Source organism: Grampus griseus (genome assembly GCF_964374135.1).
Source record: "Grampus griseus genome assembly, chromosome: 10".
NCBI lineage: Eukaryota > Metazoa > Chordata > Mammalia > Artiodactyla > Delphinidae > Grampus > Grampus griseus.
Window position 1 is genome coordinate 86,595,473 of NC_139004.1, and position 72,089 is coordinate 86,667,561.

Consider the following 72,089-nt stretch of genomic DNA (forward strand, 5'->3'; position numbering starts at 1 on the left):
GATAGGTGAAGCTATTCTCTTATTTGTTTAGAAACCTGGATTCACTCTAATTTGTCCACCTTCCAACCTCAGCTTCATCCTGGCACTTGTTGCGATATACAAATAAGGACTAGAAAGCATGGATAAAAGGCCATGAGAATCAAAGAGCCTCCAAGTCTTTCTATTCGTATTTTAACACAGCCTGTTCTGTGCCCTTCAGCCCTTGTAGACGGTGTGTGGATTTTTCTAGACTTTTCCTCAATCTCCCATTCTTGTCCCTCCCCACAGGCTCATCTCAGAGGGATGGCCCAACTCCAGTCTTTCTCCCTGGGGTTATTTGAAGATCCTTGCACATTTTTTTCGGACACAGTCCCAGCTGTTTTCTCTTTCCCGTTCTCCTGTCTCTACCTTCTACCTTCTCTTCTGTGTCATCAGGCTTTTCCCCTCTTGTGTATCCTCAGAGGAACGGGCCAGTCTTCTTGCATGTTTGCATTTAAGGGACATCTCTTCTATTACACCCTGACTCTGCGGGGGAACAGATTCCAAGCACGCGTTCTCTGCAGTACCTAGGAGGCCCTCACGGACAGCTTGCCTGGTTAATACCGTTCCCTCTGCCTTGGAAGCCTCTTCTCTTTTGGTGCAAATCCTTTCCAGTCTTTAAGTGAGGCCCTTCCAAATAGTAAAACTTCTATCTCTGCCTGAAAGAGATGTCGCAGGCCTCTGACCACCTGATTTGCATACTTGCCTTCTACTTTGCATCAGAGTCTATAATTATGTTTTTTTCTTTCCTGGTCATTTGTAAACTTCTTGAGGACCAGAAAGAGTCTGGGCCTCTGAAACCAGTCTGGCTTTGAATCATGGGTCAGTCCCTTGCCTGTGTAGTTGTGTGACCTTGGACACGTTAGTTCACTTCTTTATACCTTAGTTTGCTCTTATGTTAAGTGGCGATAATAATATCACGTATAGGGGGACTTCCCTGGTGGCGCAGTGGTTAAGAATCCGCCTGCCAATGCAGGGGACATGGGTTTGAGCCCTGGTGCCACAACTACTGAAGCCCACATGCCTAGAGCCCGTGCTCCGCAAGAAGAGAAGCCACCGCCCTGAGAAGCCCGTGCTCCACAACGAAGAGTAGCCCCCGCTCTCGCCGCAACTAGAGAAAGGAGAAAGCCTGCGTGCAGCAAGGAAGATCCAATGTAGCCAAAAATAAATAAATAAATATTTTAAAAAATATATCACTTATAGGATTTTTGCAAGGATTAAATTAAATACTTTTATACAGTGCTTAGAAGAATGCTAGACACATAGAGAATACTTAATATTAGCTGTTACTATTAATATTCTCCTTTGTGCATTGTTTATCTAGTGCTGTGTAACAAATTACCTCAGAATTTAGAAGCTGAGAACAATTATAAACATTTGTCATCTTTCGTAGTTTCTGTGGGTCAGGACTTGAGGTACAGCTTAGATGGGTGGTTCTGACTTGGGATCCCTTATAAGGTTGCAGTCCAGATGCCAGCTGGGGCTGCAGTCATCGGAAGGATTTCCTGGGACTGGAGGACCCACGTTAAAGCCATCAATCCTTTCCATTTGGGCGTTTTCACAGGGCTGCTCTGATGTTCTTGTGACATGGCAGCTGGCTTCCTCTAGAAAGAGCAATCCAAGTGCCCAGAGCAGAAGCCTCAGCACCTTTTATGACCTAGCCTCAGAAGTCAAGTACCATCCCTTCCGCCACGCTATTGTTCACACGGACCCGCTCTCCCTGATTCACCTGGGAGAAGACTACACTGGGGCATGAACCCCAGGAGGCTAGGATCTTCAGGGTCATTCGTGGAGGCTGGACGTCACATTTTATTCTGTTTTGCTCTAAGGGAGTTAGTACCAATAGGAGGCTCTAGAAATTGCAGACATTGGGAAGCATGCTGGCTAGAGAAGAATTCCAAGGAAGAAGGAAGAAATGAACCAAAGAAAATATTTCTTCAGCGTCATCCCTTGCTTCTTCTGCCCTTGCTCTCTCAGCTTAAGCCAGACTGAACCTACCTGGCTCTTCTGTCTCATTTCAGCGCCCGTGCACCTAGTTCTTCTCTTTGAAAGCGTCTCCTCTCCACTTCACTTGGCTTCCTTCCTCTCAGAATTCAGCTCTCAAGCTTAAACGCTTCTACTTCCTCTAGGGAAACTTTCCCTCATTCCCTTCGGCTGACACTGCTGTGTGTACTTTGTCTCCTTCCATGGACCTTATCCAGTTTTTGGAAGTTGAGGCATCTCCAAGTGAGGAGAACAGCTGATGAAAAGGGACAGAGCAAGGTGGGAGAAATTAGCATGGTACAGTCTCTAACAGAAAGTTCCAGAAGAACTTTTGGCGATCATGGAATCTTCTCTCAGTGCAAAAGTCACTAGCCACATGGGCCTATTGAACACATGTAATGCGGCTAGTGTGACTGAGGAACTGAATTTCATTGACAAACTCAGGAACTGAATTTTTAATTTTATTTTTAATTAATTTAAATTTAAATACCCATACGTGGCTAGTGGCAACTGTATTGTCCTGCACAGGCCATACAGGAAGACACCTGCTTAAACAGAGTACTGGGTGGCAGAGAGAGTGGCGGCTAAGCTTTGCTGTGTAGAGGGTAGGCTCCTTCAGACTGGAAGGGACCATAATAAACTAAATCCAGGGCATTGAAAGTGTTGGCCCACTGTGATGATGCCACCCTAATACATCCCCTGCAAGGCTATTTGTAACTGAGCTGGATGCTTAGAACAGTGAAAGGGTCTCAAGATACTAGGGACTGGTTCTCTGATGGTAAAATCCAGAAAAGTATTTTTTTGTGGGGGGGGCGTTGCCTACATCTGCCACCCAGGTTCAGGGTCAGAGCCACTATCTTTTAAGAGGGTCAACACTTGTGATGGCTGTGTCCAAATTTGCACCTTCTAACACCGGTCAAGAAATAGCTTTCTGTCCTCCCTTCCTCCCTCTCTCCCTTCCTTCCTTTCACAGATTTGTGTTAGGCTTTGAGAAGAGAAGGTGGAACAGTGCAGTATCTTTTTCTTGAAAAGCTCACAGACATGAGAGGATAATAAAAATGTCCACACACTAGCTAGTTGCCAGATGTTCTGGGTTCTGCTGCCAGACTAGTTCTCCGTGCCTCAGCTATCCCATTTGTAAAATGTCAGGGCGGGAGAGCACTTCTGAGGTCTCTGCCCTCTGTAACTTCCTGGGTGCTTATGTAATGTAATCAAAATCATAATGATAATAAAAACAGCAGCCACATTAAGTGCTTAAGTTCCAGGCACCCTGTGCGCTCAGTGCTTCATCATCGCCGTTTCACTCAAGTCTCAGGGCTGTTTTACAAACTTCCATTTTGCGGATGAGGTAACTGAGGCTACCGGAGTTTAAGTACGTCCGACAGGGAGTAAACAGTTGAGTTGGGCTTTAAATCCAGCTGGTTCCATTGCCTAAGCTTTTCATCCCTTTGCTGTGTGCCTTGCTTCTCTTCAAGGGTGGGTCATCGACGAGCTTTGGATTGAGGCAAGGAGGTATTTTTGCTACGATTACTAGTAATAGTGAGTGCTTTTAAAATGCGTACTCTGACCACTAAGTGTACACACTCTCACCTGATTTTCGCAGCCACCTAATAGAGTGGTCCATACTAGTGCTTTCACCGTACAGATGGGGAAAGTGAGGCTCAGAGAGGCTCAGTAAATTGCTCAAGGTCACACAGCTAGCAAATGGCAAGGACTCACATCCAGGGGGTCTGCGTCCCACCCCCCTGCCTAGACCACTCCGTCTTCAGGTCGGCGCAGGTAGCTAGGGCCATCCCGGGGGAGAGGCGGGGCTACCGCCCCTGCCGGGTCTGCGGGGGACTGCCAGGGGCCACACGCCTCACCGCGCACGCGCTCTCGGGTTCCGGGTCTGGGCGCGCCGCGGGCGCGAGGACGGCGGCGGGGAGCGTGCGCGCGATGACGTGCCGGGCGCCATGTTGGAGGGCTGGTGGTAGCGGCTCGGGGAGGTGCTGGCTCTCTCGGTCTCGCTCTCTCGCTCGCTTCCCCCGGCTCCCTTCGGTGCCCCCCCCGGTCGCCTGCGTGCCGGAGTGTGTGCAAGGGAGGGGGAGGGCGTCGGGGGGGTGGGGGGAGGCCTTCCAGTCCCCGGGAGATCCGCGGAAGGAGGCGGAGGCTGCGAGGGGCTCCGTGAAGCCATGGACGTCGAGAGGCTGCAGGAGGCGCTGAAAGGTGGGGGTAGCTGCCCCCTCTCCCTTCCTTCTCACCCTCCGTGGTCCTATCTCCCTTCGGGGCAAGTGGTTCCGCGGGGCCGGGCCGGGCTGGGGGGGAGGGCGCGCTTCCCCGGCTCCCATCCCCCTCCCGCTTCCCCGGGGGCGGGGAGCCCCGTGGGCAGCTCCCTCCCGCCCTGCTCTGGGCTTTGTGTCGGCCGCCGGCGTCTGGGCTGGGGGAGGGGAGCCGGGAAGCTCTCGCGGGGGCCCCGGCCCCTCTCCCACTCCCGGGGCACGGGTCTTGGGCCCGCAGCGCCTTCCCAGGCTGGCTTCGTTCTCCATCAGGCCCCCGCACGCCGGGCCACGGCTGGGAGAAGAAAAGTGAAAGGTTTGGGGGGGGGAGAGGGGGCGGCAAAGCAACTTTCAAGTGTCTCAAGGAGCCTTTTTCAGGGCTTCTGAAGTCATCTTTCCACGCGCCCTCATTCTCAGGTGGTCGCCTTCCCGGCTCTGAATTGCTCGCCTTCCAAGCAACAGGCTTGAGAACAGTGGTTCTCAAACTTGGGAGAGCATGATTTCAGCGTTCTGAGAATTAGGCTTTGATACCCAGGATCATTGGGGGACGGCTACGAGAGGGAGCTGGTGTTTTCTTAAAACGCAGATTTATGAACTTCATGTAAATAAACAGTCTGTGGGGTCGGGATCTGGGGTTTTTGTATTTTAGCCGGTCTCTGAGATGAATGTGGTCCTGGTGTTCCCCCGGACCACAGTTTGAGAAGCACTGCGTTAGGGCTGGTTTGTGGCGAAGTTGAGTGCCCCCTTTAGGAGGGCTCTCGTTACCTGTGAAGAGTGACATTTGAAATTGGAGAGTAACAGGTGGATATTTCGTTGAGAGGCTTTTTTAAATTAAAAAAAAATTTTTTTAATTGCTGCTTAATATGAGGAAGGAGTGAGAGGAAAGTTTGTTGTTAGAAGGCATTGGAAATGGTTGGTGGACTTTTAGAAATACTAATAACTTTTCTTTCTTCCCTTATCTAGATTTTGAGAAGAGGGGGAAAAAGGAAGTTTGTCCGGTCCTGGATCAGTTTCTTTGTCATGTAGCCAAGACTGGAGAAACAATGTGAGTTGAAAACATGTAATCGTTGTTATAGATCTGTGTATCCTTCAGAATTGCTCAGGAAAGGGACAGAAGTGTATTTCAGAAGCAGTGAATACTCCATCTGTCTAAACTGCACAAGCTCCAGTAATTTAAAGCATTTACTAAGTGTATATGCTTTATTTACTTCACATGTGCTCTGTAACGAATTTTAGAGCTTTGTTAAGATTTTCTTTATGCTTTTGCGCATTTAGAATGTGTTAGTCTAGAAGAGCCAGAGAAAAAGAAGAATGCATATTCCATTATGGCTGTTTTTGGCCATAACAAACAGGCTTATTTCCCAAATTCTGTGGCTTTGATTCTGTTTCAGATTCTTTTATTGGTGGTATTTTCTCCTATTGTCCTGTATCCAACCTTCTGTTGTCATGTTTATATATGTGGGTGCTTGAAGTGTCACTTATATTTATTCTCTTGAGCACTCTGGGTGATTATCTGACAAATTCCAGATGCTAATCTTGACTGTCCTGTAAACTTTCTAGGATAGCTAACTTGTTAACATACGCTCAGCATTTTATTAGGCTTGTTTGCAAATGCTGTGAATCTGAAACTTATACTATGAAGTTAGCACTGTTTTCAGAGGAACATTTCAGTTCATTGTTGTGTGTGTAGTTGTTTAGGAGTTGTTTTCACACTCAGGCTAACTTTATTTGTAGAGAGCAGTGCAGATTTGGTACCTTGTAGCTTTTGTGTAGGAGGCAGTGAACAGGAAGGGGAGAGGTTTTTTTGGGGGGTAGTTTTAAAAAGTGGGCTTTCTTTTGGCTCCTCTACTTCATGTCTAGTTTTAAAATTCTTGAGGCCTAATAAAAGAGTGTAAGCTTCAGCAAATGATGTATACTTTCTTTGGCTTTATTAGCAAATGTTCATTTCTCACAAGATTTGCTTATGGTTGCAGCGTAGCCTTCTAATAACTGGCCTGATTTTAGAAAGGGGAAAAAAAAAAACCCTCTTTAATGGTCTTGCAGACGAGCTGAAACTCCCTGGTGCTTATTAAAATTACCAGTCACCTTAGGAATGTGACTGTGATGTGTTCAATCTTAAATTTCTATTTAGTGCTTTTAAAAAATAGAACCCTTCAGGAAAGAAAGGTAATTTTTGCCTTTGAATTATAGTCTCCTAGAACATCTTGATTTTAAAAACTTGATGCAGAATAATTTGTATTTATATTGATTGGTAGTTGGTCCGAACTAATACCTCTCTACAGTATCAAGAGGAAAAGCATTTTACTTCATAGTTTTGATAAACAAGATTATTTGGAGTTAAATACTTAACGCCTCTTACCAGGTGTGTACAGACTGCCGTCCCTTTTTTTTTGGTGTGTGCGGTACGAGGGCCTCTCACTGCTGTGGCCTCTCCCATTGCGGAGCACAGGCTCTGGACGCGCAGGCTCAGCGGCCATGGCTCACGGGCCCAGCCGCTCCGCGGCATGTGGGATCTTCCCGGACCGGGGCACGAACCTGTGTCCCCTGCATCGGCAGGCAGACTCTAAAGCACTGCGCCACCAGGGAAGCCCCTGCCGTCCCGTTTTGATAAAATACTTTGGCTGTAAATGTATAAACAGTTGAAAGTTTCTACAAGAAAGCTCTTTAATATCCTGTTTGACTGGATCACTAAGTGGCTAGGGAAATTCAACCTGATTTTTCTGGACAATTATTTGTCCTGAGAGAGGACTTAAAAAGGTCATCAGTTGTCCCATCCCTGTCCACCCCTCCAACCCCCCCAAATCTTTAGGTCTTTGTACATTCACTGAGAGTATTTTGTATTAAAGTGATTGGTGGTGTTAGATTCTTTATGGAGTTTGGAAAATATTTTTTAATTTATGATTCAAACAGCTGGTGTTTTTACATTTAGCTTTATTTAGTCTTTTTTGTTTTTTTGTTTTTTTAAATCAATATGGACATTCCGTAACTTTTTTTTTTTTTTTGCGGTACGCGGGCCTCTCACGGTTGTGGCCTCCCCTTGCGGTTGTGGCCTCCCCTTGCGGAGCACAGGCTCCGGACGCGCAGGCTCAGCGGCCGTGGCTCACGGGCCCAGCTGCTCCGCGGCATGAACCCGTGTCCCCTGCATTGGCAGGCAGACTCTCAACCACTGCGCCACCAGGGAAGCCCATGCCTTAACTTTTGATACTGAAATTTGCAGTTTCTGTCATCATTTATGGCTAAACTGAGCTTTGTCTAACTTCTAAGACTGTAAATACGAGAATGAAAATCTAAAAGGTAGCAGTTCAGATCTCTTTGATGTTTTAGGATGGATGAGTTTCTTAAGGTAAGAATTCCTGGATTTTTTTCCTCATTTCTGTTTTTAGAAAATAGCTTTACTTAATAATGCTTATTTTAAAAAACTTCAATTATTGATAACAGTAAGTTTAGTTTACTAAAAATATATAGTTTGGTAAATTTTGACATCTACACTCATGAAACTAACACCACACCCCAGATGGAGAATATATCCATTACTCGCAGAAGTTTCCTCGTTCCCTTTGTAATCTCCCCTCCCTGTGTGTGCTCTCCTCCCCTCAGGCAACTAAAGATCTGCTTTTTGTCACTGTAGATTAGTTAGCATGTTCTGGAATTTTATGTAAATGGAATCATACAGTATATTCTTTGTCTGCCTTTTTTTACTCCGCATAATTTGAGATTGATCCACGTTCAGAAATCAACAATTCATTCCTTTTTATTTCTGAGTTGTATTCATTACATGGATATCCTACAGTTCTTGCTTCATTCACTGGTTGATGGGCATTTGGGTTATTTCCAGTTTTTTTAAAAAAATTTATTTATTTATTTTTGGCTGCATTGGGTCTTCATTGCTGCGCACAGGCATTCTCTAGTTGCGGTGACTTCATTGAGGTGCACAGACTTCTCATCACAGCGGCTTCTCTTGTTGCGGGGCATGGTCTCTAGGCGTGGGCTTCAGTAGTTGTGGCTCGTGGGCTCTAGAGCGCAGGCTCAGTAGTTGTGGCGCATGGGCTTAGTTGCTCCACAGCATGTGGCATCTTCCCGGACCAGGGCTCCAACCTGTGTCCCGTGCATTGGCAGGTGGATTCTTAACCACTGTGCCACCCTGGAAGCCCCAGTTTTTTCTTTATTAAATAAAGCTACCGTGAACGTTTGTGTATGTGTCTTTGTATGCATTCTTTTTTTCTTGGGTAAAAATACATCCAGGAGTGGAATGGTTGGATCATATGGTACATGTATGTTTAACTTTAGAAACTACTGAACAGTTTTCTTGAGTGATTGTGCCAATTTGCTTTTGCACCAGTATCATGGGAGTTGAGATCAGTTTCTCCATATCCTTTCCAACACAGTACGGTCGATCTTTCTCACATTAGATATTCTAATAGGTGCCTATTGTATAGTGGTTTTAATTCGTATTTGCCTAATGACTAATGATGTTGAGCATCTTTTCATCTATTTATTTGCTGTTTGTATCTCTCCTTTAGTAGATTGATTCTTCGCATTTTTGCCCATGTTAAAATGGGGTTTGTTTGATTTGTTATTGGGTTTTGAGAGTTCCTTATATGTTATGGATACAAATTCTTTATTAATGTGGTTTACAAATACTTGCTACCACTGTGTGGCTTGTCGTTTTATTCTCTTAACAGTGTCTTTTAAAGTGAAATTTTAAATTTAATTCCATTTTGATTTTTCAAAATTTCCTCTTTTGAAGGATTCTTACTGCATTGTGTGTTGTGATCATTTGTTCTTGTGTGCTTTTTAGTTTAGTCTTTATTTCCTGAAGTAATTCTTTTCTCATTCTTTGCTGTATTCTATTGCTTCATTTTCTGAGTTTCTCTAATTCTGACTTGTATCATTTTTCTCAATATGTTTAGCTCATTTTGAAAATAGTATAAGGTTGTGATCTGTTTCTGAGCAAGTCTTTCTAGCTTCCCTTTGCTGTCTTGAGGGATGTTATTTTGCTCCTTATTCTCCTTTTTTCTTACAACAATTTCATATTAGATTTGACCTTGATATTTTTCTGTTTTGCATTTTTATGTGAAAATAGTTTTTCTGCACTTTGAGGAGGAGGCATGGTTCAGAGTAGCTGTCCTTAACTTCACAGAGTTTGCTCATTATTTTTGTGAAGTATTAGAATATGGAGTGTTCTTTCTGAAATTTCTAGGCTCTGTTCTATCAATACTTTTATTTGGACCTTGTCTTTCCTTCATCTCTCTTGTATCTTTCTCTTGTCTTTGGGGTCTCCTCTGGATGGGAGGTCTGGTGGGTCACTTTCAAGAGCTCATGAAGCAAGACTTTGTCCCTTTCAGCCCTTACTGGAGGTCCTTTCTCTTCACTTATTACTGTGAGTGGGCAAAACCTATCTCAGTTTCAGCTACTGTTCTCACATTGACCTGCCATGATTTCTTGTGAACACCTGTTGGCAATTTTGTGGTTCTCCTGTTTGTAGGCCCTTCCGGTTCACTAGGACTTCTGTTTTCTCTTGTACAGATTCTGATAATGATACTGGTCATGTGACCATAAGTTTTTCCTCATTAACTTACATTTTGGGGTTTGTGAGGTAACCTTGTCAGGGAGTTTTGTTGTAAATGTTTTTGCTTATTGGTTTTGGGTTTGCTGTTAGTTACGTTTGACGTAAGAGGTTTTGGAGAGATGAAAAATTGTAGCACCTCTGCCATCCTCTCAGAGTTACACTATTTAGGAGAACTTTTTCTTTTTTTTTTTTAATTTATTTTTGGCTGCATTGGGTCTTCATTGCTGCATGCAGGCTTTCTCTAGTTGTGGCGAGCAGGGCTACTCTTTGTTGTGGTGCGCAGGCTTCTCATTGCAGTGGCTTCTCTTGCTGTGGAGCACAGGCTCTAGGTGCGCGGGCTTCAGTAGTTGTGGCGCACGGGCTTAGTTGCTCTGTGACATGTGGGATCTTCCCGGACCAGGGCTCGAATCCGTGTCCCGTGCATTGGCAGGCAGACTGTTAACCACTGCGCCACCAGGGAAGTCCCTAAGAGAACTTTTTAAGTCAGTCCCTGTTAAGTTAGTTTCCTCATCTATAAAAGGGAATAGTAATAGTACCTCATAGCATGAGTACGTAATACACGGAAATACACTGCTTCATAAACAGTGTTAACATTATTTACTCAATAAATAGTAGTTGTTATCGTGTTGATAATGCTTATATTGAGTCTACTTTTTTTTCCCTCCCTGCAGTTTCAAACTCTTTGTGTTCAGCAATTTTGAAATACTACTAAGAAAATAAAAGTTACTTAAAAAGTAGTAGTAATCAACAACTGAGATCTGCATTATTATAAATAAAATCTCCTTAAGTCCATGTGACTGTTAGATCCTTCTTCTGTGGCTTTCTTTAGGGAGGGAATTTTGTTTTGTCTAACATAGTATCAAACGCTTGAACATTATTTCTAAAATGTCAGTTTCACATACTACCTTTGGGATTTTTTGCCACATCCTTGTAGCATCTGTACAATTATTTACTTAATGTTCTTTTTGAGGTCAGCTTACTTTTCTTCAGATTTTTTTAAGATGGAAGAATACTACAGATAGAGATTAAGCCCTCATTTGACCCCTCCCAAGAAGTATAATCAACATGTTAATTTCTTCCTCTTAGTCTTGTGAGAAGTAAGGAGGTCTGAAACCAGTGGTTTGTTGCATTAGTTATATTTTTCTGTCATTTTAAAATCTGTAAATACTAAAATATTAATTAATATGAATTACCCATGTGCCACCTAAATTCCTATCATGTACCATTATCACAGTGGTACACAGAGGAAGCACAGTAGATTTTCAGTAGGTATTAGTTAAATGTTGCCCTTTTGCATCTAAATATTTTAGTAACTGCAGTGATTAAATAGGAACATGAAGAAAATTGTAGTTTTCATTTGTTTCATCACATCAAACCTGTAAATCTGATGTGTCATATACGCTGTACAAAATCTACTGCATGATGCACTGGAAGCTAGATGTGTCAACACAGTTTTCTGACTGGAATTAACTTCAAATCGTCAATCTTTTTGGTGTGCAGGTGAGTTCATATTTTCCATGTTCAGTCCAGTTTTTACTAGTAGTTGGCTAGTCCTCTGATTTCATGAGAATTAGCGTGTGGTAATGTCATTCTGGGAAGGAGCATGGCTTGATTCTGAAATTAGCTTGTCAGAATTAGCTGTGTGAATTAGGGCAAATAATTTGTGAGCTTGTTTCCTCACTTCAGAGATGGGGTTTATACCATGAGGTTGCCTCAGCTTGTGTGAGGACTTGAATAAATGAAAATATGTAGCTATAGATACTAAAATTTGGGAGAGGGTAAAAGTTAGAATTGTCTGTGCGTTGGGCATAAATAGAGTGCATTTGGCTCATGAAACAAGTGTGAGGTACTTAATCTTGTGGAAAGAGCTCTGGTTGGAGAGTCACGAGAGCACAAGACAGACCTGGGTTTGAATTCCCAGCTCTACCACTTAGTTACTCTGTCACCAAGGCCAACTTCTCTGTGCCTTAATTTCCTTATCGTAAGATATGGGAAATAAAGTAAATCCATCTCAAGGGATGTTATGGGAATTCACTGAGTTCTTACTTTATGAGTGCTTAACGCTGTGACTAGTGCATAGTGACAACTCCCTCCTCCCCATAGCTACTATTTTAGTCTCCAGTAAGTCACTTAAATTACTGTGGGCCACACTTCCCTCAGGTACTGAATGAGGAGCTTATAAAAGATGATTTCCAAGTTTCCTTCCATTTCAGAAGCCTGTGGGAGTCTGTGTTGTGGCAGTAGTTACTAGGGGTGGTATTGCAGTAACAGTGGTAAAGGGTGGGGCACAGGCACAGTGGTTGTCATTAAATGTCTGCTGAAGGTGAAGATGTTATCTCTTGGGAGTATGTTACATAGGTTAGTGGTTTGGAGACAGTAAAAAAATTGAGAATCACTTGGATGAGAGAGACCAGTCAGTGTTACCACTAACTCATGAGAGCCACAGAGCGGTTCCCAGAGTGTCTGTTTTAGTGTTACCTACATGTGTGCCTTTTTATCTATATCCAGAGATCCTCTTTGTGCCTGCCAATAAATTGGAGTTCATAATGCTTAGGGACTATTACTGGAAGCCTGTCACCAACTTCATGTGGCTTCAGAACATCTTATTAGTAAGAAGATGAGGAATTTATGGTCCAGATTTACAGTCGTTTCCCTCTGTTCTGTGGACTGTAGGTCTTTTACCTTTCTGATATGGGAGTTTATTATTGGGGGGCTGGGGGGGTGAGTGAGTGTGTGTGTATGTTTGTGTCTGTCTGTCTAAATCAGTATGATAGCAAAAAAACTTAAATCACTTACTAAAACAGAGTATAGACAGTTGAAGGGGAGAACGTTGACTGTTATTTCATTTAATACATATGCCTGTGAAAGCATTGTACTTTAAAATACCTGATGAATGTGAGAAATGTGTTTTAGATCTTCATTTTTGCTAGGCCTTCATATGTGTTCAGTTGCTCATCTTTGTTCTCTCTGGTTTCACCCACAGCGATCCTTTTCGTGTATCAGGCTGCCTGGGTTTGGCACTCCTTGTAACCACCCTCCAAACTCCATTCCTACCAAAATAGATTGAATATTATTGAGAACGTACACCATTGACTGTAAAGTGTATAAGAGCTAATTTAAGTCTCAATAAAAATGTAAAATAATAGTAATAGTGACCCATTGCTTTTAAAAAATGTGCCATATATGTGGTAGTTCAAGTAGAGCTTTTTTGTTACCACTTACCAGTTTGACTTTGTTGGGGGGGGGGCGAGGGAGATAGCTTTATTGTAGTGAAAGACACACTTGGAGCTGTGTATGTCAAGGTATCTCTTGTCTCTCTGCTTATAATCTGCTTGACTCTAGGTTAGCAGGCTGTCCTGGTTAAAATTCTAGTTTCATTGTAACCTACTTGAATGACCATGATGGAACAAGTTAGTCACCTACACCCTCTTTTCCTCTGTTCCCCAGGTGAAAATATGAATAACAACACTTAGGTTGCAGAGTTTTTGTGAAATAGCAGGCATTCAACAAATCTTAGATGCCTTGTTTATATACTGTTATGTAAAACATAAAAATTCATAGTAAAAATAACACGTATTTGATACCAGTGTTGATACTTAAAAGTTTTTGCAGCTTACTGAAATGAAATCCTAAGAATGAAAACATACTGACGAGTAACAGTGATCTGTTTTCAGGTCCAAGACTTCCCTAATCTCATCAAGTTTCTTTATACTTGTGACTGAGCTAGCTGTTCATTTTACTTGCCAAAACTTTACTTCAGCTATTATCGTTTCCTTCTTTCCTGTAGCCAGGTCTGACTTAGATGTGCATACCTGTACTTGTGCATACCTGTACTTGTACTATCTCCCTATGATTTGTCTGGGCTCCCTTCAGGGGGTGGAGCCTCTTGAGTATTTTGACTCTTTAAATCTTATTCTCCTAATGTTATTTTTTGTAGTATGTGGTGCTTGTGAGTAGTCCTACCTAGTTAGAGTCTTTGATTGATTTTAAAGTGGTGAATCAGAAATCTTTAAGGGACTAGGATTTTCACATAAGAACTTCTGTTTTGGGTTATCAGGTTTTTTTCTTCCTAAAAGGCAAACTTTTAATGAACATTTCTTTTGTGCCAGAAACTATCAGATGTTTCATATGCCTACCCTAATTTAATCTTCACTAGTACTCTTTGAAGTAGGTGTCTCCTTTTTAAAAATAAGGATACTGAGGCTTGCAGAACTTAAATAATTTTGATTGTGCAGCTGGTGAGTGACAGAATTGGGATTTAAACTCAGCCATTCTGACTTCAGATTCTCCCATAACCAGTACTTTATACCACTTCTCACTTGTTCATTTGTCTTCTCACATCTTTCCTGTTTACTGTAGCTATCTTAGAATCCTTACGAAACTACTTAGAATTTGAAGCTATGCATTTGGTAGGAATCTATTACCACTGTTATTTTTGTAAATTCTAAGACTTTCATGCTGCTTACCTAAGCCAGATCCCACATACCTGGCCACCCCTCCTTTCCTTGTGCTACGGTATAATGTGACCTTCTAGGCACTGACACCACAGGTGGTTTCCTGGGGGAGGGATTGTGGCAAGTATGGGGAGGTGGGGTGTGGTGGTTTGTGGTTTAAGAAAAACTATGTTAGGGGATATTTATTGAAAGGGTCAGTAGGGTAGGTGAGTTGATGTACCCTGACATTTGTGATTTTGATCATTTTCTGGTGACCCCCAATGCTGAAACCTTTCAATAATTGTAATTTTGCAGTATACATATGAAGCATATAGGTGATGAACTGATGTATGTATTTTAGGTAGAATGTGTAAGCCTCTTTAATACATGCATCTTGGATTTGTTATTCTGTCACCCCCAAATCTTACCTTTGCAGTATTGGGAGATAGGTTGATAATATTTACAGGTGATGAAACAAGAAACTACATATTATAGAAGGATTTGAAATTTGAGATACGTAAGAGGTCTTACAGGTGTATTGGTAATTTTTGCACTGTTGTGTACTGCTGGGAAGGCGGGTGAGGTAGCTTTTTTATTAACAACAAAATATTTCTATTCAGAATTGTTTGTGCTAAAGTGAATTTAGTATTTCTGGAGATAGTTTTATTCTGGTCTTATTTTAGGGATATTATTCATGAGGACTCCAGGGTAACTTTTGAGATTGTGGGTATTTTTTTTCTCAAAGTGGTTCTTTAAGTGGAGACTAGTCTGCCTTTTCTAGGGCCTTGCACATTAAGAGTATTTCTGCAAGGAGTAATCTTAAATGTGGATAGAATGTGGCCTGGTTTTCTTTTTTCCCCAGTGAAGACTGTTGGTGAACCATGGGTTTTCCTGTTAATCTGTTGTAAGACAAGTTGTCTTTCTCTTGCTCCTGTATAGCTATTAATACCTCTCTAATCTTGTCCTAACTGTTCATACTAGAGGGTTCATGGGGATAATACCTTGTTACCTTGTCATCCACTTTTCTTGTAAATATTGTCTGTGGCATTTGATTTTGCTATCTTAGTTGCTGTAGCATATGGCAGAAGTGAATGCCACAGCTAGGATTTGGCCACTTTAAAAAATTCCAAAATATTGATATTAGGTGAGTATATGGACAGGTGGTAAATATAAATGCAGAACTTTCAGTGTTTCTGAAAGTATCTTAAATATGGAGAATATCATATATATGCTTTTAAAATTCACATCTCCATATTGGTTAACAAGAAGTTTGGTGAGAATAATTGCATTTTGAGTTCAATGGATCACATAAATTAAATAATTATTATTGTGCCCATAATATGAAAAAACTCATGTACAAAGATTATGGAAATTAATACTCCTTTAGATAAGCCTGTCTAGTTTTAAAAGTTTTTTATTACAAAGTACTCACAGGAAAAAAGAAAAATCAAACTAGACTGTTGTTAACCTGTTTCGTGTGTATTCTTAATAGAATTTTTCTATGCATATATGTGTATATATGTTAATTCTTTTAAAAAATATTATATCATACTTCTGCAATTTGTGTATGTCTTATTGAAGCACATCATTTTTTGGGTTGCATAGTATTCCATCATTTTGTCTGTATTGTAATTCATTTAACCTGTCCACTTGGATGGTCTTAAAGATTGTTTACAGTTAAAACAATGCTTAAGTGAGCATAATTATGTTGGCACAGATGCACGAATGGGATTTATGGGTTGGACTTTATGTGCATTATTATCTGGCCTTCAGAAATCTTTTTGTTTCAACATATGCCTATAGAAACAGTGTATCAAAGTTACCTGTCCAGTATCAGTACTGAACATTATTAGGCTTTTAAGTCTGAAAATCAGATAGATGAAAAATGGTATCTCATTTTAATTTGCTTTTTTAAATTTTATGCCAGCATCTTTCCATTTGTTTATTGCTATTTGTAGTTTTCTGTCTCCCTCATTTATTAAGCTATGATTTGTTTCTTAATTTTTTTGGCTAGATTTTTATTGATAAAATAATAGAGTACCTTGATAAAGTTAACTTCTAAATAAGTTATACTTTTGTTGTGTTAGGAATAATTTGAGTTTAAGACAGTCTCAAGGACTTCACTGGTGGCACAGTGGTTAAGAATTCACCTGCCAGTGCAGGGAACACGGGTTCGATCCCTGGTCCGGGAAGATCCCACATGCTGCGGAGCAAGTAAGCCCACAAGCCGAAACTACTGAGCCCGCGTGCCTAGAGCCCGTGCTCCGCAACAAGAGAAGCCACCACAATGAGAAGCCTGCGCACCGCAAGGAAGAGTAGCCCCCGCTCGCCGCTACTAGAGGAAGCCCGCACACAGCAACAAAGACCCAACACAGCCAAAAATAAAATTAAATTAAAAAAAAATTCTCATTCTAAAAAGAAAAAGACAGTCTCAAGCAGCAAGTTGTTTAAAAAGGATGGTCTAGACATTATAGCAAAGGATAGTCTTTGTTATCATGGGTGGGTTGAATTGTTATTTCTGGCATGTATCTGTCTTTTTATTCACATTCCAAAGACAGGTAGGCATATTTATCAGTAAAGGAAACTTCAAATACAAAGTATGAGCAATGTCTTTCATTTTTATGACTGTATTTGAAATTTTGTCCTGGTAAATCCCCCCACACACACACATGTGGTCCTGGTCTATTTATTTGTAAATAGGCCAAAACAACCAGTTAGTTTGAGAGAAAAAAAAAAACAAAACAAAACTACATTCTGTCCTTAGGTTGGCTGAATACTGAGAACACGCTGAGATCTCAAAAGTGTCATAAAGTCCTAGTCAAGCAGAAGAAATGAAAATACTACCCCAAAAAAGGGACGTATCTTAAGATTGTTTCCTACTATCTTAAAATTAGTTTTGAATAAATACACACTTTTATTTAAATGTACGTAAAATACTAATGGTGTCTAAGTAAAAGTAATTGAAGATGTGTGAGATTTTTGAGATGTGGGATTTTTCTTCAAATTTGCATTTAATTCTGTAATATTTATTTCACTTTCTGTTTCAATAATTCTTAACAGTGGTTCTCAACCAGGGGTGACAACGTCTGGAGACATTTTTGGTTGTTACAAGTGGGGGACGCAACTGGCATATAGTGTGAAGCCAAGAATGCTACATTGCACAGGGTAACACCCAACAACAAAGCATTATCAGACCCAGAATCTCAGTGCTGAGGTTGAAAGATTCTGCTTCATAGGAAAAAGCATACGTTAATCTTTAAAAAGTGTCTAATAGTTTTGTTCTGTGACCTGTGAAATAAAAATAGTGATGGGTATTATAAGACCATCAAGGTCTTTAACCAAGGCTTCTAGTTTTATTGATACCTTTCAGGCTTCTATTTGACAAACTTAGAAAAGTCTGATTTTGGGAAATAAATACTACTTATTGAAGATTTGATAGTTTAATTAAAGTGTTGTCTTTCCTGACTTTCAGTTAAGATGAAAGTCCCAAATGTTTTGCCTTTTATCTGATCAGATATTGTCTAGAACGCTTTCTGCTTGCTGGTCATACTGACAACGCTTTTGACGTTAGATATGTGGCAATTCTGTGATACCACCTGAGTCTCCGACAATTCAGTAGTGCCATTTTCTACTTGGAGTTAGCATCAGATCTCACATGTTAAGGGCTTAGTCCCACAATACTGCCACCTACCTATCCCCTTCAGACACCAGTCAGAAGTCCAGGCTGTTATACCTGTGTTTCTGACCAGCAGGCTAAAAATTAGAGGGTTCTATGACCCCTTCCTCAGGTTCTATTAATTTGCTAGAGTGGCTCGCAAAACTCAGGAAGTTTACTATCTAGATTATTCGTTTATTAATATTGCACAGGATGTTAAAGGTTATGAAGGAGTAGCCAGATGAAGAGATACATAGGGGGAGGTCCAGAAGGGTGGGCCTCTCACTGCTGTGGCCCCTCCCGCCGCGGAGCACAGGCTCCGGATGCCCAGGCTCAGCGGCCATGGCTCACGGGCCCAGCCGCTCCGTGGCATGTGGGATCTTCCCGGACCGAGGCACAAACTCGTGTCCCCTGCATCGACAGGCGGACTCTCAACCACTGCGCCACCAGGGAAGCCCCCGCTGGCGGATTCTTAACCGCTGCGCCACCAGGGAAGTCCCTGTATGGGTACTTTAATAGAAGTATTATTTCTTCTACCAAGCTAGACCCTTAGAGGCCATAATTTGTTTTTTGATCATTATATGCTTCTGTATCATATGTCACTGTTCCTTCAAAGTAGTAGACTTGCTGTCTTAGCTTGGGCTACTGTAGGAAAATACCGTAGACTGGGTGGCTCAAACAACAGAAATTATCTTCTTACAGTTATGGAGGCTGGAAGTCTGAGCTCACAGTGCTGGCATGGTTGGGTTCTGGTGAGAACTCTTCCTGGCTTGCCCAAGGTCACCTTCTTTTTGTGGCCACACATGGAGGGGATGGGGCCTGGGGGACTGCTCTCCTGCCTGCCCTCCACACCCCCCATTTTTTCTACTAAAAGTAGTAGTCCCATCAGGAGGGTGTTACTCTCAGGACCTCACTCATACCTAATTGTCTCCCAAAGGCCTTATCCTCAAATGCTATCACACTGGGCTAGGGCCTTCAACAAAAGAAATTTGGGTGGATACAAACACAGTCTGTAACATTCGTCAATGATTTGTATGTCTTTTTATTTTTACTGATTACATTCAGATATGGATTGTTTTATGCAGATGTATTCTTAAAGGTTTTGATGTTAATTGAGTTTTATGAAGTAAACATTTTAGGTGTACACTGTTAAAAAGAAAGTGGAAGGAAAAGGGGCTGGGATTTATTGAATGCATAGTGTGTGATAGTAAATGCATATTATGTGACATTTTATGTAAAAAATGCTGGTGTGAAGTTTTCTGGCTTTGTTATATACTGTTCTTCAAGTTAGTTTTTGTGTAATTTCTGTGTATCAAGTTTGCTTAAATTCCTTCAAATCTTTATTGAGATGTCAACAAATGATTATTGAGCATATATTCTATCTGGGTACTGTGCTAGGTACCTTGGGATGCACTGGTGAGCACACAAACCACAGTCCGTTACAGTGTTTATTATTTTAAAAGTGTTATATTTCATTTAATATTTTGCTCAACTGCTTTTATCAGTATTTGCCAGTATCAACTATGTGTTAAGTTTATCTTTAAAATTAGGACTTGGGAAACTTAAATGTGTAGTTCCTTAAGAGTAATTTTTTTCAGTTGCTCCTTAAGTCAGCATATGCTGTAAGAGTAATCTGATTCAGTAATTACCATTTTTGATATACATTTCTATTTTTAAGTTTTGGGTGGGGAGGTGAAAGCTTTAGTGTCAATACTAGCTTAATAATGTGTGAAGTGCAGTAGAGCTTGGTCAGATTAGATGGGAATAAAATTGAAATTGCTTTAAGATTTTGCTTTTTGAATTTTTTTATGCTATGTATATAAATTCCAGATATACCTCAAAATTTTGACATAATTACAAATTTTATTAAATTAACAGTTTAATCCTAGAATCTCTTTGCTACCCAGAAAGACGTTTTAAAATTAATTTTTTGTAAATATTCCTCATCAGCGTGTGTTTTTTCCACATTTTTATATCTTTGAAACTGAATGTCTTTCAAACGTCAATAGTGTCCCAGTTTTCTTAAAATAATGGAGAGTCTTACAGTTTCTCCTGATTTAGATTTGATTAATACAGTGTTGTTAGCTCTTTGAAGGTTTAGGAAAAGTACATATTTAAGTGTTTTGGATGGGTAGTACAGACAGTTTGGAAGAATTATTTTAAAAGAAAGGCTTCTGAGTTTACAGTGTAAGTAGATTGATTTAAGTGTTGGTATGTTTCAAATAAAAGGTTTTAAACATTTTAAAAGTATATTCCTTTTATATTTAGTTGGTAGTCTTTAAAAGTTGTTGGTATGAGGATTTGTGGATAAAATCATATTCTTGTTTGTGATTGTTTGAAGGTTTTGCTTTTTGAAACATTTGTAGTTGAACTGTACAAAAACTTCAAATTATAGTATCGCATTAATGGAATGAAGTTTTCTAAATGTGGTAATTTTTAAAATTATTGAATTTGGTGTTGGTGTGAGGCGTAGTGTTGAGAAATGTGGCCGAGTATTTAAAATTTTTTTTTTTTAATTATAAGATCAGGATAGGGTACCTTATTTAAAACAATTTGAACAGTGCAGTATTTCATAAAAGAAGTGAAAGTCACTCCCATTTCTGTGCCCCGAAATATGCTTAATATTTATATACTTCAGTAAAATAAAAAAGGAGAATTTAATAGTAGCTTTAAAAAAAGTCATCAGAAAAAACTATAGCATACTTGAGCAAACCTTTGTGTTCTGAGGAATTAAATTCAGGCATATGTGAAAAAGAAATGCCAGTAGCCCTTTACAAATGTAATTGGATCAACTTTGCTTTTTAGTTTCCAGTTTGAATGGTTTTATTAGAAATTTTCTTTTTTTTTTTTTTTTTTTTTTTTTTTGCTGTATGCGAGCCTCTCACTGTTGTGGCCTCTCCCGTTGCAGAGCACAGGCTCCGGATGCGCAGGCTCAGCGGCCATGGCTCACGGGCCCAGCCGCTCCGCGGCATGTGGGATCTTCCCAGACCGGGGCACAAACCCGTGTCCCCTGCATCGGCAGGCGGACTCTCAACCACTGCGCCACCAGGGAAGCCCAAAGAGGTAGTTGTACTTTTAAATAAGGTGGTCAGAGTAAGCCTCATTTTGAAGGTGACAGTTGAGCGAGACAAGAAGTTGGCCATGCATATATTTAGTAGAAGAGCATTCCAGGCAGAGGACTTCCAGTGCAAAGGCCCTTAAGAAGGAGTGTGTCTCACTTTTTTGCAGACTAACAAAGGTGGCCACTGTGGCTGGAGTAGACTGACTAAGCAGAGGAAATCAGAGAGGTTAAAGGAGATTGGGGTCAAATCATGTAGGCAATGTGGACCATGGTAAGGACTTTTTAGACTTTACTCTGAGTGAAATCAGCAGCCAGTGTGGGGTTTTGCGTTGAGAAGTGACATCGTCAGACTTAAGTGTTAAGAGAGTTGTATGAACGGCCGTGCTGATAATAGACTTTAGGTAAAGTAAACTAGGAGCAGCAGTTATTGAAAATAATAGTGTTTTTGAAGAGGTGGATTAAGTGGTAGGAGGTGGTGAGAATTAGTCAACATTTTTAATACATTTTGAAGGTGCAGCTGGCAGGATTTCCTGAAGATAGGGTGTGGTGTGTGAGAGAAAAAATGGAGTCAGGAATGACTCCGGTTTGCCATAGCAGCTAGAAGGATGGAATTTCTTCACACCTGAAATGGGAAAAGGTGTGTGAGGAGCAATTTGTGGGAAAGACCAGCAGTTCACTGTTGGACATGCTGAATGCTATTTTGATGTGGAGCAGGTGGTTGAATGGGTGAATGTGGAGATCAGGAGATCATGGGCAAATAGTATTTAAAACTTCCAGACTTGACAGTATCACCAGGTGTAGACAGAGAATTGATTGGTTGAGCTTTGGATTACTCCAGCATGGAGCATTTTGTGAAACAAGAAAAGGACAATGAGTAGGAAAGATCAGCAAGTTAAAAGACAGTATCAGAAAGTAATTGAGGAAAAAGGATCAACTAACTGTGTGAAGTACTCTTTATATGCTGTTAAGATGAGGTGTGAGAAATGATCATTGGATTTAGCAATATGGAGGTAATTGATGACCTTGATAAGAGCAGATTAATTTTAGTGGTGGGAGTGAAAACTTGTTTGGAGTGGGTTTGAGGGATAATGGGAGGGAGACAACTATTTCAAGGAGTTTTCCTTCAAAGGAGAGCAAATAAATGATGGGGGAGCTAGGAGGGTAAGTGGAGGGAAGAACAAAATTTTGAGATGGGAGAAATATAGATGTATTTGTAAGGTAGTGGAAATGATCCATTAGAGATTTAAAAAGTTGATATGGTTGATAGAAGAAAGGGGAGAATTACACAAGTGATGCTCTTGAGCAGGTGTGCAAATGGAGAATCTGGCATGTAAGTAGATGAGAACATGGGTAGTTTATAACAGGTGGGAATTCGGGGTGTGCATGAGCCTACTAGTAGGTGGATAAATGTGGTGGGACTCTGGAAATTCAAGGTCATTAATTGTGAGAGTGAGGGAGAACTCAGTAGGGGTTTGAGGAGAGAGAAGATATGAAATAGTTACCTAGAATAGTCTGGAAGTGGATAAACTAGGGAAATAAAATATTAATCTGGTAGTGTACTTGAAACAAGCCAGCATGGTGATTCATTTTTCTTTAATTTTGTGTTTGTGCCCATGTGTGCTGCTGTATAGGCACAGATTTGGTGGGGATTGCATTTTAACCTACTAGTAAAGTTGACTTTGTGAGTACAGTGAAGCCGGAGAGGCCAGCTGTATGCAAGGGGATGACTAATGGTTAATGATTAATTATAATTTAATCTTGATAATGAAGGTGGTGAGGGACAGTAAAAAGGTGGTAGGATCAATGGATTGGAGGTACTGGTAGAGTCAAAGAACTTTTGCAGTAAGTGCAATATATTTAAATATCTTCTAGTTTAGAACTATTAAAAATATGACTAGCTAAGGTTTGACAAAGCTGGGTGAAGTGTAGGTTTTTTTCCCTGTTCTAAATTCTTACATTAGCTAAAGTATTATGTTTACTTTTTAAAAGGAAATAATTTTGTGAATGGGTGAAGAAGGAATATTGGGTAAATTTTCTCCTTTCTCTAATAGAAGGGAATAATTAAAGAGGCTCTAGAAGTGCTCTTAGGCTGGAGAGATGGCCTCAATTTGTTATATATCTGTTATGTGAGAGTATATAAGATAAGCTCAACCATCTTATGCCCTAAAAGAGGTCTTTCTCACTGTCCCAATCCATTTTTACACCTGGAAAGCCGTCTGGAAAACTCTGCATATTTCTGCAGTATTACTCAGATGTTCTCCACATCCTGAGTTTCTTGAGGACAAACAGCCATTGATTGAGTACTTACTAGGTGTCAGCCACTTTGCTAAGCAGTCTGCTTACACTAATGTAATCCTCACAGCAGTTCTGTGAAGTAGATACTGTTACCTCCATTTTAGAGAAGGGAAACAAAGGGAGTCTGGAGTTATCTCTCTTAGGTCATACAAATGAAAAAGTGGCTGAACTAAAATTTGAACCCAACCAAACTTTCAGACTCTAGCACCAATGCTTTTTAATTTTTTTTTTTTACCATGTGATTTTTACTTTCATCGAAGTTTTACATGCACAGGATTTAGTGAGTTTATTAATATGACAAAGGGAACAGAAAAAAGTCTTCTGTGTTCTTTCCTTTTTTCCCCCTATTCCCTAGAGATAACCACTTTAAAATCATTGTTTTCTTGGGGGAATGGGTGTTAATCTGCCTATTTCTAAGTTACAGTCTTAGAAAATCCCTTTTTTCTTTAAATTTTTAGAATTAATTATTGATTTCATAATAATCACAGTGAGGATTTAGTTTTTTTTACTTCTTCTCCTTCACTCCATACATACATACTTCTCACTTCCATTGCCCAATGTCTTCAGTATAATTATATTGAAAATTTGGTCAGTTCAGCATGTGTTACACACATTGTCTTAGTGAATGCTATGTTTTCCATTTAATTTTCTGTATACTTATGGCTAATTCCACCCCAAACTTTAGTTGTTTAGATCTCATTGCAAAATATGACATATTAGGTCTTCTACCAATTTTATATTTTTTTAAAAATCTCTTGTGGAGCCTTCTTAACTGCTCCATTCTGGAGTGGTTGCTCTTAGACCTGCCCTATTCCTCCGCTCTTGGAATCTGCCTTTATCATTATTCTGAAATTCACTTTCTCCTCTTGGGTCTTTAGTTTCCTTGATAGCATGTCACATTCTCTTCCTTGGTTTACTTCATTGTTTTGGTGGACTGAGAGAAAGCATGATAGGAAATACATCTATTTTTGTACTTTCAACGAAAATGTTTTTTTTTTCCTACCCATTTACTTAAATGGATAGTTGGAGTACAAAATTCTAGGTTGAAAAGAGGTTTTTTTTTGAATTTTGAAGGCATTTTCCTGTTGCTTTCTTCCTGCACTGTTGTTAAGTCTGAAGCCCTGTATGTAATCTGTTTTGTATCGCTGGAGTTTTGCAGAGTCTTTTTTTTGTTTCCAGAATTATGCAATTTTACTATGATGTCTGACCCCCTAATCTATTTGTCAGCCTTTATGAGGCTCTCTCAGTTTGAAAAGTAGTATCTTTTAAATATGGCAATTTAAATTTATATTCTGTTTTACTACGGTGAAACATACATAATATAAAATTTACCTGGCTTCCCTGGTGGCGCAGTGGTTGAGAGTCCGCCTGCCGATGCAGGGGACATGGGTTCGTGCCCCGGTCCGGGAAGATCCCACATGCCGCAGAGCGGCTGGGCCCGTGGGCCATGGCTGCTGAGCCTGCGTGTCCGGAGCCTGTGCTCCGCAACGGGAGAGGCCGCAAGAGTGAGAGGCCCGCGTACCGCAAAAAAAGAAAAAAGAAAAATTACCATTTTAATCATTTTCCACTAGCTTTATTGAGATATAATTGACATATAGTCATTTTTAAGTGTACAGTTCAGCATTAGTGATGTTGAGCACTTTTTCCTGTACCTCTTGGCCATTTGAATGTCTTGTTTGCAGAAATCTCTGTTCATATCCTCTGCCCATTTAAAAATAAGGTTTTTGGTTTTTTTTTTTTTTTGCTATTGAGTTGTATGAATTCCTTGTATATCTTGGATGTTAACCTTATCAGCTATCTGCTTTGCAAATATTTTCTGCCATTTCATAGGTTGCCTTTTAATTTTATTGATGGTTTCCTCCACTGTGCAGAAGCTTTTTAGTTTGATGTGGTCCCATTTCTTTATTTTTGCATTTTTCGCCTTTGCTTTTAGAGTCAGGTCCAAAAAGATCAGGTTTAAGAGTTTTACGGTTTTGGGTCTTACGATCAAGTCTTTAATCCATTTTGAGTTGATTTTTGTGTAGGTGTAAGATAGTGATCCAGTTTCATTCTTCTGCATGTGGCTATTCAGTTTTCCCAGCACCACTAATTGAAGAGACTATCCTTTCCCCGTTGTATAGTCTTTGTTCCTTTTCCAAAAATTAATTGACTGTATTTATACATGCATGGGTTTATTTTTGGACCCTCTGTTCTGTTCCACTGATCTGTTTGTTTTTACGCCACTACCATACTGTTTTGATTACTATAGCTTTGTTATATAGTTGAAATCAGATTGTGTGAGGCCTCCATCTTTATTCTTGTTTCTCAAGATTGCTTTGGCAGTCCAGAGTCTTTTGTGGTTCCATACGAATTTAGGTTTTTTTTTTTCCTGTTTCTCTGAAAGATGCCATTGGCATTTTGGTAGGGATTGCATTGAATCTGTAGATTGCTTTGGGTAGTATTTGGCCATTTTAACAATATTATTCCATTCCATGAGCATGGAATATCTTTGCATTTGAAAGTGTCTTCACTTTCTTTCATCAGTGTCTTAAAATCTTCAGTGTACTGATCTTTCACCTCCTTGCTTAAATTCATTCCTAAGTATATCATTGTTTTTGATGCTGTTGTAAATGGGATAGTTCTGTTTCCAATAGTGAATTATTAGTGTGTAGAAACACACTTGAGTTTTCTATCTTGAGTTTGTATTCTGCAACTTTACTGAATTCATTTGTTTTAACAGTCTTTTGGTTGTGTCTTTGGACTTTTCTATACATAATATAATGTTACCTGCAAATAGAGATAGTTTTACTCTTCCTTTTGGACTTGGTTGCCTTTTATTTCTTTCTCTTGCCTAATTGCTGTGGCTAGGACTACCAGTACTATGTTGAGTAAAACTGGTGAGAGTGCACATTCTTGTCTTGTTCTTGATCTTAGAGGAGAAGCTTTCAGCTAATTACCACTGAGCATGATGTTAGCTTTGGGCTTGTCAGTTACTTGTTTTAAAAACATTTCCCTGAAAAAAAAATTTCCAGTTAATCTTCTTAGTTTCGTCTTACGTAGATGGAGATTCTCAGGAAGGGTTATCCATTTCAGTGTTGTTGTGTTCATTTTTCACATGTTCAGACAGTTCTTAGACTAGAGTACAAATTGTTTTCTCAGTAGATACTATGCTTTTAGTGGTTATTATTTTTTCTTTGTTTTGAGAGTGTGTAGATAGAGAAAAATGCTTTCTAAATAATTATATTTTATTAGTAATTGTAAGGTAGCATAACTCTGGGTCATACTTCAAAACACTAATAAAAATAATCTGTAAATGGAATAGCACAAAATAGATACATACCACACTATAAAAAGCCAATATTGCAAACACTATAAAGACACTTTGAGCTTCACCTTCAGACTCTAAAAGGATTCTCCAGGATGAAACCGGTGTACTAAAGTGTACAGTAATCTGCCACCACTGCTGTGTTAACTCATTTTATATTTCGTTAACAAATTATAAAACCATTTATGTATGTTCATTCAATCTCCTTTAAAAACTTGAGTATTTAAAACTTCCTTTGCTTTGCACCGCATGAATTGATTTCTGGGTCCAGGTGGAAGGACTTTTTGCTGTTGTTTGTTGTGTTTTTTCCTTCACCTTTCTCAATGAACAGAAGACTACACCCTAGGAAAAATAAATTCTAGATCATATCTCCACAGCTCATTTTCCTGTACGACTAGAAGTGATTCATGAGATAGATTTTAATGCTAATGAGCATTTTTTTGAATGACTCATGTACATTTTAGAATTTCTCCTCTGTCTCTTAAAATATATATATTCGTGCTGTTTTATTCTTCAGATTTTTTGAGAGTTTGGTGTTGCACCTCTGATTTTGCCAGCCTTACTGTTTTTCAGGAACCAGTGTAATTCTCAACAAAAGAGATTGTGTATTGCAGTGCTTTTCAACTGGGAGCAAGCCTCCCTTCCCCCCAACCCCAGGGTTCATTTGTCAGGTTCTAGAGACAGTTTTGATTGTCACCATTTGTGATGGGGATTACTGGCATCACAGTGTAGGGGTCGCAGATGTTGCTGAACATCCTACAATGCACAGGACAGCCTACCACAATACAGAGCTCTGCAGCCTAACTGTCAATAGTGCTGAGTTTGAAAAAGTCATTTGTCCATATTAAACTCCTTCTATGTTTAGGTCCTATACTTTCCCACTTCCTTTTTCATACTCTACTCATGCTTTTCAGGTTCACCTTTTAAAGTCCCACTTTGTCCTGAGGCTTTTCTTGATGGCTCTAAACCTACATTTCATCTCCGTTTTCTTTGTTCTATTATACCATCACTGAAATCTTTGCATCTGATAGTCTATGCTGTTTTATTTCTATTTGTTTATTGTTTATGTATCTTGTTTTTCAAACTAATTTTGTGAAGGATCAATGTCTTACATTGTTTCTGGGCTTTCTAACTGCTGTTGACACTGACATTACATTGTGAGTTTGTAGAATGAAAAAAGGGCCCATGGCCTACCTAGGCTCTGGCAGATGTGGTGGTAAAAGAATGGACTCATCTCTGTTGATGGCAGTTTGGCATTAGTATCAAATGGATTATGGAAGAAGTGATAGCATCGGTGGTGAATGGAATGAGAAGAGTGACTCTCCAGTAGCAGGGAGGAGGGTAGATCCACTGCAGCCATTAAACTAGTGCTATTTAAAAAAAACTAGTACCCTCTGAATTCTAAATTGGCTGTCTTCAGACTGAGTCATACTGTTAGAGGAGATCTATCTTTGGTTCATACTTGTTTGGTTCAGCTGTCTGTGTGGAAGGGAAGGATCCGTGTTGATCTGTTAATAAATTTGAGAAAGATTTTCAAAAAAGGGTCAAAGGTTAGCTAAGAGTTAAGCATAAATCAAGCTAACCAGAACACACTGTTTCTTGAACTTTTTGTTTTAATTGGTAGAGAGAGATGGGTGAGTAGAGGAGTGTAACTTGAATCTTTAGACATGTTAGAGTCCTTATCATGAATATACAAGTTGCCAAAGAAGAAACCCAAGTTTGCACTAAGGTATTACCTGAACGTTAGCGTTACCTGCTGAAGCTTTCTTTTCCATCTGATTGGATCCTTTTTGTGTACAATTATCATTAGATATTTAGCACTCTTAATTTGAAAACTTCACTTCTAGTGCCAAATACTTTCCCTTCAGAATTTGTGTCATAATTCTATTGCTTTGGAGCAGGTAGCATTCCATCTTCAGGTGTGAGTTTCTGAGCAAAGAAATGTATGGCATTTCAAAGATAATTTCAACATAGGAACAATTAGATAAATATTTTAGTGTCACTTCAACATTTATATGAAAACAACAATTTTTATTTTTGCAGCAGTTGGTACAAAATGAGAACGCAAAAGTTTTGTTCATACTTGTGTTACATAGTAATTTTACTTTTTCTGTAATAACATGAGAGTAAGAAAAAGACAATTTTAAAGGGGTGGAGTAGGCAGTGGTTTTTAACTGGGGATACTTTTTGTCTCCCAGGAAACACTTGGCAATATTTATAGACATTTATTATTGTCAAAATTTGGGGGGCAGTTGAAGGTTGGGTGCTAATGACTTCTAGTGGGTAGAGATCAAGGATTGCTGCTCACCATTCTACAGTTCACAGGACATCCCCCTTTGACAAAGAATTATCAGGCTTACAGTGTCAGTGGTGCCAAAATTGAGGGACTGCAGGATGAGGAATTGCAAAGGACCTACTCAGACCCAAAAGAAATGTTTTGTGGGTAGTAAACATAGGTAAAAATACTCAGTTTCACTTGCAGTGAATGAAAGGCAAATTAAAGTGTTTTTCTACTATTAAATATACAGAGTTTTGAAAGCGTGTAATACTGGAATAAAATAGGTGTTTCTATACTGATGGCACTATAAAGTGGTACAGCATCTCTGAGGGGCTTTTGAATATATGTATCAAAAGTTCTTGCATTTCATACTTTTGACTCAGTAATTCCACTTACAGGAATTTATCCTAAGGTAATAAACAGATGCCTACAAAGTTTATTCTTGGGATATTAAACGCAGTTATTTTTAATTGTAATGAGCTGGAAGCAAACCTAAATTCTTTGTTTAAAATGGTGGTTATTAAATAATGGTACTACCATATGTGATATATATTAAAAATCTTACTTTTCAGACTACTGGTACCGTGACAATACCCACAGTGAATGAGGTAGGGAAACAAAGGGATATTAATCAAGGATACCCAATTTAAATAAATAAATATTAGTGAAAAAATACACTAAACATGTACTTTAGTAATAATTACTGGGCACATTACGGACAATTTTCATTGTTTCTATGTTTTGTAATTTTTTCCAATGACTGTCCTATTTATATAATCAGAAAGAGGGGGAAACAGATATCTTTTAAATTTTTAAACTCTAGTAAAATTTTGTAGTAGCTCTGTCATTTCTCAGACTATTTGCTGAAAAACCTGTCCTTTCCCATATACTGAGTTTCCATTTATGTATGGGTCTGTTTCTGGTCTCTCTGTTCCACTGATATTTTAATGCTTGCTCAATTAATTGATAAAGTATAATATATTTTAAAGGTATAATTATGCAAAAGAAATTATGCAAGGAATGTTCTCTTGGTTTGGACCCCACTTGTAGGTTTTCTGAGCTAGTGATTTGTATTTTAAAGGAAGTTCTTAAAAACGTTGTCAAGATTTTGTGTGAGCAGTTGTGTTCTGATTTTTGCCCATCTTTATCACTCATGTAATTCAGTATTCAGATTAAATTTACTTGTCTTTGTTTGCTCCAGTCAGATAGTTACGACTAAATTCTGTGGCACTTTTAAGTCTCCTGATTCAAAGCCTGTCACCTTGTGTCAGTGATCAGCCCTATTAATTTCCTTTTTGTTTTCATTCATTCATTTTTTTCCATATTCCCCTTTGTTTACAAATGGTACAGTATCTGCTCTCCCTTGGAGATAGTGTAGGGCTCTCCTGTGCTCTCTTCTCTTAGCTTCCCACACAGATTTTGTGTGGAAAGCAATTAGTCTGAGTAGGAAGTAATCTTAATAGAATTTGGAACTGTAAGGGGCAACAAATTAAGATGTTGCTGCTGGCCACTAAAATGTTCTAGAACTAGCTGGGAAATAAGAGATGGATTTTCGGCTCTTGAGTCTCTGAAAGATACCTTTAACCTGAGAATTGTGAGGGAAACACGTTTGTTTTAGTACTTGAGAGTTCCTGTGGAAGAAAAAGGTCAGTGTGGTGTTTGGAAGGAGGCTGCATTTATTAGTGATATGAGTTGTTCTGCCTTCGTAGAGGAGAAACTGCATAAAGGGAAAAGTGGAAGGGAAAGAGAAGAAAAGGAAGTGAAGGGAGGTGAAGTTACTTTAAAAAATTAATGAGTAATGAAATTCAGTAAATTCTCGAGTTAATTTTAGCAAAGTAGATTTAAATTCTGAGTATGTATTTTATTTTTGGAGGAAATTTTTATGTGGAGGAGTTGATTTTAAAGTTGAAAGCATGTTTATGTTTCATGAGCATCTGTTTAGAATAATTTTATTTTCATGTGAAAAATAAGGTTTTTTTTTGTTTGTTTTGTAGTTTCTTGTCCTGTGAGTACATTCCTAAGAAAATTATTTCTGTTGCCAAATTTTTAGTTGATTTACTCTTGGCCTATTTTTGTGCTCAAATTACATAATTTTCAGGGAAGCATTTTTTGCTTTTGTTTTTATCAGTTGTGTTACATCAAAAAGCGTTATCTTTCACATTTTATAGAAGCATTTTTTCAATTATATATGGCATAGGAATTTGACTTGCATCTATTGGATCTGATTTAGAGTAACTGTGCTTGATACATTTGGAACTTAAAACACAAATTGTACATAATTCATTTCAGTTTATGGGACTTAATTACCGTCTGACCTAGAATTGGTGACCTAGAGTCTTTGAAGCTCCTCATAGTTTGCTTTACTTGGTCTCTATCACTCCTTGTCTCCCTATTGCCATTAATGTGTTGCTGCTGTTGTTTGGATGTCATGGGTGGATTCTCAAGCAGTTCGTGGAAAGGTAGGTTAAAAAACCCATGTGATATGGAAATTCTAATTCATGAAACACGTTATGACTTGGTGATTATTAAAACTACAAAAAGATTCTTAATTTAAGAAATGAAAAGTGTAAGACTCCTATTTCAGTACCCTCCCCTGGTGTGTTTAAGTATTAGTTAAATGACTGTAGGGAGTCTAGTGAAATTTAAAGATAAATTTTAGTAACCATTGACAATTGTATACTACTCAGAAATTAATATTAGGCATGTTAGAGATTATAATATGCTGCCTCTGCTTGTTAAACCTCTAATTCCCCTTCCCAAAGAAGACTAGGGAAAGGAGGGAAAACGTAGTCATGCAGATAGCTTTAGATAATCACCCTCACCATATTTTAAAAATAATAGTAGTAAAATTTACCTACCGTATAATTCACTCATTTAATAGAGTAAGTTGTCAGGTCACACATCAACTCTCTTTTTTGAGGAACTGCCAAGCCATACTGTTTTCCAAAAAGGCTACACCATTTTGCATTCCCATTAACAATTGCCCTGCATCCATCAACAATGTGTAGGTTGCATTCCCATCAACACCATTTTGCGTTTCCCGTCAACAGTTGCCCTGCATCCTTCCCAACACTTGTTTGTTTTTTAATTTATTATTTATTTACTTATTTTTGGCTGCGTTGGGTCTTCATTGCTGTGCGTGGGCTTTCTCCAGTTTTGGCGAGCGGGGGCTACTATTTGTTGCGGTGCGCGGGCTTCTCATTGCGGTGGCTTCGCTTGTTGCGGAGCTTGGGCTCTAGGCGTGTGGGCTTCGGTAGTTGTAGTGCTTGGGCTCAGTAGTTGTGGCTCACGTGCTCTAGAGCGCAGACTCAGTAGTTGTGGTTCACGTGCTCTAGAGCGCAGACTCAGTAGTTGTGGTTCACGGGCTTAGTTGCTCCGCGGCATGTGGGATCTTCCCGGACCAGGGATCGAACCCGTGTCCCCTGCATTGGCAGGCGGATTCTTAACCACTGCGCCACCAGGGAAGTCCCCCAACACTTGTTTATTGTCCATCATTTTCTTTTTAGAAGTATTTGCATATACCTTTATTGGTAATATAAATTGGTATGCACAAGAACGTTTACCAGAATATAGGTTTTAGTTCATTAATTGTGAAAGATAAACGAAATACACGCCCACACACATATATATATGTCAGTAAGAGATTGTCATACATCTATTCAGTGGACTGAGCCATTAGAATAACGAAAGTTAGTATATTTCGAAAATGGAAATGTGAACGACACATTGTTGAGTGGAAAAAAGTACATAATTCAAACTTCATTTACATAAAATGAAAGAAGTAGTGCATATGAAAATTCATAAATACTCTCTGGAGGATCTTAATAATATTATTGATGGTCATGTTGAGGTGAGATTGCAGATGATTTTATATTTTTCCTGTTTTGCTTGACGTATCTACAATGAGCTTTATTACTTTTATAATCAGAAAAAAACCCTGTAGTTTTGTATTTCATTTTTTAATACACCAGGTTCTTATTAGTTATCTATTTTGTGCATGTTGGTGTATATATGTCAATCCCAATCTCCCAGTTCATCCCCCCCCGCCCCACTTCCCCCGCTTGGTGTCAATACATTTGTTCTCTACATCTGTGTCTCTGTTTCTGCTTTGCAAACCGGTTTATCTGTACCATTTTTCTGGATTCCACATACATGCGTTAATATACGATATTTGTTTTTCTCTTTCTGACTTACTTCACTCTGTATGGCAGTCTCTAGGTCCATCCACGAAAAATATGGAACGCTTCACGAATTCGCATGTCATCCTTGCACAGGGGCCATGCTAATCCTGTTCTGTATCGCTCCAGTTTTACTATATGTGCTGCTGAAGCGAGCACTGTCTGTCATTTTTATTATAACAACTTTAGTGGGTGTGAAATGGTGTCGTGTGGTTTTGATGTGCATTTCCTTAATGACTAATAATGTCAAGCATCTTTTCATGTGCTTATTGGCCATTTATTGATCTTCTGTAATTATGTACCCCTTTAAACGGTAACATCTCACCCATCCCTTCTTCAAGACCCTGGCATATGCCTTTCTGCTGTCTCTTTGAATTTGACTATTCTGGATACCTTTGAAAAGTAGAATCAGAATACTTGTTCTTTTGTGTCTGGCTTATCTCACTTAGCATAATGTGTTCAAGATTAATCATTGTTTTAGTATGTGTCAGAATTTTCTTCTTCTTTAAGGCTATATCCTATTGTATATACCACATTTTGGTTATCTCTTCATTTGTTGAGGGACACTTGGGTAGTTTCTGCCATTGTGTATAAGTGAGTTTCATGTGATTGAGTTTCTGTTTTCACCTCTTTTGGATGTCCAGAAATGGAATTGTTGGATAATATGGTAATTCTTTGATTTTTTTGAGGAACCGGCATGCTATTTTCCACAGGGACCCCACCATTTTACATTCCCACAAGCAATGCACATGGGTTTCAGTTCCTCTACATACTTGCCAGGCAGTCGTTGTTATTTTTTTTGTGTGGGGTTGGTTGGTTTGTTTTTTTGGATAACGATCAATCTGATGGATGTGGAGTTCTGTCTTACTGTGATTTTTGATATTCATTTCCCTGAATAGTTACGTTGAGCATCTTTCTATTTGCTTTTTGGCCATTTCTGTATCTTTAAAGAAATGCTTATTCATGCACATTTACTTTTTATTTATTTATTTTTGGTTGCGTTGGTTCTTCGTTGCAGCGCGCGGGCTTTCTCTAGTTGCGGCGACCGGGGGCTACTCTTCATTGCGGTGCGTGGGCTTCTCATTGCGGTCGCTTCTCTTGTTGCAGAGCACAGGCTCTAGGTGTGCAGATGTGTCAGTTGTGGCAAATGGGTTCAGTAGTTGCGGCGCACGGCTTTAGTTGCTCCGTGGCATGTGGGATCTTACCAGACCAGGGCTCGAACCCGTGTCCCCTGCATTGGCAGACGGATCCTTAACCACTGTGCCACCAGGCAAGCCCTGCCCGTTTTTTTTTGTTTGTTTGTTTTTGTTTGTTTTGTTTTTTTGTGTTTTTTTTTTGCGGTACGAGGGCCTCGCACTGCTGTGGCCTCTCCCGTTAAGGAGCAACAGGCTCCGGACGCGCAGGCTCAGCAGCCATGGCTCACGGGCACAGCCGCTCCGCGGCATGTGGGATCTTCCCGGACCGGGGCCACGAACCCGTGTCCCCTGCATCGGCAGGCGGACTCTCAACCACTGTGCCACCAGGGAAGCCCCCTGCCCGTTTTTAAAATAGAGTTGTCTGTTTATTTGGTGCTGAGTTGTGGGAGTTCTTTATATGTCCTGGATATTAAAACCTTATCAGATAGATGATTTGCAAATAGTTGCTCCCATTCTGTGGGTTGCCTTTTCACTCTTTGCTGATAGTGTCCTTTGATACACAGCTTTTTGACTTTGATACAGCTCAATTTATTTCTCTTGTTGCTTGTACTTTGGGGCGGGGCGTGTCACAATATTTTTTATATCAACAGTGGTAGGTTTTGAAATGTCTTGGGAATGTATCAGGAACCTTTGAAGCTCACAGTGAAGAACAAACATTTTCTAGATTTTACATTTTTTATTTTGAAGTTGAAATTTTATCAGTGGCCACCAGTATTGCAGTTGATTTTCTTCAAGTGATAGACTCACATGTTCATTTTTGAGGTGATGTCTAGCAATTTCTCTTGGTCTGAATAAGCATTGTTTGTTTGACATTCCTTTCAAGTAAAAATGGCTTTCATTCAACCGGCAGCAGTATTTAACTTTTTGTGACTTGAGATGTCCATAATGTTTTGTTATGCAACAGGAGTCCTTTATGTATACTTCTTATCTTGTTACATGGGATATTAAAAAGGTGTGTGTGTTTTCAAAGGTTCAGATTTAATTAAGTTAGTAAATTTGTTTTATTAAACTTTCCAGTGAAACAGGTTTTTTTGTTTTGTTTTAAACTGTGAGTCTGGTGATAAAGAAGGTAACGACTACTTCTAGTATGGTTGGGTACTGCTGCCTTGATTTGTGCTGAAGTGTTGTCCATTTTACCCACTGCTGCTTTTGCACCTACTGTCATTGCAAATGTCAACTCAGTGAAAAAGTCAACTCTATTCTTATGAAAATAGCTTTGACCTCTTGGGCCTCGCTTTGAGAACTGCTGCCTTAATTTGTAGGGTTGCTGGATGGGATGGAAGAGTGGTTGCAGACTAGCAGTCTTGTCTCGCTTAAGTCATCTCCTGTGTAAGAGATCTATCTGCTGCCAGTAATGGTTATAGTGTTTGGAGGAATGGTTGGCATTCCTGACTCTTGCATCTCCTAGACTTTAGGCTATTTAGGCAGGTATCACAAAATATCCTTATATTAGTGGTAAAATGTGAGGGAGCAGGGGTAAAAGGATGTTTATATTAAAAGTTCATGAACAGATGTGAAGATTACACAAGGATATTATGTATTTTTTTACATTGCAGGCTACATCTTGGATAGAACCTATGATATATACCTTTTAAATGACAAAATAATAAAAAGTTTTGTTGAAAGCAAAAGAAAAAGGAGAAATTGAAGTTTATTTTGCTATTTAAGAGATAAAAAACAAGAAACATTTACTAGTCTATATAAGCATTATACCTTGGATGTTAAGAGCTTAGGGTATGGAGTCATTTGTCCACTTAAATTTATAAATGTAAGGTTGGGCCAATTTCCAATAGCCGCTTTTAAATGGGGGCAGTAACACCTCCTGGGTTAGGTTTGTTATGAGAGATAGATAGAGTCAGAACAAGATAATGTTTTAAAAATGTGGAGAGGGGGACTTAGACAATAAGCTTTCAGCCAGAAGTAGTTAATTTTAAAGATTTTAATCTGATTTAGGTTTTGTTTGGGTCAGGAGTTTGGGAGAATTGGATGGAACCCAGTTGGACCTTGTGAGTCAGATTGATCAGGCTTGGTGCAGACTACTGAACGAAGACATTTTCACGACTACTTTTCCAGATCTTAATTTTGTTAGCATTAGTGTCATGGTAAATTTTGTATTTGTGCTTTTTTTCAAGAATTGTGACCCTACATGGTATTATATATTTTTTTAATTTTTTGCTTATAGGATTCAGTGGTCCCAGTTTAAAGGCTATTTTATTTTCAAACTGGAGAAAGTGATGGATGATTTCAGAACTTCAGCTCCTGAACCAAGAGGTCCTCCCAACCCTAATGTCGAATATATTCCCTTTGATGAAATGAAGGAAAGGATACTGAAAATTGTCACTGGATTTAATGGGTATGCATTTAATTCAACTTATTTTAGGTTTAATTTTTAGGAGAACATCAGATTTTTTCTCTTAAGTTTTGATGTGTCTGGTTGATAACTGAGTATCCATTAGAACAAGTTCTGTGTCTTGTGATCTATATAGTAGTTATTGATTTCCAGCTTACAAGTATTTAAAATATTGACAGCTTTTTTTTAAAAAAACTTGAACCACGTTTATATGGGTCAGTGGCATTTAGACTTTAAATGTGTAAGACAGTGGAAACATTAATCAAATATTTTAAAATTTTTTCTTTCTGTTTTATATTTGATATTATAAATCCTTATACTTTGTCTAGAACCTATCACTGAAATAAGTAACATTTCTTTTAAAATGAAAAGCAACGGTTTATGAAAAGATTCTACTTAGTGATTTTTTATTTTAAAACATTTTTTTAGAGTCCCTCTTTTCCCTCCAGTAAGTAACCATTTTCAGCCCTTTGTAAAACATTGTACTGAAAAGTTACTCTCCACTAAAATGAAGTTGACCTTTAAATTGCGTGTCATACTCTGTGTTATTTTAAATACTTCCTTTTCAGGACTTTGTATTTTTAGGGTTCCCTTTATTGAAGGGAAGAAGTATTTGTTAAGTTGAATTGTTCAGTATTTAATTAATTAATTTTTATTTTTGGCTGCGTTGGATCCCTGCTGCTGTGCTTCCCCCCCCCCCCCCAACCAGCTGCAGCGAGCAGGGGCCACTCACCTGCCGTGGAGCGTAGGGGGGCGCCCCGTGGTGGCCTCTCCCGCCGCGGAGCACAGGCTCCAGGCACGCAGGCCCGGCAGCTGTGGCTTGCGGGCTCAGTTGTAGCGCACGGGCTCAGCTGCTCCGTGGCATGCGGGATCCTCCCCGACCAGGGATCCAACCCGTGTCCGTCCCCCACCCCCCCTGCACTGGCAGGTGGATTCTTAGCCACTGCACCACCAGGGAAGCACGAATTGTTCCGTATTTAAATTGGCATTAACAATTTGGAGTGTGGAATGACAATACCTAATTTAATGAATTGTGGGTATGTTAACCATGAATTCATATTTAGGGGCAGTTTTTATTTGATCACATTTCATTTGTGAGTAGTTTTAGGTAGCATAAATGGTCTCATTTTTTTCTTCAGTTACTTAATCACATGGGATTTGCAACAAGATAGTGTAATCACCTAACCTTTTATTATATGCTATGTTCTCCTGCTTAGCAGTTTGGCTTAAAATATCAAATTCTTAAGCTTTGGTTTTAAGTATGTTGCCAAAATACTTCTCTTTTGGGAGAAATTAAAGCTTTATCATTGAGCTGCTCTTGGGGGTTTGGGATTGGAGGGAGACTTTATTTTCACTGTGTACCCTATTGTACTGTTGACAATTATTTTAACTGTATGTATATATTTACTTACCAATACTGATTTTTTTTTTAAAGCACATGCCAAGATGAAGACATGCAATGTATTAGAAGTATACGTAAGATTTACTGTTGAATTGAATGTGGTTAAGAATACTTCTTGGGGGTGTTTATAAATAGTGCAGAGGTAGTTAGTACTTAGACATTATGGTAACTCATCTTTTACTTCAGTAAGTTATGGCTCTCATTTAAAATTACGAGTTATGGTCAAACAGGTTAAGTTATACCACTGCTTTGTGAATGTGAAGCTACTTGTGATTCTGAATTTAGTAATACCATTTTCAATTCTTTCAAATTAAATTGGATGAAATACATATATGTAGGTATTAAATTAATCTAAATATTTGTAATGTCTTAATTTGCTAAATAGGTAGTCGACCTACCTCAGAAAATGACTTGAACAGTCATTAAATGCCTAAGCATACATAAATATAATTACTTTTAAAATATTTTTCATCTTTGAACCATAAATACTTTGAATTTATGTTTTTTTCTCTGATTTTTCAGAAGGGTGGTTTACGAATTATTTTTCTTAATCAGGCAGAATCCAAGTCTTTTTTTTTTTTTTTAATTTTATTTTTTGGCCACACCATGTGGCATGTGGAACTTCCCTGACTAGGGATTGAACCTGTGCCCCCTGCAGTGGAAGTATTGAGTCTTAACCACTGGACCACCAGGGAAGTTCAGAGTTCAAGTGTTAATCAGTGATACATTAATATTTTTCATTTCAGCCATTTTTGTCTGTATCATACTATATTGGTACATGGTACATAAAAACATGTCTAATATTTTTCAATTTTACTTTTGTGTTTGAATAGACATAGACAAGCTGTTGCTTTTAAAAATTTTTTTGCTAAGAGTGGTGGGTAGAAGTAGCATTTTGTTCTTTTTTAGCTAGTTTGAGAGTATGTCCTTGCCGGTATGCCTCTCCTGCTATTTGTAATAGATCATCTTTTAAATTATAAAAGTGACATAAGTATGTGCATAGTTATAAAAAGATCCCCAGTCGCCCTAGGAATATATAAAGAAAATAGGAACATGTTATATGCCAGTTTTATTTTACTTTTAGAAGAGCTTTGAAATCTTCTTTATATCAGTACATTTACAGCTGTGTCTTCTATTTGTCTGTTTATTTGAAATAGCAGCATTGTTTTCTGTTACATGAACAGATTATATAGTTCATTTTCTCTGTTCCCACTGGTGATGGGCATTTATTTTTTTGTCTGTTACAAGTAGTGCTTGTAGTGATCCTCCTTGTAAATACGTTTTTGTGTTGATGAATGTCATATGTTGAATATATGTATAGATTTATTGTTGCTTTTTTTTTAATTTGTAGAAAAGGAGTTGCTAGGTCATGGTGTATGCACACTTAAAATTTTTATTAATATTGCCAAATTCACCTCACAAAATGTTTTCATTTATGCTTCTATGTTTATATAAATGCAGATAGTTTATTTCTTCAGTATTTTTGTGGGTATGTACGTGAATTTGTGTCTCTGACTGCAGGTGAAATTGAACATCCATGTCCTTAATGACTCTTTTATGAATTGTGGTTTCATATGTCTTTTTTTGGTTTTTTTAATCTTTTGGTGATTTTCTTATTGGTAACTTCATTTTGTTGTTTTTGTTTTTTGCTTTTAATTAGTGAAAGCTCTGTGTTAAATGCTTCAATATATTTTGGCATGGGGACTTCCCTCGCGGTCCAGTGGTTAAGACTCCATGCTCCCACTGCAGGGTGCACAGGTTCAATCCCTGGTCAGGGAACTAAGATCCCATGTGCCGCAGGGTGCGTATATCTTAAAATATATATATTGGCACGAAAAGATTAACTGTTTTCTAAAATTAGTATTGTCAGTATATAAATTTTCCCTCTTTGAAGCGGAAATTGTCCATTCACTTGTTTGCTTGACTTCCTGAACTGTAAGATTCTGGACACCAGGGAGGACTATCTTTTCCATATAAGGCCTAGCACAGTGAATGCCTGAACATAGTAGGTTTTCAAACAAACAGGTATGGAATGAGTGAGTGAAAGGAATAAAAGCATGTTTCTGTATCTGTATTTTGTTTAATGGGGCAGGGTAGATAGAATTACATAGTTGAATGCTTAAAGTTCTTTAAAAAATTTTTTTTAGTCATATTTTCTTGTCCTTTTAAAATTACTTTTGAACTTTAAAATTTTATAGGGGAAGATGGATTATAGCTACTCTCCAGAACTGAAGTTACAGTTTCTTAGGTGAGAAACACCAAAAATTAAAAATTAACGAAATTAGAAACTTCAACGAATGGTCGGTTAAAAGACAGTTGCCTTTTTTTTTTTTTTTTCCCCCCTGTGGTACGCGGGCCTCTCACTGTTGTGGCCTCTCCTGTTGCGGAGCACAGGCTCCTGACGCGCAGGCTCAGTGGCCATGGCTCACGGGCCCAGCCGCTCCGCGGCATGTGGGATCCTCCTGGACTGCGGCACGAACACGTGTCCCCTGCATCGGCAGGGGGACTCTCAACCACTGCGCCACCAGGGAAGCCCGACAGTTGCCATTTTATGCCCTCTATGTGGGTTTATAATCAACAAGAGTATATGTAGGCTTACTCAAACTGAGGCCATTTATGAAAATTCTCTTCCTATCTTAGATGCCATGAATATAATTTAGAAATTGCTTGTAGCTAGTAGTTCATTCCTATAATGGTACCCAAAGAGAGATTTCGAGAGGTAGAGAATAACTTACATTCCTAGTAGTTTTTAAAAGATTATTTTAAATCCTAATTATTGAAATGGAAGAATAGTGAATGTAAATTAATTACTTAAGTCTTCCTCCACCTTTGACAGTCTGTTAGAGCTAAGACCTCTCTAAAATAAGCAGTAAATTTCACTTACTATGGGTAGTTGACTAAAACAGCATGGCTATGTATTTATGAGGGGTTCTAGGCACACTGCACAACTGCTTGATACCTAAAAATCTTTGATACATCATCTCTAAGGCGTCCAATGCATATCTTTTGGCATGATTATAGTCTGACTATAGAATTTCTTCTCTAAAGTTATTTTATTAAAAAAATTTTTTTAACATCTTTATTGAAGTACAGTTGCTTTACAATGGTGCGTTAGTTTCTGCTTTATAGCAGAGTAAATCAGCTATACATATACATATATCCCCATATCTCCTCCCTCTTGTGTCTCCTTCCCACCCTCCCTATCCCACCCCTCTAGGTGGTCACAAAGCACTGAGCTGATCTCCCTGTGCTATGTGGCTGCTTCCCACTAGCTGTTTTACATTTGGTAGTGTATATGTGTCCATGCCACTCTCTCACTTAGTCCCAGCTTATCCTTCCCCCTCCCCGTGTCCTCAAGTCCATTCTCTATGTGTGGGTCTTCTAAAGTTATTTTAATGTACATAATTAACTAGATTTTGCTTAGTCCTGAAAACTTTCACGTGATTGTTTTATATGCATGTGCACACAAACGGAGATATCTTGTAAGTTTCTGCACCTGAGAGTTTGCCTCTTCATACTTTTTTTTCTTAAAGGTTCATATACAAGGTTTTTAATACTTCAAAATCTAGATTGTAGATATAAAACATTTACTCCTTTTTTGATTTTGTATTGTTTGCTTTACAGTTAGCTCAGATTATTCAGGGATGAAAGAATGGGTTCCAGCCTTTTGTTACTTTGTTCTTTTACTCCTTTTACCTATTTTATTGCTTGCTGGAATTTCTGCTCCTCTGTTGAGAAAAATAGAATTATTGCATTTTTTATTAGTTATTTGTGCCAGTATTTGTTGAGCATATTGAATCCTTTAGCTGAAATTTGTTTATTTCTTTTTCTTTACTCCCTTTCTTAGCATAACTAGTTGAGAATCAGAATTATTTAGTAACCTTCCCTCCTTATTCTCCTTCCTGCCTTACCTTGTCTGGTGGTAATAGGGTTTGATATGATGCTCTCTCTAATAAAATTTTATAATTGAAAGGAAATAAACCTGCTGTATTAAAAAAAAGAGAGGAAATAGCAGAAACCTAATTAATTTTTCTTAACATTTTTATTTGAGGCAAGTAAAGTAATTCAGGCACTGTAGAAGATGGTAAACTTGATTAAAAGTGTTGACAATTGCTATAGATTTGTTTTTTAATGGGGAATGGTGTAGATACTAGTTTATGGTTATTTACCATTATTGTAAGAGGCTAATTCTTCATTTTCTTAATTTTCTATACTTGCCATTTTACAGTGCTGTTTTCAATAAATCTCAATTACTAACATTTGATTTGAGTTGTAAAATATATGCAAATGAATATTTATGTTGTGTATATTTATACAGATGTTAAATAAATCCTGATCCAGAAAGAGCATATTGTTTCAGGTCAGATAATATCACAAGATTCCAGTGGTGATTTCTGACTTCTATAGGACTTAAGAGTAAACAAAACTTAACCCATTTAACCTTTGATATCTAAGAGATATATAAGTTAATTTCTACTTAAATAGTTGAGGTCAAACGAGTAATTCTGTTAACTAAGACACAGTATAAATGTGGTCATTAATAGAAAATAAAGATGTGGTAAAAATCACCTTTATGCATAAAACAGAAGTGATTGGTTGTTTTAGCAGTTTTTAAATAGGATGTCTGGTTTTGTGGTTATCTCTTTAGCCTTTTACTTTAATGACCTCTGTGTTTTATACTCCTTTATCTTTTTTTATGAGGAACGTTGCTTATATAATGACATAGAGGCAAGATATAGGTTATCTGATTTTTAAAATCTTAGACTCTGACTGAAATGTGCATTTCTTCTTTTTGGATGCCTTCTTAATACCTTGGTATATATCCAGAATATTGGCACATCTTGATGATCAAACCTTTAAACAGACTAAGATAAATTAAAAACAACACATAAATTTTAGTTACTTAGAGTCTTTCTCAAGTTAAAATACAGGATAGGAAATTCTATCTTTAGGGCTTAGTGTTAGTGTTTAAAATTTCTAATTTGAGCTTAGATGTCTTTCTCTGATGTTCAGCAGCTTTCTTGGTATATTTTCCAAAGTTAGAATAAACTATCTTGTGTGCTTATGTGTAATGGAAGAGTAACAGAAAGCAGAACTTTCATATAGTTGTACCAGGTGTTCATTGGGGATTTATCTGGTTTATTCTTATACCTCCTTTTAAAGACGCACCTTAAATTAAGTGTTCCCACGTTTATCCTCGATTCCCTGGCAGTTTATTCTGTCTCCGTAGCACTGTATACGCGATTTTATTAGCATTTCTTGTTGTAATTGGGTTGTTTTTAATTGTAATTGTTTACATTACGTGTCTATCGGGTCTGCTATTGAGTATATGTTAATATTTCTGCTTCATAGTTGGCTCTCATGTTTACTTAAAAGGTTAAAAAGTACACACTTTATGAAGAGACCTTCAGTGCAGTTGTCAGAATTATAATATTGTTTCCAGTGGATACTTGGATTTACAAGAAATGTTTGTATTTTAAGCCTGTTCACTTGAGGGAGAGTTGTGTAACATTTTAGTGCCATCTATTGGACAGTTGGTAAAATGACTTCAAAAGCTTCTGGAAGTGTCTAAGAATGTAAACTCATTTTGTCATAGGCTGACATCGTTATGCAAACATAATACATTTTTCCTCATAAAGCAGTATTAATATTCACCCACGCATACAGTGTTAATAATTGACTAACATTTTACCTACCTTCCTAGAGAAAATTAGCCAAAACATTTAGTGTAAAAACATTGTTAAGCAGGGAGTTGGAAGATGCTCATCTTTTAAAGTTAATTTTAAAAGAAAGTACTAGTATCAGTGTGTGAAAGAAATTTAGTTGGAGGAATAGACCTAACTAGACAATGTCTGTTTAAGTATTTGCTGGTTAAATAGTATTCGAATGTTCTTAACACTGGGTGCTATTTTGCTAGTTTTTGAAAAATGGGTAAAAACTCCTTTTTAGTATCACTCTGACGTCATTAGTGAAGGAATAGCGTTTGGAAGTGTGTGTGTGTTTAGGATTTGGAAGGTAGTGAACTCAAAGAGGGGCTAAGGTACAGGTATACCAGTAATATTCTGAAATCCATGATGGTACTGCATTTCAGATATATATGTATATAAATAAATTATATATTGACTATCTTGTATGTGAAGATATCCTGCCCTTAAGAAGCTTTCAGTCAAATATGAAGAAAGACAGTTTGGAAAAACAAAGATAATTAGTTTTGCCAGTGTACTCTACTATGAATTTTAAGAAGAAAAAAACATTACTTTTTCTCAGAAACCAAAGAACTTTCCTATAGCAGTCTTGATGAATATCAGAAGTTGTCCTGTATTTCTGTCTGCCTCTGAATATTTGTGATAATGAGACAAATGTTTCGCCTCTTAGTGCCCAATCTTTTGGCAGAATGATAGTTTTCTGACTTTTAGGCTTTGATATACGACTTGAGAGAAGATTGATACTTGGTCTCTCGCATAACTAAAATACTTGTTTTCATATGAATAATATTTATTTTAAACGTTTTCAAAATTTGTCATAGGTCATATATTGAATTTTGTTTTTGAATTTTTAAAAGAACATAAGAATAGTGTTGATGCTAAGAATACAAGAACTAAACATTGTTTGTCCAACTAGAAAATAAACATTTACGATTTTACGTATGTGCAGTGTAGTGGAAGGGACAACATGGGATTTGAAGTTAGACTGGGTTTTTGAGTCCTGCGGTATTAATCACTAGTGGCCTTACTTTGTGGGTGGGAGGGAATTTTGTGTTGATCTGCCTGTCAACAAGAAATAACTTTGTGGGTAATAACTGTTAATCTGAGGCTTTGTAATTGTCTTTATAAGGAGAATAAATAGATTTGTGTGGCAAATAACTGAAGTCTAAAGTTTACGTTTACACTTTTTAGCTGCATTTGTCATCTCTGCTCACATGTTTGCTGTTCATATTGTAACACTCAGGAATGCTAATAGTGTGTGAGATAAACACTGCTGTTTATAACATGATTTTAGGTCCAATTTATGTTTCAGTTTTGTATTTTCTGTGGTCAAGTGAAAATTTGATTGTGGTTGAAGTATTTGTCAAACAGTAAGGTACCTACCAAAATATTGAGTGTATTTGTATGTATTTTAAGTTTGATGAAACATGTAGGTTGTACATAAAATTTTAATTATGGAGCATAACTATGTTTATAATACTTTTTCATTGGAATCACTTGTCTTATTCTGTCTGATAACAAAACATTTGTAGTTTTATTTGAACACTAAAAAAACTTTGCAAAAGAATACTTGAGAAAGTTTCTGTATTTAAATAAACTCTGACTTGATTATTATTTGTGTTGCCTCTCTTGTAAACTTAAAATTGAATTGTCAGAATTAAGAATGTTAAAATTTTTTCTCAGTTTTGAAGCTTTCCGTTAATTTTGAATGTTCTTTATTGCTTTTTAAGGCAAGGGAGGGAACATTGTTTTCTTTTTAAATAAGAGGACAGGTGTGCTTATTGCCCTGCCTGTTTTTAAGTGACTCATCCATTCATTTGTAGCATTTTCTTTTGTAGCTTAACACAGGGGTGACTAGATAAAGCTTGAAATAGCAGGAGTAATAATGTTCCTAATTTTCTTAATAATTAATGACCCCAAACTATAAAACTATATTCTTTTGCAGTATACCTTTTACTATTCAGCGACTATGTGAATTGCTCACAGATCCAAGGAGAAACTATACAGGAACAGACAAATTTCTCAGAGGAGTAGAAAAGGTATTTATTTTATTATTGGAATTATATTAAACTGTAGCATAATAGATTTCAGAAAAGAACTTTGAGTAGGCCCTGTTTCAGGCACCTTTTCTTGAAATAGGTTTCTTAGTCTATCTGAAGTTTTTCCCAATTTGTTTTCCAAATTATGTCCTAAGTTTCAGAGGAAGATTTAATAGGAGGGAGGTGGAGGAATGCTTGAGGTCAGTTAAGCTTGGGAAAAGCAGTTTATTATTGTCTCGTGGGAATTCTTAGTATACCTTAACATATTAATAGCTCCAAGAAGTTCTATAATTGATATTTTAATAATAGAGCGTTTTGCAAACTTGTTTATCTACAGAATTCATTTCTTTAGTTCTAGAGTTCAGAGGTACACAACTTGGAAAATCTCTGATACAAAGCATTTAAGTTAGATATTGAGAAGGATATATATCATGTGTAAGAATGAGAGAAGCATTAGGTTTTTAGTGGGTGAGGGGATGTTAAAGGAGCAGGGCATTCTGGACAAAGGAAACAGTCTGAGAGAATGAAAAGCAAGACACATAGACTTGTCTGGAAAGAATGAATGAAGGAGCCCCATGGGAACCAAGATTGTGGACCAGTGGTTTTGTTAAAACCATTGGTTTTTAGTGATTGATCCTAAAACATAGTCTAGTGTTATTTTAAGGTTCTAATTGAAGTTCAATTTATTTTACCCTTGGAACAGGAATCCAAAATCATTGCCTAGTAATTTATAATAGATCTTAGGGCCTTACTGGATTAATGTGTTTTGTTGAGCTTCTACACCTTCGATTTAGTAAGATTCCTGAAGGGCAGGAAACTGAGATGGTTCTTCAGTATTATTTTCAGTTCAGAGACTTTCAGTAATTCCACTTGGGCAATCTTTGGATAACGAGGCAGTGTCACAGTAATCATAGTTGTGTGACCATGGACCAGGTACATAACCTAAGTCTCACTTTCCTCATCTGTATAGTGTGGATCATAATGCGGCTGTGAGGAGGATTAAATTTAAAAGCTCTTACTTTGGCTCAGCAAACTTGCAATGAGTATTGACTATTAATAAAGTTATTGTTACCAGAAAGATTATATTATAAAAAAGGTTTGAGTCTCTTTCCTTGAGGTATATTGTGCTACACATCAAGCTTTTGATTGGGTACTGCTTTAAAAGGAAGTTCGTTATAGTAGGCCTAAATACTTCAAACTCTAAATATCTTGGTGAGATTCTATCTCAAATAAGAGACGGTGGTTCTGTTCTATTATCTGTAATACATAATGTCAGGGCTCTAAAGTAACTAGAGTAGAGTAAAAAAAAAAAAAAAATGAGGCTGGCAAAAAAATAGTTTAGTGGGATATTAGATTTTGGGCTTTTGCTATTGTTTTAGTTTTCGTTGCTTGATTAGAGATTTTTCTTTATCCTTTATCTTTTTTTTTTTTTTTTTTTTTTTTTTTGCGGTACGCAGGCCTCTCACTGTTGTGGTCTCTCCCGTTGCGGAGCACAGGCTCCGGACGCGCAGGCTCAGCGGCCATGGCTCACGGGCCCAGCCGTTCCGTGGCATGTGGGATTTTCCCGGACCGGGGCACGAACCCGGGTCCCCTGCATCGGCAGGCGGACTCTCAACCACTGCACCACCACGGAAGCCCCTAGAGATTTTTATTTTTAGCCATTTCTTTTATTAGTAAAAATGTAATAAAATGGAAACTTAATACCAGGGGAGATTCTGAGAAATTAAAAACAAATAATTAAACTTTATTTTGTGGTACTTTTCCTCGTATTAATCACCAATTTTGTTATTGCAGAATGTGATGGTGGTTAGCTGTGTTTATCCTTCTTCAGAGTAAGTATAGATATTTTTCTTTTTCTAGTATATTCTAATTATTAAATCATTTCTAATGTATTAGTCTTAAAAATAGGTTTCATTTATTTTATATGTAATTAAGCATGATAATATTTGTAAATGCTTATGAAACTACCATCCAGTACTCAAAGTAGAATATTACCAGTAACATTACCTATATGTTTTTCCAGTGAACAGAGTTGTATTAAAGAGATTCATGATTTACTGCAGTCTTAACACTGTTGGATTTATGTACTGTCTGGACCCTGGGATCCCATCCGAGACAGGCCATTTCTAGGAAATAATTCTTAGGTTTGTAATAGCTACTTGATGACATCGCTCTTCATGATGGAAAATTATTTCCAGTTGCTAAGATTTATATAGTAAATTAAGGTTGCAATTTAGGGCACACTCCTTGGCACCACTGGTATTTTATTATGAGTGGATGTCCTGGGATTGCAGGAGATTTAGCACTGCCCATGGCTTCCACTGAATGCCAGTAGTGTCCACCACTTCCCGTGAAAAATTTCTTTAGACGTTGCTAAATGTCCCCTGGGGATGCAGAGTGAGGGAAGGGGGATTGTTGGAAGATGTTGCCCCCTGTTGAGAAACACTGGTTTAATGGTTAAAATATCTGATTTCATACAGACCAATAACAGTGAATTTGTTAGAACTCTTGAAGAATGTACCTGTATGTTGTTAAATAACATACTAAGATAATCCCATAGCTGTTTTTCTTAGAAGTCTTTCATTTGGTTCTGTGACAGTGAGATCTTACAAAAGATCTTTTAGACCCGTGATTCTCATCAAAATTAAAGAATTAAACTATCCATAAAAGCGTTTTTTTCTTTTCTTGTAGGAAGAACAGTTCCAATAGTTTAAATCGAATGAATGGTGTTATGTTTCCTGGAAATTCACCAAGTTACACTGAAAGGTCAGATTATTGATTTTTATTATTCAAAGAGTTACAGTTTCTTAATTTTGGTTAGGAAATTCAATATACTTATTAAGAATTGGGAATTTTACGGCAGGTTAGGATATACCAAACAGAATTAGTTAATTTGGTAATCCATGGTTCTGAAAGTCAAAATTAAAGAAAATGTTTCTGTGATATGTTCATATAAACAAACCTTGGGAGGGATGACTTTTTAACAAAAATGGGAAAATGATGTTCATTTATTTTACTGTAGGTCTAATATAAATGGACCTGGAACACCCAGGCCACTTAATCGACCAAAGGTTTCTTTGTCAGTCCCCATGACAACAAATGGCTTACCTGAGAGCACAGACAGCAAAGAGTCAAACTTAAAGCAAAATGAGGATAAAAATCACAGGTTTGTATGTGATTTATATTTAAAAGAAAAAATGTTTTCCAAAAGAGTTAACATTTATTGATGGTTTTTCAGCCCTCATTATTTATTATTTAGAATTTACTGTTGTTTTGAGGGGTAGAAAAGGTTTTAATGCAGTTAAAAGGGGCAGTTAAAATGCTTTTTGCAGCATTATCACATGCTGACGATGGGCAGAGAAAAGACTTAAACTGCTAATTTGGGGAGATTTTATTTATAATAGGGTGTTAAGAAAGTGGTCATGGTACATTTTTTACTTCTTTTTGAAAGTTACTTGAAAAGAGAAGATATTTATAAATGAGTTGAAATTTTGTGAATTATTTCTCATTGTAGATCATAAAAGGAAACCTTTTTATTTATATCCCATCTCAAATTTTCTACATCACATTAAGGGAAGGAAGACTGAATGAGTGAGAGGAATTAAAGAGTATTGGCCTGCCTGGACAGAAGGGTCTTATCAGAACTGATTTCTTAAATTGGTGATGACGCAGAAAGGTGTCTTTGTTCTGACTTACTCAGGAATAATGAGCATCTTATCTACAGCTTACTCTCAGATGGTTCAGAAAATTACTAATGACAATAAGAATAAACAGAGATGGAGACAGGGTGATGGAGCAAATGCAGTGAGTTGCTAATTAAGGGGATCTGCTTTAGGGGGATATGATAGTTCTTTTTCTGTGAGTTTAAAAATATTTCACAATAACTTACTTAAGGAAAAGAAAAGAGTATGTCCCTGTGGAAGACTCGTAGTTTTATTATAGGAGGACATTTAACTTACTGGAGAATTGAACAGAAAGGTCATGTAACTTATTGACAAGTTGCTAGTGGGAAATATTTATTAAACAGTTTAGGTGTCCTCGAAATTATTCTCTTGTGTTTTTCTTTGCCCGGATGTTATAATTTAACTTTGACACTGAAATACAGTTAAACATTATTAGACCTTAAAAATGAGAATGTAAACGATGAAGACACAGTCTTACTAATGACACTTTAAAACAATATTTACAGTGACTCTTCGACATCTGAATCAGAAGGTTCCTCAGTGAGCCCTATAAAAAATAAACATCCAGATGAAGATGCTGTGGAAGCTGAGGGGCGTGAGGTAAAAAGACTCAGGTTTGACAAAGAAAGCGACGTCAGAGAGATGGCCAGTCAGACATCTTCCAGTGAAATTTCTTCAGTTATGGTAGAAGAAACAGAAGCTCCATCTTCATCTCAGAATAACGACAAAGAAATTAGTTGTACCAGGCAGCACTGTACAGAAGAGGATGAAGAAGAGGATGAAGAGGAAGAAGGTATTTAGAGACCATCTGTAAAAGGGTGGAGTAAGGAGATCCTCAAATTCTTGTACTTCATTTTTGCGTGAAAGAATGTCACATAATGGAACTCCTTATAATGCTGATGTTGGGCTTTTCTCCCACCTTTATGTGTTCTGTAGTTGCTGCTGAGTTTCAGGGATATGATTTGAACTGTAGAGTATCAGAATTCATGAAACTTAACTGTGGAGGTATTTTGAAAATGAAATTTAACTACAACAACATTTGCTTATTTTTAGAGTCTTTTATGACATCAAGAGAAATGATCCCAGAAAGGAAAAATCAAGAAAAAGAATCTGATGATGCCTTAACTGTGAATGAAGAGACTTCTGAGGAAAATAATCAAATGGAGGAATCTGATCTGACTCAAGTTGAGAGAGGTTTACATTCTGAAGGTAGTGAAAATACCGGCCCTGTAAGTAGTTCCAGTTGCCATGAAACGGAAGAATTAATAGGATCCAATTCCAGTAAAACTGGAGAGATTCTCTCAGAATCTTCCATGGAAGCCACAGAAGTCACAGATGAACCAATGGAACAAGACTAACTATTTAGAAATATTTAGATGCAGTATTTTCCATACAGTTCTGGTTTCACACTGTATAAAACTTTTATGTAATAAAGTGGACCTTTAGTTTTACAAGAGAAGCAGGTTGTAAAATAAAGTACTGTATGGGATCAATCCTGAAAGAGTCGCACATGTAAGAACTGTGAGTACCAGCTCCTCGGGGTCCTGCTTACCGCTGACTTCTTTTGCTCTGGTCAGATCAGTGGTTTGTGTATAGATTGTTTTTTTTTTTTTAATTTAGAGTTAAAAATTTTAAACTGGAAGATAATAATTATAATTTTGAAAACTTTTGGAGATTATCACATTTAGTTTATACATATGCAAGAAAGCTTTTTGTCTTGTCTCTTTCTGACAGCTCTAGCAGTTTTCATATTTTGGTCATAGTTTCAACATTTTAACATGAATTATAGGGTTTCATGTTGGTTTCCAGATTTTATTGTTTGACTATGTACTATGGAACTTTAAGTCATATATACATATATATATATATATTATTCTAAGGGGGGAAATGTTATATTTTTCTTTTTCTATAAGAGATGAATACAGTGGATACTTTTTCTATTGGTAATGATTGAGTTCACCTCTTTCAGAAGACAGTTTCTTTCTCTTCTGAGCAATTCAAATAAAATCTGGCCCTTGTGGAACCCTGGAAATCTTAAGTCTGTTGAAATGCCAGGTTAAACACATTCCAAGAGATCTGTTCAAACTAAAATTCTTTTGTATACTTCTGAGGTGCCTGAGAAAAAGACTTCATTATTTATGAGAAAATGTGCTTTATCTTGGAAATTGTGTTCAAACATTAGCTTACTGTTTTGTAGAATGAGTGCTTACAAAGCTGACATGAAACCATCTCAGAAGAACCAGGCAGGTCTCTTCACCTTTTGCTTGCTTTGCTGGACAGCGGGGACACTACACATTTCTTTCTAAATTGTTCTAGCGTATACAGATGCCAATGGTACGAAACACCACTGTACTGGAAGAATTGATACATTACTTTAGTAATGTACCAGAGCTAAATGACTGAAGCTTTAGGGGTACACAAAAACCACCGTAATTTGTATGACATTTTGAAGTGAATTAAATATTTTTGAACATGCTTCTTCGACAGCCAGTGTTATATTTTTCAGATCAACACAAAGCACAATGGTTACTCTAAACTCAATATTTTCAAATTCACATAACTTAAAGTCATGCAAGCTGCAATTTCCCTGTCTAAATTACTGGCTGCCAAATTTATACCTGTTTCTTCAGCTGTACCTTTTGATATTTAGAATTTTTAAATTTCTGTAAAGTAGATTTTGTAGAATGTAATGTGTTCACTGCCTTTGTGAAGCGGTATATAATTGTATAATTTCTGTGTGTAAACTGAATGCTTGGGCTTTCAATACAGTATTCATATAAAGCAATAAATATTAATGTTATGAAATATTTGAGTACATTTTTATCAAAATATATAAGAATCCCTTTTTTTAATTTCAGATACCTGAAGTACACAGATGAACTTATAAAACTGATGCAAACATTTTCTGACACTGTATCATATGCTCTGGGGTGATTTGGGCGGCAACCACAAGTTTTGCATTTTGCCTACTTCAGTTGCTATGACTAAAAATACCAAAATGAGTTGGCTCCGTTTATGTCTGTAGGATATTATACTACTGACTGACTTGACTGTCAGGTTTACAGCAGCTAGATGATATATTTGTGAATATGTCTCATAGTTGAAATAAAAACTGAGTATTGATTTATTTACTGTTATTCAAGAGGGGAGGAAAAAAATCACACGTTGTAAATTTTTAAAAAAATTTTGCAAAAATGTTAATGAAGCAGATTTTAAATGTGACATTCATTTGTAGTGACCTAGTCTTTATTTTCTTGAGGGATATTTTGCCAATGAGAGCAGATTTTAAACATTTTAAGTTTAGAAATTCTGAAATTTTCTTTAGAATATTTATGAAATTATTGTCAATAAACCTATTCTTTAAGATTCTGTGACCTTTTGATATTTTTTATTTTAATTGTGCCATGGACCACTTGTAAACTGATTTACTTTTGTTAAATATAAGTTGAAGATTTAGCGTCATGACTTTGAGGTCTGTGGTTTTATTTGTAAACTTGCAGTTGCTGTTTTGGCAAGGGCAAATGTATTTCTTTATTAAATAAAGTACAATAATGGTGAATGTACCAAAATGCCATCACTCAACTCTATGAGAGATCTGCATTTTAATCTATAGTTTAATAGTTTTAATATTTATTAGATATTCTTATGTTGATCATAGATCAAACTTGTTGCTGTTTATACAGATAGTTGTAGAATGCTCATGGAATATTTTCTTTAGGATAGATGGAATACTTAGGTAGTTAAACTGGGAAACCTTGTTCAGCTGGTTGGAGATACGATGTCCATTGGGAAGTAAATTTCCTCGAGTATATGCATAGGTGCACTTACACAGACTTTGCTTCATGGAAATGTCAGTTCTAATAGTAACTGATTCAGATGTGTATTTTTAGAAGGCTAATTTTAGGCACATTTTCTTAACACACATCAGCAAAGTCATATTAAAAGATCTAAATGAAGAATTAGGACTTTGGTGATTAAAATATTATTTTCTGTTTTGGCCTTGAGCAGATCGTTTACCTTTTAGACTCTAGACTCTGAACCCAACATGTAAAAAGAATTTAAAATGTTGATGAGGAGAGCGAGAATGTACATGGAATACACTTTCAGCACTTTTCCCTTTTAAGAAAGTGAAAACATTATCCCAGTACATTTTTTAAAATATATCTTCAGTTCTGAAAATGTTGGCAGACAGAAGTGAGTAGTGGAAAATGTCATATTTTATATGTTTGATTATCAGATACATTTAATCCACTTAGGGTTTATTGTAACTACACCTTTCAGAAGTGTGGATGGAGCAATGAAATTGCCTGTCAGAGCTATAAAACCCTCTGGCTTGGAAAGGCATCCCCAGAAACCCTGGGTAAGAAGGCGTGGCCTGTTAAAGCATGGAGGTTCAGAGTGTTTTATTTTGCTGGTGTAGATAGGCATGTACTTATGCATTTTTGCATTTGTAAAGTCAGCAATTTTTCAAATAATGTAATTGTAATATACTAGTTTACTTATAAAGATACTTGGGGCAGAATCTAAAGCTACGATGTTTGAGTATGAGAAATGTAACGTGTGGTAAGGACAAAAATGCAATTTGTAGAACCAAAGGAAATAAAAATTTTGGATAGTGTTTCACAATGTCTTCTGAACAGGAGTTTCTTAAATACATTGGTTTTGATCAGATGAAGCTTAGTTCTCTCGAGATTTGTGCTAATCATAAAATGGATGAATGCAAAAACACCTTGTAATTTCATATGGAATTATTATAATTAGGTTTATTGGACTATTGGCCTAGCAAGAATGCTAGTATGTATTGGTTAGAATACATCTAATATTTCACATTTTAAAAATAACTAGTACACTTTCTTCAGAATTTTATTTCATCAACTTGGAGCCTAGATTACTTTGCCAAATAAATGTATTATTTTCATAATGCAATAAAATATAAACTAGAAGAATATCTTTATGTGTGGAATTACTTTATTTGCCATTAATAGTTTACACTCCCTCCCTCCAGTGCCCCCTTTTCTCTCACCTTAGGCACGTTAAGATCCACAAGCATTTCCTGATCCATAGGGAGAGGAGCTGCATGACTTCATTACAGCTCTGTTGCTTAAGTGATAACAGGGTGTTTCCACAGAGATGGTGCATCTGAGTTGAATGGACGATTGTTCTCTGCTAGGCAACTCATACCTGGCATCAGTAAAATCAAGATTTACCATGTAAAAATTTCTCTTGGCATAATTTGGCACTAGTTGTCATGCACAGATCTACACTATTTGTATTAGAATCATTTTAGAAATGGCAGTTTCAGACAACTACATGGTTAAAAGTGTAGAGTTGCCCTCAATGGAGAGGGTGGATTCCATTTTCAGTTCTGGGTTCTCATTTCTTCATATGTATTACTGCACAGTAGGTGATAGTAAGTGGTGACATCTGTGGCTCTCAACTCAGAAGATAGGAGTATTAATCAGCATGTTTCTGAATTTAAATATTGAGTTTCAGCTTCTCATATTTGATTTCTAACTTCTCCCCACTTTATTATTTACTAAATGCTATAGCTAGTATAGAGTTTTGGGTTAACTGATGCGAAGACTGATTCTTCTATTGATTAGGAATAAGAAGCATGATCTCTGACCACTTGCCCATCTAGAATGAAGAGTACACTACTGTTGTATTTTAACAGATTTTTTTTTTTCCAGTGTAAAATTCAGTTGAATCTGGGGTCTTTGGATTTATTTGTACGCTTTCAGAGTTTTTCTTCCCAAAGGCAATGCATTTTTTTTAACTAAAAATAATGACAAATACACAAAAATGCCAGTAATTCCCAGTGTCCTAGTCAGAAGACTCCACTGGTTTACTGATTTTTATAATCTTGCGAGCTAGTCCTATGCTTGGCAAGTGGTAACAGTTGAAATTAAGTGGGCTTTGTGGATACTGGCTACACAAACACTTGATTCCTGGGACTACTTTCTCCCTGCTTTAAAAGGGTTCCAAGTTCCTCCCTGAAGCCTTTCATTGTTGCAAAGTTTGTGGATTTGGGAGCAGTATATGCCATTGGATGTTCCTAAATCCAGGGGCAGAAATGTGCATCCAAATAACAAACTTCTGTGACTGTGTGACCAGCCCCCCTGACCTATAGAAAGTCACCACACCACACCCTTGCCTGATTGGGGACAGGTGTTTCTGGAAGTGGTAAGTTGTGTCATTAAACTCGCAAAGTCCTGCTTTAATGTGCTATTAACGGGGCTTGCTATTTGGCCGATAATGCTTTGCTTCAAGAAATCTTGGCGGTTGAATACGTTTGCAAGGCCTTTAATGGTGCCTGTGTTTGCTGAGACTTTGAGGGGTAAATACATGGTTAGTGTTTGGCCGTCTTCATTTTGGATCATTGTTTTTCTTTCCATTGCTTGCAGTGCTGCAGAATGGGAGGTTAAGCTTAATTGTCACCACCAGAATTCACATGCATTTAGGAATGCACATAATCTCCCACTTTCAATCTGGGAACCTGAAATTTTTAGGTGGCAACTTGTATGAATTGTGTATTTGGGGGGCTAGAGGAGTAAACTGAGTCCATTCAGTCATGCTTGGAGAACAATAGGCAAGTTTTTAGCAAAAGGCAGCTTGCGACTTGCACAGGACAGACATTAGTGCTGTTGTGGCAGTCTGGGAAGGTGTCTCAGATGAGGTGGGGTGCAGTTTGGCCTTGAGAGGTGAGCAGGACAGCCAAGGAGGTAGCACGGTATCAAGGGGCAGAGTACAGAGACGTGGGTTAAGTCACAGCTTCAGAGTCCCCACCTGAGGTTCCTTGGGAAAGTTACAGTTTCATCATTTGTAAAGTGGGGGAAATAACTTTTCCTGGTAGGATTGTTGGGAGCGTTCAAGGTAATTATGGGCATAAAGCTAGATCTAGTCCAGGACCTGGTATTTCTTTTAAGGAGGAGAGTCATGGAGGGGGGAGATAGGGTTTGTCCCTGGGGAATGCAACAATTTTGCTGGACTCAAAAGTCGAGGTTTCAATCCTGTTCAGTACCTGGTAATAATGGCAAGCACCAGCTGAGCGCTGACGTTATGCTCTATGTATCCTTAGCAAGTGTAATGCATTATCTCGTTTAACCTTCCCATCAACCCTATGAGATGCTTAATATTATCTCATTTTACAGACGGGGTTCTTGACGTAAAGAAAGGCAACTTGCCCTGGGACCCTTCGAAAGTGGAAGGTGAGAACTCCAAAGCCCAATGATTTTTACCTATTGTGCTTAGGTGCTGTCTAGTCGTAGGAGACCTGTAGACATAGTAGGGCAGCAGAGAGGAAGCCATTCCGGTATCTGAAGGTTCTCAGAGACACTCAGACCTGCCCAAGTTCAGGTACATCAAAAGGCTTTGTCAGTCAGAAACCCAAGCACTTGGTTTCACACTCCATGAACTTCACAATCTAGCTTCACATCTTTTTTTTATCACCCGTGTTTTTCCAGCTAGACATTTTGAGTATATCTATTTTTTAAAATTTATTTAAAAAATTAGATAATGCATACCTGGCAAAAATTCAAATAGAGCAGAGCAAAATATACCAGACTGTTGTTGTCTTACTAGTGTTCCTTCAAATCCCTCAGTTTCACCCTCCTCCTGAACCCCAAGGGAGGTGCCCTTTCCAGCCGGGCTTAGTGCCTGACAGTCAAGATCCTGGGGCAGGTTCCCTGGGTTTCAGTCCCAACTCTGCCACTTGCTGGCTGTGTGACCTGTGACTGTAAGATGTGGAGGAGGTCCCAACCTCACGGGGCTGTTATGAGGATTAACCATTAGAAAAGAGTCGGGCATGTAGTAAGCGCTGCTTGCATATGAGTTCAAAAAAACAGCATTTTGAAGAAATTGTATCTTTCCAAATATAACCTAATTCCATTGCAAACCACCGTGGTGGTCCCTACCTCTCCCCTGGCTTTCCTTTCCGTAGTGAATGTACATTACACACATTGAGATACCCTTGGCCTTTTTTCTTCCCTATATATTTTTGTGATACTTCTTTGACATCAGTACCTGGAAAGCTACCCCAGTCATTTTAACGGCTGCATAGTATTTCAGTGGTAGATGAACCATAGTTTATTTAACAACAGGCCTCCTTTAAGGGACCTCATGATATTTTGACTTGTGGCCATTGTTTGCACGGTGTGAGCAGTTTGACACTGAGACATGTAAAACCAGCCCCTCCAACCCCCCTCTACGGAAAACAACAACTAAACAAGCCTTTGGATTTTAAGGAATCCTTAAAGAATTATTGTGTGTGAAATAGATGTCCTTGCCCCTGGGGAAGTGGTGGAGGGAAGGATGAATTATCTGTCAGGCAAACCACATACTATATTTCAAGCCATCTCAATTGTAAGATACAGCGCTACTTTATGTAAAGTAAGAAAACAAGCCGCCCATGGAAGCATGAGACAGGCTGGGTGCTCTTCCTGCACAGACCTTTCGCGGGTCACAGCAGCCTCACTGTCTCCGGGCAAATTTTGCAGTTTGTCTGCCCTGCTGTGGCCTGTGATGGTGCTGCAATGAAACAAAACACAGCTTCACTTCTTTGTGGGTATTTTTTTCTTTCTTAGACTCTGCAAAACTCTTGGTTGTTGCTTGGCAAGAAAATATGTGATTTCAGTCGTTTTCCCAGTAACGAATACTTGCTTTTCTAATGTCAAAGATTTACTCCTTGCTGTCCTGTTTCTGTGACTTTCAGGACATGGTCACACACACACACACACACACACACACACACACACACACACACACACACACACACTTTGGTTGGGGGACATGCTAACTTGTGGTCTCAATGCAGGATCACAGCATAAGCCTTTTAAAGACGTTTCCAGGGCTTCCCTGGTGGCGCAGTGGTTGAGAGTCCGCCTGCTGATGCAGGGGACACGGGTTCGTGCCCCGGTCCGGGAGGATCCCACATGCCGCGGAGCGGCTGTGCCCGTGAGCCATGGCCACTGAGCCTGAGCGTCCGGAGCCTGTGCTCCGCAACGGGAGAGGCCACAACAGTGAGAGGCCCGCGTACAGCAAAAAATAAAAATAAAAAATAAAGACGGTTTCCAGTGGCGATTAATTTCGACACACATGGTGCGCATCACTAGATTGGAGGGACGAGAGTATGAAAAGGGACGGCCACTTTGCACATGCCCTCACTGTGGCCACTGCCACGACTCCCGCTGGCCCTCCGTGATTGAGATGCATCCAGATTTCTGAGAAGATACAACCAGGATGCTAGAATCCAGCGTCTCAGAAAGAGGCATCAGTCAATCCAGGCAGTGATTTGCTACTTTGTTCATCCAGACGTATTTATTAAGGGGTTACTTGTGAACCTGGGCCTGGAGACACAGCAATTAATGAAGACAGACAAGGTAAGTAGAAATGTATGTAAGACAGTTATTACCTCTAAGGACCCAGGTGAAACAAGGGAGGAAGATGGGCAGTGGGGGGATGGGAGGAGCAGTAGCTCTATCTTAAATCGGGTGTCAAAAACTGACATTTTGGGCTCCCCTGGCGGCGCAGTGGTTGAGAGCCCACCTGCTGATGCCGGGGACACGGGTTCGTGCCCCGGTCCGGGAAGATCCCACATGCCGTGGAGCGGCTGGGCCCGTGAGCCATGGCCGCTGAGCCTGCGCGTCCGGAGCCTGTGCTCCGCAACGGGAGAGGCCACAACAGTGAGAGGCCCGTGTAACGGAAAAAAAAAAAAAAAAAAAAGACATTTTGTGTTGAGTGTGTTGGTTGTGCCCCACAGAGGGGCTCAGCTCCCTGGAGGGCAGCCACTGTCTGTCTCTGAGAATTCAGGGGGGTCTCTCTGATTCTTTGTTCTTTCTTATACTCATGCCCTTCCAATTAATAACCAGATTTGGCTTCTTAATAATGGGACTTAATTGTTTTCCATGTGCACCAAAGAAGATATTCAGATTACTTTTTGAATATGTGAAAATAGACGTATTTATGACCATGCATCACATACTCCACCTACCCCCGCACTCTTCACCCCCACCCACATACTCATAGGAGCCTGAGACATTGTTCAAAGTTTTAAAAAATGAACAAGTGAAGTCCTTATTTATTTATTTAATTTATTTTTGGCTGTGTTGGGTCTTCGTTGCTGCGTGCAGGCTTTTTCTCTAGTTGCGGCGAGCGGGGGCCACTCTTCCTTGCGGTGCACAGGCTTCTCATTGCGGTGGCTTCTCTTGTTGCGGAGCACGGGCTCTAGGCGTGCGGGCTTCAGTAGCTGTGGCACACGGGCTCAGTAGTTGTGGCGCACAGGCTTAGTTGCTCTGCAGCATGTGGGATCTTCCCAAACCGGGGCTCGAACCCGTGTCCCCTGCATTGGCAGGCAGATTCTCAACCGCTGTGCCACCAGGGAAGGAAGTCGTTTTTTAAATTAGATTTTTCGAATACCTAAAATGTCAAGATGACATAAAGCTCTCTCCCACCCTTGTCTCCATCTACCTTTCCCCAATTCTCTATAGGTAACCATTTTTTATTAATATCTTGCTTTTTCTTTCAGTGTTTCCTGACGTAAATACAAGCGAATTAAATATATATAGTCTTATGTCTCTGTCCTTCCCAAAGGTATCTTGCTGAGTACAGTTGTGCTCCTTGCTTTTTTCAGTTAATAGGTCCTGGTGCTCACCCCACACCCAACCTAGAGACCGTCCTCATTCTCTCTACTGTATCCCATAGGGCGATAGACACTTGTTTCCAATCTTCGCTGCTACGATAGTGCCTCCATGAATAACCTTGCCAATATATCATCTGATTCATGCACAGCACTGTCTGTTGGGTGGATTCCCAGAAGTGGGATCTTGAGTCGAAAGGTAACTTTGCAATCATTTGGGTGGTTCCCAGAAATTGCCCTCCACAGGGTGATGCCATTCCGTCCTCTTACCAGCTGTGAGGGTGGATGCCTGCTTCCATGGTCTCATCACCAACCCTGTGGGGCTCTCATGTGTTTAAGGGCTGTTGCTATTTCCCTCCCACACCCACTTGCCCATTTTCCTACTGGGTTGTTGGTTTTTCTCTTTAGAATTTCCAGGAGCTCTTTATATATTATGGGAATTAACCCTTACTCTATGACATGGGTTACAATCATCTTTTTTCCCCAAGTTGGTCTTTTTCCTATGGTTTTTGCTTAGAAAAAAAAAATCATAAGCCAAACATTACTTTTATGTAGCTGAATTTGAATTTTTTCTTTTAATCTTTTCTGGATTTAATTTTTTTTAGAATTTATTTTTATTTATTTATTTTTTTGTGGTACGCGGGCCTCTCACTGCCGTGGCCTCTCCCATTGCGGAGCACAGGCCCCGGACGCGCAGGCTCAGTGGCCATGGCTCATGCGCCCAGCTGCTCCGTGACATGTGGGATCCTCCCGGACCGGGGCACGAACCCGTGTTCCCTGCATCAGCAGGTGGACTCTCAACCACTGCACCACCAGGGAAGCCCTTCAGAATTTATTTTTAGAAAGGCTTCCTCTGTTTAAAGTTCCATAGTTTCATTTCTCACATGGAATATTTGGTCCATCAGGAGTTTATCCTGATGTGTAGTGTGTCTTTATGGCCCAACATCATTTATTTAAAAGCTCATCTTTATCACAATGATTTGATATCACAATGATACAATGATTTAACACATCGTAAATTCCTGGGTGCATTTGGGTATACTTCTGTATTTTTTAATATATATATATATATATAATTTTAATTATTTTAATTTTTTTGGATCTTTATTGGAGCATAATTACTTCACAATGCTGTGTTAGTTTCTGTTGCACAAGAAAGCGAATCAGCCCTATGCATATACATGTCCCCATATCCCCTCCCTCTTCAGCCTCCCTCCCACCCTCCCTATCCCACCCCTCTAGGTCATCGCAAAGCACCAAGACGATCTCCCTGTGCTACGCTGCTGCTTGTGGGTGTATTTCTGGACTTTCACTTTGTTCTGTTGCTCTGTCCATATGCGGGCTGATTCCACATTGGTTTCAATGCTGATGTTCGTAGTGTATTTTACTTTCTAGTACAGCTGGTTCCTCCTCACTGCTCTTTTTTTTCTGGGTTTTCCAGACCTAATCTTGCTTGTTTGTTTTTTCATGTGAACTTAATTTTTTTCCACTTTTATTGAGATATCATTAACTTATAACCTTGTGTACGTTTAAGGGGTACAGCATGTTGATTTGATACATTTACGTATTGCAAAATGATTATAACCAATAGTGTTAGCCAAGACCTCATTACCATGTGTTTTTTTGTGGTAAGAACATTCAATATCTACTCTCTTACCAACTTTACAATATATAACACAGTATTTTTAGCTATATCATATGAACTTTAGAATCAGCTTGTATGATTCCAGAAAAATCATCTGTTGGTACTTTAATTTGATCATAATACATCTTTTAAAAAATTTATTCAAGTATAGCTAATTTACAATGTTGTGTTAATTTCTGCTATACAGCAAAGTGATTTGGGTATACATATATATACATTCTTTTTCATATTCTTTTCTATTTTGGTTTATCACAGGATATTAAATATAGTTCCCTGTGCTATCAGATACCTTGTTGTTTATCAATCATAAACATTTTAAAGGTCCACAATTTAAAATTAACTGGAAAAATGGGCATCTTTATGATGTTGAGTCTTTCTAACCAAGTATGTGATATCTTTCTGTTTAAGTTTACTTTTAAAAAGTTTCATTAATTAATTTTAGTTTTGGCTGCATTGGGTCTTTGTTGCCGCACGTGGGCTTTCTCTAGTTGCAGCGAGTGAGGGCTGCTCTTCATTGCGGTGCACGGGCTTCTCATCGCGGTGGCTTCTCGAGTTGCGGAGCACAGGCTCTAGGCATGCGGGCTTCAGTAGTTGTGGCGCACGGGCTCTAGAGCGCAGGCTCAGTAGTTGTGGCGCACAGGCTTAGTTGCTCCGCTACACGTGGGGTCTTCCCAGACCAGGGCTCAAACCCGTGTCCCCTGCATTGGCAGGTGGATTCTTGACCACTGTGCCACCAGGGAAGTCCCAAGTTTACTTTTTTTGACTTCAAAAATTTTTTAAATTTCCTCATGTAAGTTTTGCATGTTTTTCTTGTTAAGTTTGCTCCTGAATGCATTATCTGTTTTATTTCTCTAACTCAGGGGTGGGCAAACAGCAGGACCACTGCCTGTTTTTGTATGGCCCTTGAGGTAAAAAATAGTTTTTTACTTTTAAATGGTTGGGGAAAAAATGGGAAGAAAAGAAAAATTTGTGATTCATGAAAATTATTTGAAATACAATAAAGGGCCATAAAGACACACTTAGTGTTTTTATTCGGTGTCTGTAATAAAGTTTTATTGGCATGCACCACACCTGTTCTCTGATGTACTGGCTACAGATCTTTTCTTGCTATGAGGGCGGAGTTGAGTAGTTGCTACTAAGGCCATAGGGTGCACTGAGCCTAAAATATTTACTCTTTGACCCTTTACAGAAAAAGTCTGCTAACCTCTGTTCTAAGGGGTTGTTGTTCTAATGTGTACTGCTGTCCTCCTGGTGTGTAATCACTCATGGCTAGCTATGTCCTACATTTAAGACAATTTAGAACCTAACCAAGGTTGAGGAAAAATTAGCAGAAAAACAGGCTTGAAGGGTTACTACCAATAATGGAAACACCTGTAAGTTATCCAGTGGAGAAATAATTTATAAAACCATTGACAAAAGGTTGAAAGTTTTTTTTTTTCTCTTCCAGGTGAAATTTGCTTTCATCCTTTACATGGGATGGTTTCTTGTAAGAGGTGCAGTCTTCTTTGGGGAAAGGAGGGAAAGTGTCAAACTATGTCTTCACAGAAGAGAAATGACAACTCACCCCCCTGGAGCTACTGTCCCACCGTGGTTGTCATTGCCAGTTGTGGTCCCAGCGGTGGTGGAGCCATTGAGTTGGCATCAGATGCCTCGAGTCAGGGGTCCCCAGCCTGGGAGGACTGGCTCCCTAGGTCCACTTGGTCAAGACTTGGCCCAGACTGCTCTCCCTTTCATGAAGTTCTTTGCATTTGACTGACGGACGCCTGGCTGCTCCCTTGTCATTCTTCTCATTCAGAAGCTGGAACCACAGGTCCCAGCCTGGTTTCTAATAATAGAATATTAGTCATGCTCTGGAACAGAAACAGACAGATGTGTGAGTTTGGCCCAGTATGGTACATCTTCATTTATGACAGCTCATAGAAGTTTGTGCCCAGACTTACTTCCACTAGGATTTGTTCCATGGTCATGAGGATGAACACATCCGGAAAAAAAAAAAAAAGGGATTTTTCTGTGTTGTGTCTCCAAAAACCATAGGCTCCTTGGTGTCGTGTCTTACAGGGTCTCCCTGCCGATGAGAAGGGCAGCCCGTCCTCACACCGTTTCCAGAGTGGGTTTTGAAGAAATGCAGAAACCAAGGACGATGTGGAGAATTTCTCACTTAACTAAATGGATGTGAGGTATAGAACACATCATTATTCTGAGATTGTCTTTGCTCTTTGAAGCGTTAAAATCTCTTTTTTATGAAATGATGGAGGTAGCAGGGGAGATGGTGCTGTGTTAGTGTCTTTAGTTGGTAAAATAAAACAGTGAGAACCCTCGGCCCCGCGGCAGACTATTGACAGAGACACTCAAAGCCATGATCGTCCCCTTTCCCTTTGCCTGCCTTTACTGTAGAGGCTGCAGAGGTGACTAGTGGCCCTTAGGTCCCAGGAGCAGCCATGTCATACAGCTCTGGCCAGTGATGTGAAGGCAGAGTTCCACAGGGAGTGCTTCTTCACTGGGAGAAAGGGCTTTGTTCTTTGCCTCTGTATCCTTTGCCCTTTGCCTTTTGCCCTTTCTCTTCCCTCCCCTGAGCTCCTCTTCTTACATGTAACTCAGACCCAAGTCTTGAAGGGAACAGCCGTCTTCTCCTTTGAGGAGACCCAGATGAGGGTAAAAACCAATATGTGATGCTTTGCTGAGCAGAAATCAGAAGTGTCCTAGTTAATAAAACCCCAAAGTTTGGGAACCACATCTTGGTGTATCAAGAGATGAATTTGCCAAGTAGCATCTCACCAGCCTTGGTTACAAACTCTTGTGATCGCTAGACACCTGAAATTACCTTTTGCTGATGTGATCTTCCAGTGAATGCTTGAGGTAACTCTTGTTGTTGAAACTCCTGTCATTTTTATGGAGAGAGACTCCTTCATAGCAGAGTGTGGGCTTTCTGAGTCCCCCTCTTCCCAGCTCCTCTCCTCTCCTCCCTGAAATTTGAGCTAAGCAGGCTTTGGATGCTCTGTGAAACCTGTGTCATTCAAATGCTTCCTAAAGTATTTTGAAGATGTTCTTATTTCAGCCATTGACCGGATGTTGATGTCAACATCTAAAAGCAGGTCCTTAAATATCTCTCTGCTGTGGTAGGAAGGTCTGAAGCAAATGGCATTTATCAAGCAGTGATAATTTTCATGAATTTATTTGAATTTAAAACTCCTGAAATCTTTCCTGGCATCTCTTGCGGAATTTCAAAAGGGGACCTAAGTCATACTCCACAGCAACACAGAGACATTTCTTTTATGGACACCCAGAGGTGTCATTTTTCCAGCCATGTGACCTGTCGAGCCTGAGCATGTGAGATAAATGATAATTTAGCTTAGCCCTTTCAAAGCATCCGTCATGCATCAGATGATTTAGATTTGCTTTTCCTGACCCTCCCAACCTGGAAATAGGTACTCTTATTATCCTAGTGTAGAAAATTTTTAAAAAGTTGACTCAGAGAGGCTAACTAATCTCTCTAATGACACACAGCTAGTTAAACATCAAAAGGGGTTCTCTGATGTCAGTTTTCCCTTTGGCCTCAACCTTATGTCAGGGCAACTGATAACATGTACTTGCATGTTTAAAACCTTTTCCTATCCCACCCACCCCAATTCTTTCAAATGCATCCATCAAACCATCCTGCTTACAGTATTACTGAAGGTCAAAAGTTCCCTCTGAGGGTGTTACTATCTAAGAATTTGATGGAGTAGCAATGGCCCTTTTTGTGACAAGAGTGCCTAAGTCCGCTTTATCCCTTTCAACTTCTCCATCAGTCATCTTGTCTGGAGATTCTATCATGGAGGAAGTTTTCCCAGAGGCTGTAATTTACAGGACCTTCAGATTTATTTGGTTTATGCTTATAGCTGTTGATCTATACACCGTCACTCAACTCTGATAAAAGAACGTAGAAAGAAGCATATTTGAATAAATACGGTACTTTTGTTAAATTCCCACTAACCGGACAAAGTTCTGCAGCTTGTTATTTAGTGCTGTTGTTGTTATTATTATTAATGTTCTGTTCCAAGCCTGCTCCCCGAAGGGTGTACTAACCCCTGAGAGATGCAGATCTTGGAACGAAGAAGGATTAAGGGTCCCAGGGCTTTGCACCATCCCCAGCATCTCTAAATTTTCCATCCATTTTACACGGAGGAAAGCACGGCCTCAGGGTGCCCTCTTGTGGTCCTGTTTTTAGTTGCAAGACGGTGATGGAGTTCTTAAAAATTAAAATAAAGAAAAAAGAGAAGGAAAAAAAGTCGTGCATATGTTTTTAGTCAGCAATAAGTTTCGAGATGTGACAGTCCTGTCAAAACAAAACAATTCAACAAACTTCAAAGTAACCACAACAGAAGATATGCAGACACATATGGAGGCTTGGCGACAGAGCCTTGCCGTTAAATGTGCCAAAAGCATTTTGAAGGACAAACCATAGGATCTGAAAGGGGATCGGGGTGAAACACACTCAGGTGTGTGCGAATTAGGACAGGGACCCAAAAGAACACTCACTGAGAAACAGAGGCAGAGCGTTAGTGTAAAAGCAGAACAGACCTCCCATTGCCAATTTTCTGGTGCTAGAAGCCAAGCTTTCTGCCCATTTCTTAAGAACACAGGTTCTCTGGTTCCTTTATTTCTTCATCTGTCCATGTGAGAACAAGACAATGTCCTTGTGTTCTTTGAGCTTACATTCATGGGAGGGGGGGAGACAAAATAAACACACAAGGCAACAAATAAACAAGATAATTTCAGAAAGTGCGAAGTCCTTTGGAGGAAATAAAACCGCATGATGAGATGGAGATAGAAATTGACAGCGATGAAAAGAAATGGGAGAGAGAGAGGGAGAGAAAAGGTCTCAGTGAAAGAAGGGGTGCATTTCTGGGTACGTTCTGAAGGTGGACCTGACAAGGTTTGTTGATAGATGGGCTATGGACGGTGAGAAAAAGTGAGCCAGCGTGATGTCGAGATTTTTGACTCGGGCAACTTCCATCCACTGAGATGGGGAGAGTCCAGACAGGGCCACCTGGGGAGTCAGGTCCTGAAGACGCCGAGTTTGCCTGGAGCTGTTGAGCAGAGCACGGGATACAGTGATGACCTGGGCCGCTCCCCGCCCTCTGGCTCACCTGTGCACACTGAGTGGCAAAATCAAAACTTCATGGAGCTAAATCCTTCCTGTCCAAGGAGAGACTTGAGAAGGCCCGGTCTCCGGGGCAGGCGGAGGTGACAGACAATAGCCCATTAAAGAGCTTCATGGAAAACATCACATGGGTTTAGACCGAGTCCCTTCAGGGGACTGAGCTTAGAGCCCGAAGACCTTGGAGCCAGAGGCCAATTGGCAGGAGGGGCTGAGGGAGGTCCCCAGGGTCAGTGGGCAGCGCGGGAGTAGCGGGAGGTGATGGGGCAGCGGGGGAGGGACACGGGGGGGTTCTGCATGGCCACCTCGGCCTTTTCAGAGCAAGGCTCCTGCTCTCTGCTCTGCCTTCTCCAAAGGGCCACACACCTGCTGGGGGGATTGCTGTGTAGCTGACACAGAGTCCGCTCTGCAGACCCTCTCCAAGGACACACAGGGGGAAAGAGCACCTCCTTCTGGAAGCCATGTTCACTGGCACCTACTGGGTGCCAGGCCCTGTGCTTGGCCCTGGGAGGCGAGGTGTGCATGGCAGTTTCTACTGGTTTCCAAGAGAGGCTTAACACTTCAGTCTGTTGTATCGAGTTGGATTTTTAATTGCACTGAATTGGATTAATTAAAGATCTACTCTGCGCCCGCCGCTGTGCGTGGTCCCGAGGGAAAATGGGGTGCAAAGCCAGAGCGCCGCCCTCAGGGCGCCCACGTTCTCACAACGAAGAGCACCCGAGCGGAGTCTGCTGTGCCGTTCAGCAGCTGTGTGCACTTGGGCAGGTCTCTCACGTCTCCAAGCCTCAGTTTCCCAGTCTCTAAGATGGGTAGAGAAACTGGACCTACTGTTGAAAGGATTAAGTGACAAGAGGCATGGACACAGCATCTGGCAAGGCACCTGCTACACCGTAAGCCTCACTACACGTTCTTGTCAGTGAGTCATCAGTTAAACGGGAATAATAATAGTTCCTACCTCCCAGGGCTGATCTGATGCCGAAGTGCTTTAGTCTCGGTAAAGGGCTAAACCCAGCATCGCACAGGCGGGCTAAGTATTAGGGACCTGGGGGCAGCGGCAACGTGCAGCCTTAGCTCTGCCCGAGCCCAGCCAAATCAGCTGTCCGCTCAGGGTCGCTGTTTCCCAGTCTGCGAAATGGGCACAGTCGTAATCTTGCCTCTTGGCCCGGTTGTGAGGATTAAAAGAGGCAACATTGGAACAGCCTGGCCTGCCCCAAGCTCTGGTGACCTTTATCATTCCAGCCTCAAGGTGTGCTGTTGCTGTTCATTTATTTGAAAGCACTCAGTCTGATAAACCGACAGCCTCAGAGAACACAATGATTACGGAGAGAAAGTTGCTTTAAGGGATTCCTGGGGAGGCTGCTGGCTTCTGCGTTGGGGTTCCCACCCTTGAGTTCCTGCCGTAACCCTGCCATTAACCTGCCGGGTGACTCCCTCCCTTGGTCTTGGGTTCCCAGTAGTAACGATACAGGGGTGGAATGAGAGCAGCGGTTTTTACCTCGGGGTGGGTTTCAGAGTCACCTGGCGAGCCCACGCCCCACCCTAGGGGTTCTGAGGCTCCAGTGGGGGTATCCTGGGGGCCTGAGGTTTAAATAAGGGTCCAGGGGATTCTGATGCCCACAACAGCCAGAGAAGCTCTGGACCAGGGCGTCTCCAGGGTCCCTTCCACCTGCTCTCTCCAGCCGCGGAGGCAACTCTTGGCAATGAGCCTCACACGGGCTCCGGGAGGGGCTGGGTCACGGGACCTCCCTGTGCTTGGCGTGTCCCTGCCACGTGGGGACGGGGAGGGTTACTGTTTGTGCTCCTCAGAGGCTGGTGAGAATGAGGGGGAAGGGAAGGAGAAAGCGGGCGCACCTGGCCTCTCTGCGATCTGAATCCATCACTTCCACCTGAAGAGCAGGAATAATAACCCCACCGCTGGGACTGGAGTGGAGGGAACGAAGCAGAGAGCAGACAGAGCAAAGCTCCCTCAGGCCCACGCAGTTGTTAGACGTTAATAAATCAAATAACAAGCAAAAATGCCCTCCCACGTTTGGAAATGTAAAACTAGTTCTAAGTAACTTAACGGTCAGTGAAGAAATAATGATGAAAATTTCAGTGCTTAGCGCGTAGCTTAAGTGCTGGGCCTGACCCAGAGCAGATCTGTTTAGAAGCCGGATGGGGGTCTGCTTTCGGAGGCTGTTAAAGGGGCCTCCAGCCAGTCCCATAACAGCAGGCTTGGGGAGGCAGGCAGACAGGGCTGCCAGGTAACACACAGGACAGCCAGTTCAAGTTGAATTTCAGAGTCACGATCAATTTTTAGTATAAGTGTGTCCCGTGCACTATTTGGGAGATACTTATGCTTAAAAGATGTCATTGTGTCTCTGAAATTCAAATTGAACTGGACATCCTGTACATGTGTGTATGCACGTGTGTGTGTATGTGCACTTTTAGCCTGGTCACCCTAGCAGGGCACTGCAAGGGTGGGAGGGAAGGGCCTGAGCCCCGTCCCCCCAGGGCAGCTCCCAGCGTCCTCGGAGCAGGGGCTGATCCTCCCAGGCCTTCCCTCCCCCTGCTTCCACTCAGCCTCGCCCTGTTTCACGGCCCTCAGGAGGTACACCTGGGCTGCAGAGGGATCTCGCCTTCCCAGAAGTCTGAGGGCCAACGTGCCCCACGTGTTCCACGCCAGGAGCTGGCGCCACCCACCCAGCTCCTGCTCGGGCCTCCGGATCTGCGTCTCCTCTTTGCGGCTCCCACCCGGTGCTGGCCCTGGAGCCCGGACTGTGGGGACAGTTCAGGACTTTGCTTCCTTGTGGTGGAGCAGGAAAGACTCTGATCTGGGACTGGATTCACTTGGCCTGAAGCCACATCTTTTATTTTGGAAAACCAGCAAAAGAAAACACAGCTGGGACTCTTCAAACAAAAACCCATCCAGTGGACCTCAGGTAAATCGCCTCACTTTTCTGATGTTGGCTTCCTTGTCTGTGAAATGGGGATAACTGCACAATCTCACGGATTTGTTATGAGGTCATGCGAGGGGCCCATGCCTAGGCCCAAGAAATGGTATCTGTTGTTGGTTTTATTTAGTGCTGACTTGGACGGTCTTAAGGGGCTCTCTGGGGGTGGGTCTTGAAGCTGCACTTACACTGGACTTCACATAAACTAGAAAATGTCATTTTTAAAGATGGGTGGTGCGCTGAGATGCTCATGAAGATTTTGAGAGCCCCAAATTTCCTTTTGTCTCTGCCACTGATAGGATTTAAACACTTCTGAGCCTGAGTTTCCTCGTGTAAAATAACCCAGGAGTTAAATGAGAACGTCCCTAAGCTTTTGGTGCTATCCTGACCCAGAGCAGGAACTTGCTGTGACTGATGCCCTCAGGACTGCTGTTGCCATGGCCACGTCTGCTGGGGTGGCCCGGGGGCCCTGCAGTGCTTCTGGAGACAGCCAGCCAGGGGGATGGGAGGAGTCTGGTGAAAGCTCCCTTTGCTCTGAAATCTTCTCTCTGGATGCATGTGGGTCCATAGGAGAGAAGCATTGGGAATTGTTTGATCAGAGAAGTCACCCGCAAGGAGTTCCAGAGAGTTCCAGAGGGGGCTGATGGCTACGAATCGGATCGTCTTGTCAGGTCTTTTTCTGTTTAACTACTGGGGCTTCGAAGTTTTCCTTAAACATTTGAACAAGCTCTCTATATAGCAGTCACTTACCTTTCTACCGTATTCCATGAAAACTCCTACCTTTCTGGTTTTTTTCTTTTCTATTCTAGTGTTATTTTTCAGCCCATGAGGTTTTACATTAGGTAAATCAGCAGTTCCCAAATCTGGCTATGCCTGGGGGAATTTGTTTCCAAAAAATGCAGACGCTTGGGCTCTGCCCTCAGCTTCAGATGGTAACAGGCCTGGGACTCTGTATTTCAAAAAGCTGAAGCCAGGGATCTAATTCTGATGGGTAACCACGCCTGGGAAGCCTGGGTCCAATCTCGCTTTTCTGTTTGTCTTTTCTTCCTTTGCTTAAAAGGGAGTAACTTACCCTGAGATCACAGAGCAGCTGTTCTCAATGTGGGGCCGTGTGGTCCCTGGGAACTTGTTAGATAGGCAGACGCGCAGGTCTCGCTGCAGCCCTGTGGAATCAGAAGCTCTGGGGTGGGGCTCAGAGCCCGTGTTGTAACAAGCCCTCCACGTGGTGCTGGCGCCCCTGAAGTTTGGGAACCATGGCAATGGACTGAATATTTGTTTCTTTAAATTGACTTGTTTAATTCTCCTGGAGTTTAATTGTTTTAAATTTATTTTAAATTTTAAAAATTATTTTTATTTTTTGGGCCATGCTGTGCAGCTTGCGGGATCTTAGTTCCCCGACCAGGGATTGAACCCGTGCCCTCGGTCGTGAAAGCACGGAGTCCTAACCACTGGACCACCAGGGAAGTCCCTGGAGTTGAATTTGTGTGCATTTCTCAACGAGTCATTTCCCCCAGTTGTTAGGAATTTATCCCCCAAATGATTGATTAAATGATTCTTCCCATTCCCGAGCTTTGGAAAGCATTTATTGAGCCCCCATTGCATGCCGGGCTGGCCTAGGTAGAGGGGTTCAAATGCTCAGAATCATATAGGGGTAAATGAGACCCCTGTATGAGTGCTAAAATAGGCCAAAGAAGACAGGCAGCAGCTCCATGGGGGAAATAAAGGCAGGAGAGAGAAGGCGCCTGATGACGGGGAGACAGGGAACGGCTTCACAGAGGGGCCTCTGGTATTCACCTGACATGGGAAAAATGTCCATGCAAGGACTGGATTATCTTCTTTTTTTTAAAAATTAATTAATTAATTTATTTATTTTGGGCTGTGTTAGGTCTTCATTTCTGTGTGAGGGCTTTCTCTAGTTGTGGCAAGTGGGGGCCACTCTTCATCGCAGTGCACGAGCCTCTCACTATCGCAGCCTCTTTTGTTGCAGAGCACAGGCTCCAGATGCACAGCCTCAGCGGCCATGGCTCACGGGCCCAGCCGCTCCGCGGCATGGGAGATCTTCCCGGACCGGTGCACGAACCCGTGTCCCCTGCATTAGCAGGCAGATTCTCAACCACTGTGCCACCAGGGAAGCCCTGGATTATCTTCTTAACTAGTGGTATCTGGAGTAGAAAGAAAATGCTTCCCGCACTCCCCCCATTCCCCACCCCCTTGAAGTCCTGGTTCAGTTATGTGCATCCTACTCTTGTTCATGCAAATACATTACAAACATAGATGCCAGTTCTGGGGTGTCCTGCCCTGGCTCCACAGCTTTCCTCCTTCAGCAATATACAC

At 39.7% G+C, this 72,089-nt stretch overlaps 1 protein-coding gene across 2 annotated transcripts; it reads left to right on the top strand.

Moving 5' to 3' along the window:
• Positions 1 to 3,977: 3,977 nt before the first annotated feature.
• PPP4R2 (protein phosphatase 4 regulatory subunit 2) lies at positions 3,978 to 54,322 on the top strand. Of its 2 annotated transcripts, XM_082664008.1 has the most exons (10): positions 3,978 to 4,206; positions 5,220 to 5,301; positions 36,408 to 36,578; positions 45,628 to 45,721; positions 47,516 to 47,553; positions 48,413 to 48,487; positions 48,744 to 48,887; positions 49,911 to 50,197; positions 50,458 to 50,633; positions 52,263 to 54,322. In XM_082664008.1, the coding sequence occupies exons 1-10, from the start codon at positions 4,173 to 4,175 to the stop codon at positions 52,281 to 52,283; spliced, it is 1,122 nt and encodes a 373-aa protein (XP_082520134.1). In that variant the 5' UTR covers positions 3,978 to 4,172; the 3' UTR covers positions 52,284 to 54,322. The 2 variants fall into 2 exon arrangements, with proteins under 2 accessions (XP_082520134.1, XP_082520133.1); XM_082664007.1 differs by lacking the exon at positions 52,263 to 54,322 and having other exon boundaries at positions 50,458 to 52,209.
• Positions 54,323 to 72,089: the final 17,767 nt, after the last annotated feature.

What these genes read in the sequence shown, in the direction of transcription:
- PPP4R2 (XM_082664007.1), top strand. Translation starts at nt 4,173, where the DNA reads ATGGACGTCGAGAGGCTGCAGGAGGCGCTGAAAG. An exon ending in GCCAAGACTGGAGAAACAAT is followed by an intron (nt 5,302 to 36,407) that starts GTGAGTTGAAAA and finishes TTTTGCTTATAG; the next exon opens with GATTCAGTGGTCCCAGTTTA. An exon ending in AATGAGGATAAAAATCACAG is followed by an intron (nt 48,888 to 49,910) that starts GTTTGTATGTGA and finishes CAATATTTACAG; the next exon opens with TGACTCTTCGACATCTGAAT.